The sequence below is a fragment of the Talpa europaea genome (assembly GCF_964194135.1).
Source record: "Talpa europaea genome assembly, chromosome: 11".
In the NCBI taxonomy this organism is placed as follows: Eukaryota; Metazoa; Chordata; class Mammalia; order Eulipotyphla; family Talpidae; genus Talpa; species Talpa europaea.
Window position 1 is genome coordinate 2,314,586 of NC_140078.1, and position 69,123 is coordinate 2,383,708.

The 69,123-nt window shown below is 61.4% G+C and overlaps 1 protein-coding gene across 1 annotated transcript; it reads left to right on the top strand.

The window, feature by feature from the left end:
- Positions 1-5,391: 5,391 nt before the first annotated feature.
- Positions 5,392-47,165, top strand: PMEPA1 (prostate transmembrane protein, androgen induced 1; the record flags this gene model as incomplete). Its single annotated transcript, XM_084246904.1, has 4 exons — positions 5,392-5,500; positions 41,459-41,613; positions 46,136-46,189; positions 46,617-47,165. 4 exons carry the CDS (start codon positions 5,392-5,394, stop codon positions 47,163-47,165), a joined length of 867 nt encoding a protein of 288 aa, XP_084103030.1.
- Positions 47,166-69,123: the final 21,958 nt, after the last annotated feature.

Genomic DNA, 69,123 nt, shown 5'->3' on the forward strand with positions numbered 1-69,123 from the left:
CTCCCTGCCTTGCACCAGGAGCCCCATCTTCTTGGTTGATACCAGTTCCTTGTTGGAAATGAGAAGCTGGGCAGGCACGGTGACCCCCTGGGGGGTGAGCAGGTGGCATCTTGGGCTGGGTAGCCTCGCCTCTTGGGTTTGCTGCTGGAGAGATCGAGCATGTGCCAACTGTTCGCAGCCAAGCTCCCAGACTGTGTCGGCACCCACACTCGACACCACCACAACCCAGAACAAGCCCCAGACTCACGCACACACACATGCGCGCACAGCAGAAGTGCCCACAGTATACACTCCACACAAATGCAGCACACAGCCAGGCACCTGCAGCATGAGCGCATGCACACACACACGCACACACACACACACACACGCACACGCACACACGCACACTCCCCTCCCAGCTTTACGGTCAAGGCCCAGGTTTCCGGCCTCCAGCACATGTCCAGGGCATGGCCTTAGGTGAGCCTCCAGGGCACAGTGAGAGAGTTGCTGGGGGCGGGGAGGGGGGAGCAGGGAAGACAGAAGGGTCAGCAAGTGGTAAGGTTGCCCCAACGGGACCCCGTATGTTTCTGGCTTCTGTGTGGATTGGCTCACATTCGCCCCATGAGTGTGCCCAGCGCCTGTGGCAGGGAGACATGCCCAGTGATGGGGCTGGGGAGGGGGGGAGGGGGCAAATCAGATGGTCGAGGGGTCGCTGGTGCAGGGAGACACACCATGAGCAGTAAGTACCTTCTGCTCTGCCCCACACTGTGAGTTACTGCGCCCCCCACCACCGCAGAGGGCGGGGGAGACACAGGTGGGGGGCCATGCATGTGGCGCCCAGTGTGGTTTCACCTAAGCTTGATTTTCACCTCTGTGCCCCCCACCCCGCTTGCCCCAGCCCGCTTGCCCCAGCCCGCAGAGGTCGCTCTTCCTTCTGGGGGGGAGGTTCTGCACAGGTAGTGGCACCCAGGGGAGCCAGGGAACCTCCAGGGAGCCAGGGGGCCCGTGGGGCCCCAGTGCAGGGGATGGCAGGGCAGACGGCAGAGGCGGCCAGGAGGGGATCAAGGCGCGAGGCCGCCGCATCCACGCCCCCGCCCGCAGCTCCCTCAGGCCCCTGAGCTCCTCTGGTCGCGGCCGTCCAAGGGAGTCACACGAGCCTGGACTTTGTGGGCAGCCCCTGGCTACGTGGGGCGCCGAGGGGCACTTGCTGAGTGATGACATGGACGACTCTGCAGTGGGTAGAACAGGGCCCGGCCACAGCATCCAGCGGGCGCGCGCGTGTGCAAAGCAGGACAAAGGCAAATAAACACAACCACGGAGTCCAAGGGGCTCACCTGGGGAGGCGGCGGCTGGTGACACCACCGCAGGATGGGGGCACGACTCAGCTGGGGCCGCTGCCGGGAGCGGAGGCGGGAGGAGGGGTTGTCCAAGCGCTCTGGCTGCCGGTGGCCTCCGCGGGGCCTGGAAAAGGAGCTCTGGCCGGCCAGCCTGGGGGCGGTGGGAGGGAGGGCAGGGCCGGGCCTCTGAGGCCCCACGGGCCTTGCCCGCAGTTCGCAAGCCTTTTGTTGACTTAGTCGGGCACTTTCTCCATGCCCAGTGGGCACCGTCGGGACTTGGCCAGCCACCCTTGGCTGCGGCCAAAACCCATATTGGCTTCCCTGTGTCCCGACCGGCTGCCAACGGCGCCTGGCACCCGAGCAGAACTGACTACAGAATTCTTGGGGCTCCTCGTTCAAGAATTATTCATCATCAAGAATTTCAAGAGGATGATGGTGGAATATTAAACCCAGGACAGGACCCCACCCAGGGGGCCGTGGCGGCCTTGGTGCCAGAGCTGTATGAGCCCAGCCTAGGCACAGCCCGTCCTGTCAGGGGTGTGCCGTGGGGAGCAGGGCCTCCTTACTGGCTGGGAAGGGACCTTTTCCCTCCAAACATGTCCCCACAACAGATTCAACCTGAACTCAGCGCAGAGGAGGCGCGCGCCGTCTGGGCCTTGAAAGGCCTGTCCTGAACAGTCGCCCGGGGACACACACCCATTTCACAATCCCATGACCTGTCACCGGGTTGGGAAATACACCCCAAACCCCAGGCTTCCTAGGCCCACAGAAGCCACTGGCCTAGACACCCTCTGTCCTCAGCCTGGCTCCGTGTCAGCTGTCCCTAGTATGTCTGGCTCCCACCTCCCCAAGTGTCCACCCTGCCCCCTTGGGGTCCTACCTCCTGCAAACTAAGGTCACTCCCTGAAGCCACCCAGGGACTTAAATGCTGACGCCTGTGTTGTCCAGTTCAGGAAACACCCCCTCCTTGTTGAGAACTCCCCCAGTCACCAACCAACCCCGCCTCCACTCTTCGTGGTCCTATCTGAGCCAGCCTAACTGCCCTCCAGGGCTGACGTGTCCGTGGTCTCCCCTGTTTCCCGTGACACACGGCAGTGCCCGTGCCCGCTACCAGCACAGAGCCTGGTGCCGGGAGGAGGGCCCTGCCAGCCAGGGAGCCAAGCTTCCCCCTCCGGTGGGCCCCAGGCTGGCCCAGCAGAGGCGGGTGGCCCCCCAGGATGTCGGTCTCAGCAGAACCAGCCCTCGCGCCCTGGCGCATCAACACCGGAAGCTGCTGTGCACGCTGGGCCACGTCCCTGCTTCTCTAGCTCCCCTTCCTGTGTGGGCCCCACATGGCCAGACTGCCCGGCACCGCGGTGCCCAGCTCACCCTGGGCTGCCAGGTTTAGTAAACAAAAATACAGAAGTCCAGTTAAATTTGAATGGCAGATAAGCAACTCTTAAATGTTCAGTGTGCACGTGTCCCAAATCTTGCACAGATATGTTCACACTAAATATTATTCGTGGTTTATCTGAAATCCGCATTTATCTGGTGCCCTCGGCACACACGAGGCCTCCCAGGAGGGTGATAGTTAATTCCACGCTTCTCCCAAAGCAAGTGTGTCCTTTCTTACCACCCACCTTCGCCAGGGGCCCTGGTCCTTCCTGCCCTCCATAAAACGAAAAATAAAACCATGCCAGCACCCCCTGCTTGGGGGCATCACGTGCGTAACTGCTAAGCCAATGCTGCCTTCTCCCCCGCATGGAGCCAGCTTTGGAGCCAAGGCAGAGCCTGCTAACCAGTGGCCAGTGCATGGATCAGAACCCTGGTGTCAACCAGCGAGGTCCAGCTGTAGTCCGGGACCAAGCCACCAGCGGGCCATGCGTGGGTGGGTTTATTTTTTTAATGCTCTGAATTAACTAGATATTTTTGCCTGGTTATTTTAACCTGGATTGTGCAAATCTCCCTCATTTCCAAGACAATCAGTGAGTGTGCTTTCTTGCTGCTAGACGTGGCCAGATGCCTGCCAGAGACTGTGAAGAGGGCAGAGGTGGCATCTGGCTTTCCTGAATTCCTGCACTCGGGGCTGGAGCGCAGGAATTTGTTGATTGGAAGTGAAGGGTAGGCTGGAAGGAGGGACAGAAGGTGATTTCCTTCAGCTTAGGAAATGAGGTCATCCCAACCACTACAGAAACCCACCCTTCTCGGCGGCCGAGCCCCTGCAGACCACGGCAGGTGGACCCCGGGATGACCCCGCCTGGTCTCTGGCACAGCCCAGAGTTCTAAGAGTAAACTTCCCTTCCCTGACAAGTGAAGACGAACCCCTTTGACCCTCCCTATGTCCTGGACCCTCTTGGGCTCCCCCCAAAATCTGTGGCCAGCCAATAAGCCCAGAGGTCGAACAGTTTCCAGAAAAAGTTTCTCATCTGCCCTCCTAGGAGAGCAAGAGGCACGACAGTGCCCAGGGCAAGCTGCAGCTCACCCACCTACGGGGCTGGCTTGGGCTCTGCAGGCCGCGGCCTCTGGTTCTGGTTCTGGTTCTAATTGTCATTGGAGGACAGGACAAGAACTTTTAGAACTACATTCCCCTGAATCCCAAAGGAGTCCCTGCTCATTACTGCAGCTCCAGGCCTTACAGGACTTGATGGGTATGTAAAGAACTGGAAATCTACGTGGGGGGTAGACACCCGGGGTTGGGGGGCTTGGGCTCCCCGGACTCCACCCACAGGCCTCTTGCCCCTGTAAGGTGGGATCAGACCTTCCCTGCTCTCCGGGGAGGCCGGGGTTGAGTTCGTATTTGGGGAGTTTCTTGCTCACAGTAGGTGCTCCGTGAGGGCCTGTTAAAGAGAGACAATTAGGGAAGGGATTAGGAGGGAATACACCAAATTGCGGGGGGGCTGGAGACGCGCCAGGGAGGGGGCCTCTTACGCAATGGTTTAATATCTTTTCAAACTGGGAGAAGGTGCTCTTGTCGCGCTCGTGTAATTAAAACTTAATGAAATAAAGGGGCACCCCCGCACTTCCTCCCCCCGCGTTTGAACTCCGGGCCGCGCCCCCCAGCCGGCGGCCCCGAGGGCTGCAGACAAAGGGTGTGGGTTCGCCCGGGGCCCGGCCGGGACTCCGCACAAGTTGCCGGCGCGCATTTGCCCGACGAGGGCCCCGCGCGCGGCCGGCGCGGCCCCCCCACCCCGGGCGGTCTCGGCGGGCGCCTCTCCCCTCGCGACCTCCCCGGGTCGGGGTAAAGTGCGCCGGGGCGCGCGGGGCGGGGGCGCGCGGGGCCGCGGAGCCGGGGGCGGGGAGTTTCCCGCGAAATCCGGCCGGGGCGATCCCGAGGACCCCCCACCTTCTCTCGCTGCCCGGCCCGCGCCCGGGGAGTCTCCCGCGCCCGGGGCGGGGGCCGGCGCGCCCCGAAGCCGGGTCGGGACCCCGGGGGGCGGCTGGGGAGACGCGCTCGCGGCGCCCGGGGAGCGGCGGGGCCGGGGCGCGCCCCGCGCCGCGGGGGAGCCGGGCCGGGGCGGGGTGCGCGCGCCCCCCCCGCGCGCGGGGCCGCCGCCGCGGGCCCTTTAAGAGCCCGCCCCGGCCGGTCTCCCCGCCCCGCGGCCCGGGCGGGGTGCGGGGCTCCGCGGCGGGGATTGGCGCAGCGCGCGCCCCCTCCCCGGCCCCCGCGCGGTGGGAACCGGCAGCCCCGTCTCGCGCTGACGTCAGACCGTCTGCTCCGGCCGCGGTCTCGCGGCGAAACCCGATCTCCTTGGACTTGAATGAGCCGGCGGCGGCGCCCGGCGGGGGGAAGCCAGCGGCGGAGGCTCAGCCCCGGCGGCCGCGCGCGCCCCGGCTGCCAGCCCCGAGCCCGCTCGCCGCCCGCGCGCCCCGCCGACGCGCCCGGGGCGGCCGAGGGGCGGCCGGGGGGCGCAGGGGAGCGCGGCCCCGCGCGCTGAGCCCGCGCCGGGGCCCTCGGCGGCCCCGAGCCCGGCCCCCGGGCGCCTCTCCCGCCGCGCGCCTCCTGCATGCGGGGCCCGCGCGCCGGGCGCCGGCCGGAGCCCCCCGCGGCCGCCCGCCAGCCCCCCGCGCCGCGCCCCGCGCCGCCGCGCCGTCCATGCACCGCTTGATGGGGGTCAACAGCACCGCCGCCGCCGCCGCCGGGCAGCCCAATGTCTCCTGCACGTGCAACTGCAAGCGCTCTTTGTTCCAGAGCATGGAGATCAGTGAGTGACCCCGCGCCCCTCCCCGACGCCCCGCGGCCCCGACCCCGCGGCGCGGCGCAGCTGCGGGCCGGGCCCGGGCGGCGCGCGCCCCTCGGACGGGACGCCCCGCGCCCGCCGCGCCCCGGCTGCGCCCCGGCTGCGCCCTCCCGGCCGCGGCAGCTGGCGGCCGGCCCGGCTTTGTCCCGCGGCGCTGGGAGCCTGGCACGGGCCCCGCGCCCCGGGCCCCGCCCGTCCGCCCGCCCGCCGGCCCGCCGGGGATCGGACCCCGGGCGGGCGGCGCGGCCGAGGGCGCGGGGCGCGGAGGGCCGGGCGGCCGCGCGCGCGAAGTTTCCCCTTTATTTCCCGGGGGGCGGTCGCGGCGGGCGGCGAGGCCGCCCCGATCAACTTTGGCGGGGGGCGCGCGGGGGGGCGCGGGGCCGTCTGGCCGCGGGGGCCGGGCTCCGGCCGGGGGTGCGCGGGGCGCGGCCGCGGCCGGCGAGGGGTTCCCCCGCGTCTGTGGCGGGGGCGCGCCCGGGTCTGTCTGGGGCTCCGCGCGTGGGTCGCCGTCTGTCCCGGCCGCGCGCCCCGAGTCGGGGCCGCCGTCTGGCGCCTCGCTGGAGCCCGCGCATCTCTGGGGGCTTCGGGGCCGATTGCGCCCAGGTGTCTGGATCCGGGGCTCGGGCTGGCGGGGCTGCCCAGACGTGGACCGCGAGCGTGTGTCATTGTGTGTCTGTCCCCGAAGCACCTATAAATAGCCTCTGTCTGGACGCTTGGCTCAGTCTGGCCGGGATGGTGGTTACAAATGAGTCAAAGTTTGAGGCCGTCTGCGTTCGGGACGGCCTTGTCCTGCAGCCAGAGGGGGGCCGGGGCCGGGGAGGGGGTGTCTGCAGCTTGGCACTGCCTGCCCCGTGCCCCGGGAAGTTGAGACCAATGAGCCTCCGCTCGCGTCCGGCAGAGCCCACCCAGGTGGCCGTCCGGCGGGGTGGGGACCTGCTCCCCCACCCCAGGCTCCTCTCGCCCCACTTCCTCCTCCAGAGGTCCTTTGGGGGGGCCTCTTGCCACTCGGGGCTCCAGTTTCCCCATCCTCACCCCTGCGCGCCCCAGGCGAGGGGACACAGCCCTTCCCTGCCAGGCCAGGCTTCTCGGGGCTGGGACCCGGAGCCCGAGGCCGCCGCCAGGGCAGGGCCGCCCTGGGTGACTCATGAGCCAGTTTCCGCGGGCGGCTGCCACCGTGTGCGCCCCGCGCCTGTACAGTGAGGCGCAAGGGGTAAAAATAACCCACCCCCGGCCCTGCTGGGGCAGCAGGCGCTGCAGCGGTGGGTCCTGCCACCTCCCCTGGCGCGGGGAGCCCTGCTGCCCTCACCTCTCCGCCCCCCCCCCCCAGCCAGGCCAGCGAGGTGCCAGGAGAACCTGCCCAGAGCTAGCGTTTGCGGAATTGAGTTGCATTAAACCAGATTGCTTCCCAAAGGCCCTTTGTGAACTCGGGAGGCTAATGAAATGCACGAAGATATTATTAAAATGTGTTCGCACATGTTTGGAGAGTCTCGCCACTGCTAAATGGATTGCTGCTTAAGCACTCTGGGCCTCTCTCCTCCTCTCGGAAAGCGCCCCGGGGGACCTCCCAGCCCGGGGTCCTCGCCGCCGTGGGGGTGCACCTCCCTCCCCGCAGGCTGCGCGCGGTGCACGGGCTGCTCCGGGCCTTTGTGCGCGGGACTTTGTAAAATCATCCCTTCTTATTTCTGCCCCTTCTTCGGCTCATCGGCCCTGATCCTGTTCCGGCCCCTGCGCTGTCCCGCAGAGGGCCCTGAGTCAGGCCCCCGGGCTAGTGTCTGGCCGCTGCATCTGGGCCGCCCTGGCCCAGGTAGTAGTTGGTACCCACGCCCTCACTTACTGGAAGCAAGCCCAGGGCAGGGAAAGCGAGCTTTAAAAGGCAGGTATAATGTAACAGTTTGTTGCAAGTGCTAATCAGATTTCCCGGAAGGGGTAGGATGAGGCAGCCTCACGCCTGGCATTGCTTTATATCAAAAGATAGGCACCCAGGAGGGAAGAAAGAAGCTAGTAGCGGCCCCTTTGTGTGGCACCGCTGAGCCCTCACGGGCTGTTTGCAACTGGTGCTTTGGAGGTGGCCGCAGGGCAGCGGCCAGGTAGTGTCCCGTAAGCCCCCCAGACCTCGGTTTCTTCGTCTGAAAGTGGCATCACGGCATCCTGGCAGTTCGGAAGGGGCCTCTGCCCTCCGGGGTCTGGGCACAGGTCAGTGCCAGGACGGCTCCCTGCCCCCGCCCAGTGCTGCTGGGTCTCCCGTGTGGTCTTTCGTTGCCTCCGATTTCAGACGAGGTTGGAACCAGGGCCTTCAGGCTTTGCCCCCATTCTGCACCCCAGGCTGGACCGGGGTGGGGGTGGGGGGTTCTGGTGGAGCACACACTGACTCTTGACCTTGGAGCTTGGTCTCCAGAGCAGATCCACGGGACTTGCTGGCCAGAGGCAGCAGCAGCCTCTGCACCCAGGAGGGTGGGCCCTGGGCGGGCTCCGAGGATCCCAGGTACCTGGGGTGGGCTTGACTTGACTTTCACAAGACACTCTCAGAAGGGTCCCCCATTTTTTTCTGAGAGCCAAGGGGCGAGAGGCTGTCTGATGGGAATTCCCAGAACACACCCTGAGGAAGCAGACTCTTCTTGAAAAGTGCCAGGGCTTGGCATGGAGAACAGCCCCTCAGGTGACGCTCTCTCCCCCCAGTTCACTGCGGCTACTTCAGCGGGAAGGAGGGAGGCCCCGGTGTTCTGTGGAGCTCGGTGGTGTCCCCGTCTCTTAGAAATCGCCCCCCTTTCTTCTCTGGCTCGCTGGAGAGGCGGGGGCGGAGCAAGCAGATGGGGGCTCGCTGCCTCCCGCCAGACTGCCGCTCCTCCGGCCCGGTTAGCCGCCCCAGGGCCCTGGGGCGCCCCAGCCATGGACGACGCCCTGCGCCTCTGTGGGCAGCCCCTACAGTGGCATTCTCTTTTTTTTAAGATCACCAGCGTTGGGCCTCTGCCTCCTCTTCTCCATCCAGATGTTCCCAAACACGGAGCCTTGCTTCCTGAAACCTACCCGACACCCCGTTTTCTGGCGTTTGCCCCTCTGATGCTCATACCCAGGGTGTCTCAGCTGCAGTGCTGGCCTTCACAGCGACCCCGGCCTCTGCCCACTAGTGCCAATGGGAGTAGGACCCTCCCCCAGGCCACAGCAACTCAGGGTGTCTTCAGACATTCCCGGATGTCCCCTTGGGCCACTGTACCCTGGAGCAGAGACCAACCGTTAATCAATTGTTGATTTCTCCAGGGAGCTGGAAATGCCAGGAGGCGTCCCTTGGCTCATGTGGAAATCAGAGCCCCGTTGAGGCCTGTGGTCGCCCTGCGTTGGCACCCGCCGCCTGCGCACTCAGCCGGCTTTGAGCGCCCGGGGGTGCCCCATCGGAATGATCGGGGCTCCCTCGCGGTGAGGTTGCTGCTGTTGTCTGGGGCTGGTGTGAAGGAGGAGGAGAGACCCGGGCACCGTTAGAGCTGGCAGGTCAGGCGCGGGCTGAAGCTCTGTGGATGTTAAGTGCCAGCTGCTTCCTCCCGAGGGCCCTCTCAGCTGGGACTGCAGCCATGTGTTTCCTGCCGGTCTGGGTTTCAGGTTGGGGTGCAGCCTGGGGTTGAGTTGCGACCGGAATCTCAGGGCAGGCAGCTGGCTGCAGCTTCCCCGGAGGCTCGAGTGAAGCCGTCTCCACCACCCGGTGTGACCATGGGTGAACTTCGTGTTTGCTGCAAAAGGTGCAGAATAACGAATCCTCCTTTCAAACACACCCGCCCTTGCACACATGCGTGAGCTTGGGTCCCGGAGCGTGCACACGTCCTTATGTGTGCACACACCGCCGCCGCCTCTGCCGCGGCTTTGGTTGGGCATGGTCACGTCTGCTGGGCCAGTCAGGAAGGGGGCAAAGTGCACACAGGGCGCATCCTGGCCCGTAGGTGCACCCTCTGCGCACGAGAATTCTGGGCAGTGGCGGCGTGAGTGAGGGTGCCGGGAGGGGAGGCCGCGGGGCTGACTTGCTCAGAGCCTGTCAGCAGCCTCCACGCAGCAGGATGACCCCCCCACCCCCCAAGGCCCTGCAGCACAGGTCCGGCGCCCCAGAGAGCTCGCCCCACCTCCTCTCCTGTGTCTCCCAGGGCCAGGGTTTGAAGCTTTACGATGTGGTCCGTTTTTTGAAAGTAAGGAATGTTCTGGAGGCGGGTGACGGTGGATCCCAGCCAGGGGCCATGTGGCTTTTCCCCTTCCAGGGTCGGCACCAGGCCGCCTGGGCTCCGGGCCTGCCGGGGGAAGTCACCAGCGTGCCGCTGAGGGCTGTCTGCTGCCAGCCTGGCCCTGCCCGGCACATGCGCTGGCAGAGGCGCTCCAAGGCCACTGCCCACTTTTGCGTTGGCGAGGTGGGGTGTGCTGGGCGGTGTGTGCCCGCGTGCGGTGGGGGCACGCGTGGGCTATGTGTGTTGGCTCACATGCTCTTCCCCATGTCTGGAGCACCCCACTCTGCTGGGCTCTCCAAAACTGCAGAGCATGTTTCAGGGTGGCGAAGGTTCTGGGGGTCAGCTGCAGGGGCTGGGGGCACAGGTTTTGCCCCCTGTGGCTCCCTGGTCACGTGTGGCCTGATCTTTTTGTCTCAGGGCCCAGACGGCTGAAATTTGACGTCATATACCTGCATGTTGGGTATGGGCAGTTCTTGGCTCACCTTGAGGGTCCTGTGGGGCCTGGTCTGTGGTGTGGTTTGTGCTGGTCAAGAGGGTGGGCTCTGGCCTCTTTAAGGCTGGCTGACTATGTTCTCTTGCTGTCACTTGACCTGTCTGTGAAGGGGCGGTGACAGCAGCTCCATGTGCTGGGGTGCCGTGCGTGTTTGGGGTGGTTCACGGGAGCAGGCCCAGCCTCTGGCATGTTTCTGTGGTCTTGGGCCGGTTTCTGACCGGGAGGCTGTGTGCTGCTCCCCCACTGTCCCGTCTGGCGCTCACCAGGCAAGGCCTTCCAGACCTGGGGCTGGGGCCAGCACTGGCCGACAGTGTCGGAGTGAACAGGCCCAGGTGGGGACCGTGACCCTGATGCTGGAGGTAACTGAAGACTCGCGTGACCTTCCTCGTCCCTGCCACCGCAGACCCAGCACAGCAGCCCATGCGCCGCAGTGGCTCTGACGACCCCACCTGAGGTCCCCCCACCACCAGCTTTAGAGAAAGAGTCTGGGATGCGAGGCACGAGGCTCCGGCCATGATGTCAGCACCACACTGACGTGCGGCTGCCCGCGGGTCCCGGCCCAGGCAGGCGTGCGAGTGACGGCCGAGGCTCCCTGTTTCTGAAAATTACTTTCAGAAAGTGAATTCGACCTCTCTGTTCTTCTCCCTGAGGGTGGCCCGGGCCGGGGTGGGGCTCCTGTCCTCCCTGGCTCCCGCAGCCCCTGTACCCGCACGCCTGCCCTCCCTCCCGAGGGGGTGCACCCCTTCGTGAAGCCATGGCAACGAGGCACATTGGCAGCCGACCTGGCGTTGCCCTCGGCGACAGGCAAACCCTGACACGCCGGGGTCTCGTCAGTGTCAGCACGGGTAGAGGCGTCTGTCACCAAACGGAAAGCTGCTCAGAACGCCTCCTCGACGGAGCGGGGCCTCCGCGCCCCGGGGTGAGCCTGGAAAGGTGTGGGGCACCCCGGGCTTTCTGAGAGCCACCAAACAGCTTCTCTCGCCTGTTTCCAGGGTGATGGGGGGGTTTGCTCCCACTCCCTTCGCCAGCTGGAGATGGAGAGCTTGTTAGGTGCCAGGTACGGTGACACATTCTCCTCGGTCTTCAAAACAGCTGTGAGGGAAGGCGCTGTCACATGCTTGCAGGTGCAGAATCGGGGCTGGAAAGGGGAAGGCGCTTGCTCTGGCCGCACAGCCAGGGGCTGGTGCTCTGCTGGGGCTCGGACCAGGCTCCCCGGGGTGGCCCACGAGCGGCCCATCCTCAGGGAGGAACGAACACGCGAGCTCTGAGCACATGGTCGTGGCTGCTCCACTCTGACCACTCTGTCCTTCTTGGAAAGGTCGTCCCTGAAGACGACCCTTGTCAGGCTGCGTGAGGAGCCCGCGTCCCCAGCTCTGGTTCCTTTCTGCTTCAGCAGCACCAGCCCTGTTGGCTGTTGGGGCAGGGCTGTTGCTGTTGGGGCGATGATTATTACCTTCGCGTGATGTCCAGGCCCTCGGGTCCAGGTGCTGTCACCCTGTGGCCAGAGCAAGGTTAAGAACATCTAGACACACAGCATCCTTCGGGCACTCAGTCATTCAGCACTGCGCGCACTGCCACTCTGTTCCAGGTGCTGTTCCAGGCACTTTGGAGTATCAGGGAACAGCACGGCCACCGCCCTGCCCTCTGGGAACTGCTGGCTAGTGAGGACATAGGGAGCCCCCTCGCCACTCCCCTGGCTGGGCAGCCCGCTTGGGCTCCAGAGCTCCCCTGTCTCTCTCTGTGGCGAGGTAGCCGATGGGGTGTAACTGCTGGTGTCCTCTGTGTCCCCCCCTGCTCACCCAGCACCAAGGAGTGGGGGCCACGTCCTTTCGCTTATTACATCCTCCAAGCCCGTGGGTTCCCCTGTGCGCAGGGGAGGGGCAGAGAGGGAGGGCGGGCTTGAGGATTCCAGGCAGGGCAGGACTCTGTCAAGGTGGACACTGAAAACCAGCCTTTGGGGGCCCAAGGGAGAACCCCCACTGCCTGCAGGGTTTCCAGGACGGTGGCCTAAGTGAAAAGCACATTTGCCCAAACTGTTATTTTAAATAGCTGTTTAATTATTTAAATTGTTTTATTGTCCTTAACACTCCAAAGACGTTCCCCAGCAGAAGCTGGGGCTAAGCCTCCTGCCGGCCACCTCTTCCAGAAATGTCAGCCTCACCCAGGGGCAGGGCAGAAGTAAAGTGCGGGCCCGTTCCCCCTCCTCACCACCCCCCCGCCCCGCCCCAGTCTTGCCCACCGCTGACCAGGGAGAGGGAGGTTTCTCAGCAATCACCCAGAGCCCCTTCACCGCAGGAAGGGGATTTCTAGTGCAATTCTTTTTTGCACTCACGTGCCCCACGCTGGTGTTTGGGTCACTCCCCTGCCTGTCGGGGACCAGCGGGTAGAGCTTGCGTTTGCTCCCACACGCAGTTGAGGGGTTAGGGAGCTTCTGTGGCCGGCCCCGGAGGTAGCACATGGCGGCGGGATCTTCCTGATGTTCCAGCCAATTCCACCAGGCATTTGTTTCTCAGTGGGGGGGGGGGGGGCGGGTGGAGGAAGACAGGCAGGTTCCTGGCTTAGCATCTGAGCCCACAGGACACTCACTGGGGTGTCGGCAGCTGGTCTTCTCCGCCTTCAGCTATATTTTAACTAAAACCAGTTCTCGTGTTGGTGGCTGCGGGAAGTGGCTCCGTGGTCAGAAGAGAGTTTCGATGCTCGGGTGACAGGGCGAGGCCCTCGGAGGCTCCGGGCTCTGAATGCCGGGCGGCGTTTGCTTCTGGCCTCCGCCAGTGGCTCTGAAAGGCCCGTGTCCTCTGGACAGGCGCAGCGTCGGGCTGCAGGCTCGCCCTCTGGACGGTCGTGGGGGCTGGGACACCGCCTCGCCGTGTACGTCGGGAGAGATCGCCCGGTCTCTATCCCTGCCTGGCCGGGGGCGCAGCTGTGCCAAGTCCCAGGGGTGACTGGGATTTCACAATGGCCTCGAAGGAGCGGATGTTCAGTAAAGGATGAGAGTTTTGGGGTGTCCCTCCGTTTCCCCGTGGCAGCGGGGGGCGTGCAGTGGCATCTCTGAACCGCCAGCACAGGGTGGGGTCTGTCCACGCCGCCGTCACCCTTGATGCCTCTGACGGAGACGCGGTGATCGGGGCTTCGGGGTGAGCTTCTCTGTGGCTCCCGAGGTCTCCAGGGGCTTTGAAGTGGGGTGGGTTTTGGTGCCAGTGGCCAAGGCTAGAAACACGTGATCCAGTGCGGCGTGTGGAGGCCAGATGCGTGTGCGCGCCGTGAGCGCAGTGCTTTCAAATGGGAGTCCCTCCCGCAAGGCACCGCTGAGGTCCCCCCATGGAACCCACAGCGGAGACCCCATCTCCTGCAGGCCCGTCTGGGCCTGAGCCCTGGGCGCCCCCAGGCAGGTAAGATCAAGGTTCCCAGGCTCTGTCCTTAGGAGCCTGAGAAGTGGGGAACAGTCTGTTTTCTAACGAGTCTGAGGCGAAAGCCCCTGGCCTCTCCCCAGAGGTTTCAGCCCAGCGTTAACCTGGTTCCTGGGACTCATCTGGAGCAGGTTCCACCCTCCGCTCCGCACTTGCCCTTGACTGTCCGGCAGCCAGAGGCCCTGTCGGGAAGGAGCTGTGTGGGGAAAGCGGGTGTTGGTGCTGCTCAGTCTCTTCCCAGCCCCACCGTGGTCTTCAGCAAGTCACAGCCCCTCCCTTGGCTTAGCTGCCACGCTTAACTGCCAGGGGAACGCCTGCACCACCGAGGCCTTTACACCGACTGTGCGGGCCGCAGCACGTAGTAGGTGCTCACTGAGCCCAGTGGGAGTGCTACCTGAGCGTGTAAGCTGTGGGAAGCTCGTTTTATTCTTTCTTGTGTTTGTTTGCCTCTTCTGCCCCCGCCTCGCAGAAGCTTCCAGCCTTGCAGAAGCTGTCTGCCCGCCCCCCACCCCCGCCACCCCCCCAGGAGGCTCAGGTGCTGGGGTCAAACCAGCTCAATCCAGGGTGGTGGTGGGGGGGCGGCGTTTCATCCCAGAGACCACACGTCCATTAGGGAGGCTCAGAATTTGCATGTGGCCACAGCAAACGCTATTTCTTCATCAGCCAAAGTTTTATAGCAGGTAAAGTTGCTTTGATGTGAAATACCTCCAGTCCATGTCAGTTGAGATGGCGTGAGAGTCTGGTGGTTGTAGGTGATAGGTTGCAAAACCCCGTAACAGAGGGAGGTTATCTGTGTTCTATTGCAACTGCTACGCTTAAGGAATAAAAAAAAAAAATAGAAGTTAATACCAAGACTTTGACTAACACTGCTTGTACAGGTATTTATTTTCCGCATTTTAAGGACTGAACTAAGATCTCAAATTAAGCCTTCAGGAGAAAGGAGAGAGTGAAGCTTGGGGGGGGGGGGGTCGGTCCATTTCAGTCCGTTTCAAGAATTTGGTGCTGCCCCCTGCCCCAGTTTGCAAATTCCCAAGTCACCTGGCTGACGGGCAGTAGCTGGTCATGGCCCTAATTGCCTTCCTAAAAACAATTTAGTCGGTAATAATTCTGTAAACCTATGAATCAACTTTGCGCAAACACCCTCAGTAATTTCTTTGTTCTTTTCTTTCTGCTTTGTAATTGGTGTCTGTAAAAGCCAAAGGTTTGGTCTTGCGGAAGGCATGATTCATTTATTGGTGTCTGAGCCGCCCGTTATCATGCAGTCATTCCAGAATGCTGTCGCGGTGAGCCAGGAGTGATTCATAGGGGCTGAGCTTAGCAGCCGCTGGGGTCACGGCCATAGGAGGAAACTATTTTTTCTAATCTATTTATGGTGTGGGAGAAATGGGTGGGTGGATTGAGGTGATGGAAAGGGTGTCAATTACATTGGTGAGCAGAGCCGATTGAATAACACCCACCAGCCCTTCGACGCCATTCCATTTGCCGCCGTGGAACGCGGGGGCAGATCGCAGCCAAGTGCACTCCTATCTCGGGTGCATCTCGTGTGTGGATGCCCGCGGATCTCCGGGCAGACTGACTTGTGGGGACACCCTCGTCCGACCTGGAGCAGTTTCAAGTGGAAGCCACGGATGCCGAGAATGTTGTCTTTTTAAGAAGCCGGTGCACCAGGTCCACCTGGGACATTGAAATCTCTGGTTTTCGGGGACCAGGGGTTTCTCCCTCACCCGCACAATCTAACCAGGATGGGAGCAGATGTGTGCGTTCCTCTGCGAAGCCTCTGGACTGACCCAGGGAGCTGCTGATTTTGCCTAATTTTATTAGTCACTTTGGCCCTAAATGAAACTGCGGCCGTCCTCCTGTTTAGAGGGTAATGAGAGCTGCTGGCTGCGTGGCCCCGAGGTGTGATTAGGAGTCCATCTTCCAGTTGTCCGAATAAATCGAGGCCCTGCCTGCCAGTGCATAGTCCCGAGGTTCCCAGGCTCACTTGAGGGGTGTTTATTCCTGAGGTGGCTCCCCCTGCCGCCTCCTTGAGGGTCTGAGTCCCCCTCCTGCGCGCTGTGTCCGTGCGAGGGCCCGGCTGGGTGCTTGGAATGCCCAGCTGCCATCCGTGAGAGAAGAATCCGGCCACTTTTTGGCGCCGCGGGTGTGCGTGGGGGGTTTCCTGGGGTTTGGCGGGCGTCGTGCTGGCCTCGGGTCTGCAGTTCAGGTCCAAGGTGGGTGCAGACAGGGTGGGCAAACACTTTCACCAGGATCAGAACTGGTCAGCGTCGCTTCCTGCCCCCTGGGGCTGGCCGGATTCGACCCCTTCCTGCCCGGCAGACATTCCTGTCCGGCTGCATCATCCACGCTCGCCGCCTCCCCTCCGGGCCTGGGCTCAGAGTGGGTTTGAGTGATGACTGTGGGGTGCAGGTGACCCTACAGAGAAAATCTGGAAGTTGTACAAAGTGATAGCCTGCTGGGAGAACCGGGGGGCTGAGAGCCCGGGAGCCTGCCTGCCTCCCCCCCCCCCCCCCCCGTGTCCCAGAGGCTCTGGGATCCGCCTCACCCGACGGGCAGTCCCCACAAATGCTGAGGACGTGCGTCTGCCATGGGGTGACCTGGCTCCTACCTGCGGCCCCGGGCCTGGGTCCCTCCCAGGTGGCCTGGGGAAATCTGAAGCCACCCCCTCGAGGTCTCCCCTTGACACTGTATTGGGCTTTTGTGAAACCGGGGTCCTGGACACAAGTGGCACAGAGGCCTCCCTTTCGCCTCAGTGGCCTCTTTCTGTCCGAGCCTGCTGGGCCCTCCTGACGCCGTGCAAGCCTGGGCCCCAGGACAGGCCGCCGTGGGGGGCGTTCGGGAGAAGAACTAGGAAGGGAGAGGCGGGCGGCAGCAGAATCGGGAGTGAGCCTCGCTGCCCTGCGGCTTTGTCTGCTTGAGCTTTCCCGGGGTTGCCGCCGTGACGCTGTGGTTTGGCGAACCTGGCCGGCGCTGCGAGGGTCACGGGGTCCCTCTGCCTGTAGGAGCAGAGCGAGTCTCCAGGAAGGAGCAGGATTTGAACTCGGGGCCTGGACGCCCATGAAGCCGAAGCTCCCCTCCCCAGGTGTGAGGCTCTGAGGGTGTGGCCCGGCCCATTCGGCCTCGCTCCTCTGCCCCGGGCCACGTCCTGCACGGCCCCCTCTGCACACGCTCCGCTACTTGGCACAGCCGCCTGCAGCCGTTCCCCGGGCTCAGGGCCAGAGAGGCAGGCACTTGTCCAGGGCTGGGTTGCAGCTGAGGGGAGCAGGGGTGACTGACCGGCGGGTGCTGGGCAGGGCCTGGACTGCCCAAGAGAGCTGCCTCATGAGGGGGTGAGGAGCGGGCAGGGCTGGGGGGCTCCTTCCACACTCAGCCGTTCTCTACCTGGCTGAACATGAAAGCCAGGGGGTGGGGGTCCTGCACCTTGATCCTCGGGCACACCCCAGGCTAATTACTGGGGATGGGGCGGGACAGCCGGGCTTCTTAAAACTCCCGGGTAATTCCAGGGTGCGACTGGGGTGAAGCCTCACTGTCTGGCCCCAGGCCGGTGCTTGCACATGGAGACACTGAGGTCAAAAGGAGGGCACTCGGCCGCTTTCAGCCCCAAGTCCTCGTGCTTATCAGGGGGTCTTGCTCTCCCTAATGTCATCACAGGGCGCCCGTGCTGGCCGGGCTCTGCCTGCAGGACCAGACTCTCACTGCACTGTCCCTGCACCAGTCGGGGGGCGATACCACGGTGCCCCCAGTGCTGGCACCCAGAGCTGAGCTCCCCTGCCCTCCTGTGTTCCCAACTGCTCCTGTAACAGCCCAGCGACCCCGAGGCCACCTGCCGGGCGTGGCGTGGGGGGTTTCCTGGGGTTTGGTGGGTGTCGTGCTGGCCTCGGGTCTGCAGTTCAGGTCCGAGGTGGGAGCAGACAGGGTGGGCACCGCCTTCACCGGGATCAGAACTGGCTCAGAGTCCCTTCCTGCCCCCTGGGGCTGTCCGGACTCGACCCTGAACCTGGATCAGGTGCGGCGGTCCCAGCCTCTTGGCAACCTCCATGTGCCTTTCTGCTTCACGGGGTTGGCCGTTACTTCTTGGAAGGGGGATCTTGGCACCAGGGGGTGGGGAGAGTCACATTGGAGGCAGGAAACGGGCACTGGCCTCCCAAGGTCAAGGCAGAATGTTCCAGTGCCAAGTGCCCTGGCCCCTGTGAGCCCACGTGTGCGCCTCTCTCCTGCCCCAGCTGTGTCCTCCCCTCTCCTCTGGTCTCGTTTTTCTTCTCTGTAAAATGGGCACAGTCGGACCCCAGGGCTCCTGAGAAGGAGGAAGCCGTTGCAAAGGCCCCGTCAGCTGTCTCTTCCCTTCCCCAAGTTGATGAGCTTCCTCTTGCACATTTCCCTGCCGTGAGGTGTAATTTATAGACATAAAACACAGAAATAAGTGTAGACTAGGGTGAGTTTTGCAAAGGTGTGCGGGTGACAGCGGCCCAGATCGGGGTGCAGGCCCGTGCTCGCTTGTCTGGGGTCTCGGGGACCCGCCTGTGTGCGCCAGCCGTGGCTCCCTTACGTCCAAGGCGCACTCCGTGTTGGGGCCCATGGGCTGCCGTCACAGACGGCAGAGGCGTGGGGAAGTGCACGCTGCCCCGGAGGAACATTTCGTGGAGATGCTCCAGGCTTCTCCCGGGAGGAAGGTTCAGGAACCTGAGTCTGAGTCCCATACACGGTGCCCGAGTCCCGGGCGCCTGTCCAGCGCCAGCCAGGGGACTCAGCGTGGTGGCAGCACCTGAGACAGGCTGTGGGCACCACCTCTGCCCGCCCGCCTCACCTGGCCTACATTCCTTTGCAGGGAATGAGGATGTGGGTGACCCCAGACAGGTATGAATCATGTCTGGGGGAGGCGGTTACTCAGAGGCGGGGCACGGAGGCCGAGTCCCTCCGGCTGACGGCTGGCTTGGCCTGGGAATGGTGCTGCCGTCACGCTGGATTGGGTCTGCCTCGCAGCCGAGGTGATGCTGGCAGTCTGGGGCCTCCGTCCCAAGGACACCGTATCCTGGGGTGGTTCGGAGTTGGGGGTCACGGCTGTGTCCCTCACCAGACTGGTGTCCCCAAGGTCCTCAGTTGCCCCACGTGCTCTGTGCCTTTGGCAATGACACAGGCCCCTTTCTGGCTCACGACGCCTGCCACGTGCCGGCTCTGGCCTCCTGCCGCCCGCGGGAGCCTCTGACCAGAACCACTTTTCAGATGGTCACACTGAGGCCCAGGAAGAAGTCACTTGCCCCCGGGCACACGCCCTGATAGTTGCCTGAACTGGATCTGGCACCGTGGCGCCGTGACCACCCTCCCTCGCAGCGGAGAGGCAGACCCCGAGCAGACTGCCGTCCGCGAGGAACACGTGAGCCCGCACGTTTCAGCCTCAGAGTTAGCTGCTCGGGGGCCTTGATGGATGTGAAACGTGTCTTAGGAACAACGCAGCAGGCACATCGGTGATTTCATGAATGTTATTGTTTAAGACACGGCGAAGTAGTCAAAGTGGGTCGATGGGATATTTACTTAGAGTATCGAGGAATCCTAATTCCTCTCCTGGGTATTTGGAATTGGCAAGTGAAAGTGGTGTGAGGGAGCCCCGTCCCCAGGGATCCCAGGGTCTTTAATAAGCCATTACGGACCCCCGCGCGCTGCCTTCAGCGTGGCAGCTTCCGTCCTGCGGGCTCGCCCCATCCTACTGGCTCACGTGGCCCTGTGGGCCCCGGGGAAGGGTGGTGGAGGCGCCTCATCCTTCCTGCAGAGGCGACTGGCAGGCGACGCAGCTCAGACTTTCTTCCCAGGTGATCTGGTGATGGAGAAGCCAGCCCTTCACCCCACGTGGTTTGCAGGGCTGGGGTACACTGAGGCTCCGACCCTCCATGCCCTGCCCTGGTCTCACCTGTGCGTCTGCTGGGTTCTTGGGTGTGTTTTAAGCAAGGTCTCTATGTTCTTTTTTTGTAATGGAAAAAATCTTAGTCCAGTCACTTTCTGGTGCCTGGAACGGTTCGGTGCCCCACTAAGGGAGCTGTGGCCACCTCCTGCGCCCCGCCTGGCTCCTGGGAGATGCCACGGGAAGCCGCGCGGGCCCTGTGTCCAGCTCTGGGCCCACCTCCTGCCCCCCGGGCCACATCCCCGCTCCGCCTGTTACTGCCCGGAGAGTTCCAGGGCGCAGAGCACTGGGGGAAGTTCTCCCGCCCGTCTGGCTGGGGTGTGGAGAGCTGTCTGGTCCTGACTGTTTTTATAGCAGTTTGCACACCGTGGGCCGAGGGCGGGACTGGCTGAAGGTTCCAGATGGGAGACTGGAACTGGGGCTCTTTGCAGATGCCGCAGCTCCCTCCGGGACCCACAGGTGAGACTGGCCTGGCTGGGGGGAGACAGGCTTTTCCCCCATGTGGCCCCAGACTCAGCCCCCATCCCGGGCCTGGAGAACCAGGGAGGGCGGGTGCAGACTCCGCCCATCCTGCAGGGCGGGTGTGTGCGGGACGCCGTCTCCCTGGCCCTCGCTCTGCTCATCCTGGGCCTGCCTCCTCTCTGACTACCTGTCTAGGAATTTTTATTGCAGCCCACGGAGCGGAGCGTTGCAGGCTGGCTGGAGTGTGAGCGCTCCCGGGCGCGGGCGGACGCCTGTTCGTGAGCCCCGGCCCCTGAGCGGGAAGGGGCCCCGGCCGCTCGCCGGGCCAGGGAGGACGCGGGGCCACCGCTCGGGTCTGTCTGGCTCGGGCGCTGTCCCTTTGGGCCTGATTCTGCCTGGCTGGATCTGCTTAGACTCGGGGTTGAACCCCAGAGACCTTGACCCCCAGCAGTGATTCTGAGGAGTGCAAAGACCAGGAAGCCCCCGTGTCCCTTGCTCGCTGACACCCCTCTGTGGAAATGAGGACCTCTGACTCCCCTCGGGTTCCCATCTGAAGGCTCGAGGCGGCCGGGAAACTGCAGATCCAGGAGCCGCGGCCCTGAGTCCAGAGCCCGCCCCGGGTTTCCCGGGGAAGCTGTGCTGCTCCCTAGGGTCCCCGGCCCTCTGAGGGCTTCCCAGCCCGGGCCCCCACCCCTCGAGGTGACTAGCGCCCCCACGCCCCGAGGCCAGCCTGGGGCTCCTGGCGGCGGAAGAGGCGCGTGCCCCTTATTTAAGGACTCCAAGAACTTGTGAGCGACAGAGCCTGGAGGCCAGTGCTGGGATCCCATCACACGGGGGCCGGTCTGTTCCGCTGGGAACGTTCCAGGCTGTCGGGGCATCTGCTGGCAAGGCTCGGAAAGGGCTGGCTGGTAGCCGTGGTTGGGAGTAGGTGCGCCCCCGCCCCCAGCGGGAAGGACATGTCCCCGCCGCTGCTGTGTCCAGCGCCCATCGGGGCCTCCCCACGGGGTGGCTGTGGGGTTGGAGCCACACACAGGCTCCAGCTGTGCCCGTTTGACCCTGCAGCCGGGCAGCCGGCCTGTGCCTTCCCCTCCCTGGCCTCGCCCTCCTGGTCTGTCAGACAGGCTGATGCCAGCGAGGAGAGGGCAGGGGTGTGGGCGTGGGCTGGCCGCTGGGCGCGGTGGCCAGGCTGCTGGGCAGCCTCTCGATGGGGTCGGGCTCCTGAACGGGGCTCTCATTCAGAACTTGCTGCTGCTGGCAGAACAAGTCTGAGGAGCCCAGATCTGGTTCACAGGGTCCCCTGAGGCCCAGGGAGGGTGAGGAGGGGCCTGGGTCCCACAGCCCCTCCCCGGCCAGGTTCCCGCTGTGCACGCTCCTCCTGTCACCTCAGCCTGGAACACGCAGGAAGAGTCTGGACTGGTCCTCCTGGTCAGCGACTGGTGTCTTAGACCTGCCTGGACTCGGTTCTGCTCCGGGGGCTTCTGCGCATTAGTTGCAGGGATGCCAATGCTTCATTCAGGACAGTGTGCCCAGTCTTGCCAACCAGCCTGGCCAGAGTCCTGACCCTGGGCTCCGGCCCCTTCTCTGTCCCCAGAGGGTGGACAGTGTGGGGGCCCTGAGAGGCATATCTGCCTCCCACCCCTGGCCCCCAACCTTTCCGCCTGGGGAGGCCAGGCCCACGCCCGGCACACAGCCCCTCTGCTCAGCCCAGACCATGGGTCTCGATGCTCGCGCTCCCTTTGTTCTGAGGTGTGAGGATTGGGGAGCTGCCCCTGAGATGGGGTTGGACCAAGGCAGGGGGAAATCTTCTCCGAAAGGGGGTGGAGTGGGGAGGGAGTCCCGGCGCTAATGGAAGCAGCAGGTCTCCCTGCCTGCCCGCCCAGTGAGTGGCCAGCCCGCCAGCGCAGCAGGCTCCGTGTGGAATGACAGAGGCCGTCTGGACACAGACACCCGTGAAAGTCAAGTTCGCGCCCATGTGGCCCGTGTATCCGGAGCAGCTCAGCTGACACCGTCAAATCAAAGCCCTCAGCCCATGCCAGTAGGTCTGGCCAGGCGCCGGCTCAAGTCCAAGGCCCAGAGGCAGGCCTGGGCCAGGCCTGAGCACAGAGATGTTCCCCCAGGCTACCTGCTCGGAGGATGGCAGCAAGGTCAAGGGCAGGACCAACCACATCCCCGGGAGAGGGGAGCGTGGAGGTGGCCTTGGCAGTGGCTGGAAGCTAGGGCGTGGGCTGCCCGGGGCTGGCGCTGGCGAGGAGGAAACGCAGGCCCTCCAGCCTGATGCTCTGGTTCTAAGCCCGGCTCTTGGTCTCCTGCAAGGCCTGAGCCTCGGTTGCCCAAGCTGGGAAGCTGATGTGAATGGCGGCGGGGTTCCTTACAGAGAGGAGCAGCGGGGGGCCTCGCAAGGGCCGGCCTGTGCCCTGCACATGCTCTCTTGGCTGATGATGATCCAGATGTTTCTGAGTCTTGGGGTCGGGAGGAACATCCAGGGTGAACCTGGATGAACCTCCCTGGTGACTCCAGACCCGGGCAGGGGCCCTTGCAGGGAGTGTCATTTAGGAAGACGGGGTCTGAAAGTGAGGATGCGGGGTGGGGGTGGGCGCCCAGGACTGGGGTCACACGGGCTCTGCCCTGCCCGTGACTGTTGCTGGGTGTCTGTTGCCAGTCGCTTGGCCTCCCCACCTGTCTGTGCCCACCAGAAGGCCCCTCTCAGCTCTGCTGTGCTGGAGAGAACCCCCAGAATTGGGGTGGCATATGGTGCTCAGCACCCTCTGGGGCTCCGTTGGGCCAGACTTAGGGGTTGTTTAGCTCAGGGCAGATGATTCCAGCAGGAGCATAGGGACGAGGCGCGCTGGCGGCCTCCGATCTGTGGGGGTCTGAGGCTGGGGGCCAAGAGGAGGCCCTTGGAGCCTGAAGGGGGGGGTCCTAGAAGAGGTGAGTCCAGCTTCCCAGGGCCCCTGCCAGGTCTGAGGTCTGGCGTGGGGGTGCTCGCAAGGTCTAGTGGTCCCCCCCCCCCCCCCCGGGTGCTGAATGAGCGGGAGCCGTGGGGACAGGCGGGGACAGCGGGGCGGGAGCAGAGGGCGGGCCTCCAGGGCCACGGGGAAGCAGGGCTGGCAGAGGGCCCTGGGCGCCCGCCCAACCTCTCAGTGCTCGCAACCTCGACGAGGAAACGAGACACAGGCGCGGGGCATGGGGTGGGCAGAGGCGCCCCGACTAGGGCACTGGATTTCAGTCCCTGAACAGGGAGTGCTGGACGGTGAGAATCTGCCCCCCCTCAGGAGCCTTCCCGGAGGCCCTCTGGGTCGGAGATGAGGTCGGGAGGCAGAGCGAGTGTGGGGACTGGGCAGAGGTGGGGTGGCCATGGCCGAGCCAGCTCTTCTGTCTTGGGGGGCTGCTGTGTTGGTTCCTTTAAGGCCCCGGGACCCCAGCATTTCCACTGGAGACGGCGTGTCCAGTCTGTGCCCCGACAGGGCCCGTCTTGTCCCGTGGGGTCTCGTGCTCCTGAGCTGTCGTCTCCCTTCAGGACAGACTTTCTGGGGCGGGGGAGGGGGGCTCCTGAGGCCTGAGCGGGCTCCTGATGGGGTCACCTAAGGACAGTGGCCCAGGTGTGTGCAGGAGGCCATGGAAGTGCAGGAAGCAGCTAGTTCTCCCCAGTATTGGGGGCGCCTGGGCCAGTGGCGGCTGCAGCCTGCTGTTCCAGACGCCAAAGCTGCCCGTGGGAGATGAGGGCATGGAAACTGGGGGCACGGGGGGAACCCTATGTCCTTAGGCTCTAACATGTCATCATGGTACCCCCTTTTGGCATGGTTTGGGGTCCCTGCTAGGACAGCTGGGAGGTCTCTGAGGGTCTATGTCATCGGCGAGTGGCCCCCCGGACAGGTTTCTTCAGTGGAGTCCTGGTGCCTATCGTGCTTAGTTTGTGGGGTGCTGTTGTGTCCAGCTTGAGCCCGGCCCCTCACTTGGGCTTTGGATCTTGCTCTGGAAGCTGGACACCCCGAATGAACGAGCAGAGACCCCCATGTTGGGGAGCTGCCGCTGTCTGGCCACCCCCCAGGGGTGACCTGGTGAAAGCTCAGCACGTGCCCTGAGCTCTGAGCGCGGTTCGATCCTTTGACCCGACGTGGGTAGGTAAAGGCACAGCCCCTGGTTTTAGGGGGTGCTTGGGGTGACTGAGTGTCTCCCCGCCACACACCCTTAGGTTAGTCCACCCTCAGTACAGTCCTTCCCTGGGGTGGGGAGGGCGGCCCATTAGGCACAGCCCTCTGAACCCCAGGGGTCAGGGTCCCGCCTGCAAAAAGCCGAGATTGGGAGTGACCCCCAACTATCCCCCCCACATTCTCAGTGTCCCCCCAGAGGCCAGCGGAGACAAACTCTCCTCTCCGTGCTTTTCACTTTCACCTCTCAGCACCCCCCTAGGGAACGTGGCTGCACAGAGGTGGCCCTTGGGCGTGAGAACCATTTCAGCCATCGGCTTCTTACAAGCAGCTGAGACTCCTCGGCGGGTCAGCCACGTCCGGCCCTGTTTTCCAGGCGGGCAGGCGCGCAGCCCAATCAGAGAGGATAATTTCTCTATTTCTCCCGAGCAGCCAGCCCCCCGCACCCCTGCTCCCCGGCCGCCGGCACCCCCGAGCCAGACCCATAACTTAGCATTTTCATTTCAGTCCCTCTGACAAATCATTCCAGGCGGAGAAGGCAACGCTGCATCTTTAAATGGCTACTTTGTCAGCGCGTCTCTGGGCGCTGTAAAAAGTCCTTTGTTATCTGTGTCTAGACAGCTCGCCAGCGGGATATTTGGTCTGCGTGCGGGAGCGAGATCTGACAAGGTTGAATTCATTTACCGGCTTATTTAAAGCAGAATTTCAAAACACTCGCTCATAAACTGTTTTCGGCCCGACACCCCCAGCCCCCCCAGCCCCCCCCCCAGCCCCACACCCGCTTTTCTTGTGGCATCATTTTTCGCCTGTTTGGGCCCTTCTGGCGGCTGCCGCGGCCGCCCGGCGAGGAGGAGCCGGGGACGGCGGCTCGCGGCTTCTTTTCTTTCTCTAATTGTCCTCTTTACGAGTGTCTAGACGCCCCGCAGATGGACCTTCCCGGTCGGCTTCACCCTACGGGTTCGGGCCGCGGCGGGAAGACCTGCAGACACTGCCCGCCAGCGCTGGGCCGCCCTCCCCCAAGCGGTTCTGGATTCTTCCTTCCCTCCAACCAAGGCACTTCGCCTCCTGGCAGCGTCTTTGTGTTTATAACACATTTACTTGACTGTGCTAATTTTATACCATCACCAAAAAAAAAGAGAGAGAGAGAGAAAGTGACATTCCAGGTTTTCTTCGGGAAGGGGCCAGGCCCCTCCCCGCACGACGTCCCCACTCCCGGGGCTCGCGTGCTGCTGCTTATTTCTTCGGCGGCACAGACCCAGCCTCCCACCCCAGGCACCAGAGGTGGCTTCTTAAGGATGAAGACACGAGGGCAACTTGATGGGTTCGAGATGTTCTTTATTTGAAATAGATGTGTTCATTCACCTCGTTGCCATGGTGACGGGGGGATCCTTGCAGGCATGGCAGGGGGCACGCTGTGGGGGCAGAGGGTCTGTGGCCCCCCACCCACCCGATGCCACCCCGGCAGGAACCCCACCAGCGGCCAGGCCGGCGGGCCAACGTTGGGCCCCGCGGTGGGTGCGTGTGAGGGGGTGTCCCCTAGGCCGGTGAACGGAGGGAATGGAGTGGCCCCCTGTCCAGTTATGTGTTCAGGGGTGGGGACAGGGTCCCGCTTCTGCCCCCAGCCGGTCCTCACCCCTTTGAAAACTGTCCTCACTGCTGTCAATGCCAAACCCTAAATTTCCACGCTCCCCACGGCATCCGTCTGCCCTCTGGGTTTACACGGTGGGGGGCACGGGTGGGGAGGGGGGCAGCTGACCAGAAGTCTCCGGGGATCCCTGGGCCGCGTCTGGCTTTGCCAGGCCAGGCAGATCAGCCCACCAACCTGCACCCTTCGTGGGTGGGGACCCCGGCCTTGCGTCTGCCAGTCTCAGGACACTCGGGGTTACTGCCTGATACTTTCATTCACCTCTGAAGAGACCAAAGCAGCGGGCGGGTGTGGTCAGCGCTGGACACGGGTTATTACGCCCCTCCCACCCCCCAACCCTGAGTGCAGAGGTGGAGGCCGGGCCCCAGAGCCAGCACAGCCCTTCCTCCCTGGAAGGGGCAGTCAGGCATGGCAAGCCTGGGGCTCTGCCCACTCCCGTAGCTCTGACGCCCGTCTTTAAACACAAAAACCCAAAATGAAGTATCTTTAGGATCGGGGCCATTTTTAAAAGAGAGAATCACAGCGGGGCATCACCGGCGCCCCCTCAGACTCAGCATCCCCTGCAGGAAGGGCCTCGGGAGGCGGGGCCCTTGAGGCTCGGCTCCCGGGCTGCAGACGGGTCTGTGCTGTAATTGGGTCTGCCTTGGAGTAATTAAAGGAAAATGAGTCTATTAACCCAGCCACCAAGCCAGTGTGGCAGAGCCCAGCGGCCCTCGGGTTGATGTTTCTTTCCCCCAAAACCGGCCTTTCTCAGCACACCAGAGAAGACACCGCTGGCCTGAGTGGGGGTGTCTCTTCTGCAGTTTTTCAGTTGCCGTCTCCTTGTCTCCTTGTCTCCTTCCTAAGGAAGAGCAGCAGGGGACCCCCCCCTGTGCCGCCAGCGCCCGGGGTGCCGGGGAGAGGTGAGCACAGACCTGGCGTGCGAGCCCGAGAGGCCGCTGGGGAAGTCCTTCCTCCAGCTGCATCCTGGAGGCCTGGCCTTTTTTTTTTTTCCCCTTTCTTTTCCGAAGAGCTGGAGGAGCCGGAGTGCAGGCGGGCGGCCTGGGTGTGCTGCCTTATTTAGGAGGCGAATCGCAGCTCATTTGTCAGGCAAAACAGATGTGGTGGGGAGACAACATCTATTTTCATAATTCGAAACAAATCTGGTGAGCGCCCTCCTTTTCGGCGGGGCCTGCTCATGCAGAAAGCCAGCTCCCTGGCAGCGCTGAGCAGAAATATTTATAGCTCATCCACTGAACTTTGCTTCTGCCGAGGAGTTGGTTTCTGCTGGCGACTGGGAACGCGGACTCTTGATAGGAAGTGGGTGCTGTTTGCGGAGACTTAAAAAAAATTTTAACGAAGTGTGGGTGCGGGGTCCGGCCGCAAGGGTCAGGGAGACTCACCCCACCAGGGGGGCTTCCATCTTCCGAGCATGGGGACCCTGGGGTAAGGAGCCCTGCTTTCCCATCACGGTTATTAGCACCTCTTTATCTGGAGGGAGGCACCCTGGCAAGCAGCTGACGCGCCCTGCCGCCTGTCAGCAGGGGTCTGCTCTTAGGGTCACAGGCAGCTTGGGTGGCATGTTCCCTTGTGTGGCCGAGAACATGGACCCAGAGAAACAGCTTGTCTGAGGTCAGGCGCCATATCCATGGCGAAGCTGGTCTCTAGGGACTGTCCAGAAGTGGCCATGCCGGTCAGGGTCTGCCCAGACCTTCGTCCCCACCACAGCCTTTGTGGTGCTGCAGGGAGCGTGCCTGGGTATGTGGGGAGAGCCCGGGCCCCAAGTTTGGGGAGTCAGCCACGGCCTGTTCCTCCATCCCGTAGTTGAGCCCCTACTAGGAGCCGTTGAAGGAGCTGGCGCTGGCCGGGGACCGAGGGGAGACCCGTGTCTGTCCTCCTGGAGCAGACAGCTGGCATGCCAGGAGCTGGAATGCCAGGGAGAGCAAAACCAGGGCCCTGTGGCCATGCCTGGGGGTGGGGGCTTGACAACATGTGCTGAGACTAGGGCAAGTGGAGCCAGTCCCGGGACCGTCTAGGGCAGAGTCTCAGGGGGCAGGGGTGGGGTCAGCTGGCTCCTGGAGGAGGGACAGACCAGGTCTCTCTCCTCGGCTTTAATGGTACGAGGATTGACTGCAAGTGTGGGTGTTTCTGGCTCATGGGGATACCACCAAGGGTGTCACCAGCATACGCTGGGAGATGGTGCCACTGGGGATCCCGGGTAAAGGCCAGTGGACCCGTTGTTCCTCGTCACTGTCAGCAGATCTGCGGGTGTCTCACATGGCATTTGTTTTTAAAGTGAATGGCCTGGGAGGGTCCCAAACCCTGGGGCTCTGGTGCAGGGAAATGCCAGGCAACAGGTACGAGCAGCCTTGTCATTAGTGTATCTCAGGACAACTTCCCTTCACCTGCAGACTGTAGGAGTGGGAGCGGGGAGCTCTGCTGCCCCTGCAGGAAGGAGGCCCTTGCTGGGTTCAGAGTGCCTGAGGGTGCCAGGCAGGTGCTGATTTGGAAGTCATTCAGCTTGACTGAATGGCACAGGCTGGACAAGTCAGAAGCAAACACATCCCCCATCTACTGCCAGCACCCAAGGCAGACATCACTAATCAATCACAGCACACTTGACGGGGGTGGTAGCTGGGGGATCCAGGCCCAGGGCCAGTGGAAAGCCCTTCACCTGGACAGCTGGCAATGAAGATGCAGTCTCAGGGAGCCGGAGGGGAAGCTTAGCTATGTGGAGTGCCCTCTTGAGGCAGCCAGGCCCTCTGGGCTCTCTCCAGACCAGGTGACAAAACTGGCTTGTTATGGCCCAAGTTCATGGTGCTGTGAGGGGGGGGGGGGGGTGAAGGGACTCTTGTCTGATGAAATCGTCTGCGTTCTTGGCCTGGGTGCTGGTCCCCTAAGGTGGGGCTGTCCCGTGCTCTGTAGCCAGTTCAGCGGCATCCCTGCCTCCCCCCCTCAGATGCCACAATGCCCCTCTCAGTCAGGCAGCCACCCTGTCTCCACACAGCACCAGAGCCCAGGTGGGTGAGTCCCCAGAGAAGGCTGCTTCTCCCAAGCCTCTCCGGGAGGCCACCGTGGGGGCAGACTGGCCGCTCCTCCCGGAGGCATGGCGATGCTGCCGACTCCTCGCGGCAGCAGACGGAAGAGCGCACTCTCGGCACAGCCTGGTGGAGCCAGGGTTGCTGGAACTTTCCGTGCTAGTGGGTCTGGTGGCGAAAGTCATCCAGCCGGGCTGCCCGGGCTGGTGGAGGGCAGCCAGGGGCACGGCCCTCGGGCGCACAGGGGTAGAGGCACCAGCACCCAGCTGTGCCCGCTGGCTCTATTCCTCTCTGGTCCATCCTTTGCCATCTGACCCGAGTCGGGGGCTTCCCGGCTGCTGCCTCTGGGAGAGGCCGGACCCACCAGTCTCGGCGCCTCCCCAGGCTCCGTGGCCGGCGTTCCCCTCTTACGCTCGGTTCGGCCATAGTCGGTTTCCACATGAGATGCCAGCCTCTGCTTTTCCATCCGGAACGTCAGCGTGAGAACGTGTTTGAACAAGAGTTTCTCCCGGTAAAGGAGAGGACGTCCGAGAGAGGGTCCCCTGCAGCCGGCCCTTGTAAAAATGCAGAGTCCTGCGCGATCCCTGGGCCCCCGAAGGGTCCGTTCAGTGGGCGGGAGGGGCGGGGGCCTGGGCCGCTTGCCGGCCTTCCTCAGCACTTCCGATGTGTGACTGTGTTTGGAAACCCCCTTGGAAGGCAGTACCTGAATCATTTTCAAACGTGCATCCTCTGTCCTGCCTCTGCTCACAGACAGCCACCCTGGGGAGCCCCAAGTTCGCCTGGTCCTAAGAGTGACTTCCCTCATCCCTGCTCCCAGGCTCCTGAAGCATCAGTCTTCTCACTGCCCTTGAAGGTGACAGGTGTCCGTGCCTCAGGACATTTGCACTGCCTTTTGTTTGACCAGGAGTCGTCTCCCCCAGCTTCTCTCACCCTCTTAGAGGTGTACCTGACACCCCACCCATGAGCCTCCTCCTGGCCCTCGCCAGCTCAGCAGCCTCGAGGATGTCTTGCTAGCAGAGAGCTGCCTGAGCTGCATGTAGGTGTGAGCCCCAAGGGCTGCAGGCGTCGCTCCTCCCAGCTCCGCGCAGATGGTGGCCCTCGTCGCGGATCACCTGCAGCCCGGCGCGGGCTCCTGTGGACTGGAGCAGTACGTGGGGGACACTCCTGTCCCTCAGATCCTGCGGCTCGCCACGCGCCCTGGCAGCAGGGGTCCAGCTGCTCTGAGAGGACCTCATACTGATACTTGCCCTCAGGCATACAGCGCTTTGCATTGGGGGTGCGATGACTGTACATGGAGGATGCCCCCCTTCGGGAAAGAGGCTGGAGGGTCTTTGCTCGTGGCCGGGGAGCGGGCGGTGGGAGGACAGTCTGAGCCAGTGCATGGAGGTTACTTAAAATCCTCATTCTTCGTTCCTCAATTCTAAGTGGCACGTTTAGAATTTCATTTTCCAACCCCGGAGCCAGCCCCGCAAGTGGGACGATGCAGCAAGAGATGGTGCGCGTGGCCGCCTGCAGAGCCAGCTGGCAGATGCTCGGAGCAGGAGACATGGGGGGCGAGCGGGCGAGGCTGGGAGTGGGGAGCAGCTTCTGTTTCGGCTCCTACCCTCCCCCTGCGGTGAGCCACCCTCCCGCGCCAGCCAGGGCCAGGCCCCAGGGTGACCTTGGGACCCCGAGGATGGGGTCCCCAAAACTTCAGTTTTTTTTTTTTTAAGAAAACTTTTTATGTAACTGTCGATTCGCATGCAGTTGTGAGAAATCACAGGGAGAACCCTGGTCGCATTGCCCAGCTTCCACCAAGGGTGGCATCGTTCATCGCTGGAGGGGGTGACCCTCCAGCCTCTTTCCCAAAGGGGGGCATCCTCCAGCTGGAGGGGGTGACCCCAGCCAGCGAAGGGGTGTTTGCCAGTGCCCGCTGGCCTCCAGATTTCCCGTGTCCATGCTCTGGCTTGAGTGAGTGTGTGCATGTGTGTGCATGCGTGTATAGGTGTGCACACAGGCATGTGCATTATGTGTGTGTTCAGTTCTGTGCAGTTTTATCACACGTGGATATTAGCGTGTCCCACTCTTCATGAACCCCCCAACCTCCCACCCAACCGCCCTCCCCACCAACAACGGGAGTCTCTTCACCCCTGTGGGTGTGGGTGTGCTCGCTTTCCTCTCCAGGAGAGAAGCCCTGGGGTGCCTGCTGGGGTGCGTGGTGTCACCCCAGCCTGGCCCTGGGGAGGTGCTTTGCTTTTCATCCTGTGGCCTCTGTGCAGAGATGGGCATCCCGGCCCCGACCTTAGCCATGAATTCTCCTTCAAATGTACCAGGGCAGAGTGCGGGCACCATGCCAGGCAGGCAGGGCGCTAGCCATCAGGGCTACGGTGAGAACCGGGCAGACGAGCCTGCTGCGGGGGCCTCTTGCTGGTGAGGCTTATCAGCGGCATCAGCGGGCAGCTGACCCGTCCAGGGCCCGCTCGTGGCGCTGACACTTGGGCGTGCAGTCTGCAGCCTGGCTGTGGTGCAGACAGAAAAGCAGAGACACGAAGGTCCAGACAGGAGTGACCCGGATGATCCAGGCTCCTCGCCACGAGGCTTGGTCCCTTGTGGCTAAGAAAGGCCACAGGAGACCAAACAGGGGAGCAGAGTGCATGTGGGTGGGTGGGGCACCCTGGAGGTCTCCACGAGGTAGTGACATGAATGGCAAAGACTCCAGGTCGAGGCTGTGTGTGCAAAGGTCCAGGGGTGGAAGAGGTGCACTTGGAGCCCAGGAAGGAGGGGGACGGGGGAGCAGCGAGGCCAGGTGATGGGCTCGGGGAGTGCCCGTGTGAGAAAGCAGGAGACGGGACATGTCGGCCAGCCTTCTGCCCTTGAAGGATACACCCCTAGCCTCAGCCTGGGGAGAGCCCCCCATGTGGACAGTCAGCTCACTGGAATGCAGTGCGGGGTGCCCCTCCCATGGCTGGACCCTCTGAGCATCTGGGCCCTGTGGGGCAGGAGGGAGGACCCCGGCCAGCCACCCCCAGGGCGTCTGCGGCTGAGCGCAGGGCTCCCGTCGCGGTCTGTGTCCTGATGGGCTCCCCTGACTTCTCGGTTTGCCTCGCACGCCCCTCTCCCCACTCTCCACACCCGTGTTATCTGCAACACTGGCAGATAACCCCATCTCCAGGGCACAGATTTTGAATCACTCTGGCACAAAGTGTGGTGGGTGGATGGCACCAGTTGCAGTGCCCAGCACATAGTAGGTACACAGGAAGCACGTGCTGCTTTAGTGAAAGAATGAATGGGTGCACTGAACAGTTCTCAGATGGATGTAGGCGGCGGATGGGAACCTGTGGGGACACACCCAGTGGTGCCCGGGGCTGGTACGTGCAGGAGGGGCAGCATGCTGGCTGCCCTCTGTCCCCAGGGGGCTATCTGTGTTGCCCTGGGCTGTCCCTAGCCAGGCCCGGTGTCCTGCCTCCCAGCTGCCTCGGCTAGGCTGCATTCAGACCACCGTCTGGGGGGCTGAGACCACGGACGTCCATTTCCCACGGTTCTGGAGCCTGGACGTCCAAGGTCCAAGTGTGGCCGGGCCGGTTTCTGGGGAGCCTGGCCGTGGATGGCTCTCGGGGTGTCCTCGGTGTGTGCGCAGAGGGAAAGCAGTTCAGGGTGTCTCTTACAAGGACTCTAATCCCAAAGGGCCCCTGTGGCCTCATGTCACCTGATGACTCCCTGAGCGCTCCATCTCCAGCAGGGCCCCGCTGCAGGGGAGGCCCAGCGTAGGGATTTGGGGGGACACAGGCATCAGGCCATTAACACAAAGACCCTTTCTTCCGCCCCGGAGGATTGGGGAGGCCAGTGACAGCTGCCAGTCCAAGTCGTCTGTCGGTCCCAGACCCACAGCAGCTGTCACTCGGGGGCTTCACCCCCAGCCTGCCTGTTGGAGCCATGCTTCCCGGCCTTGTCACAGGATTCCACGGGAGAGGCACCATCTCACTGCGGTTCTGAAGGTGGGGAAACAAGCCCGTATCCGGGCCTACACCTCTAGTCCCTGCACTGCTCAGGGGATCCAGGCTCCTCCCTGCTTGTATGACCACGCACTGACCACGCAATCTAGTTTCTTTGCTGCCAGAGCACCTCAGTTGACTGGCCACTGGGGAGAGACCACTAAAGGGATACTCTCTGCCTTGGAGCTGGGAGTCCCATATGGTGATGGCCTGGGCTTGACATCACAGTAGGATGTAGAAATTGCTCTGGGTCACCAGGACTGGGCTTTGAGGGTTGAAGAGGAGTTCACCGGTTAGATGGGGCAGAAGGCTTGGCAGCTGTGTGCTGGCTTGAGGACACTGCAGGACAAGGGAATGGCCTTCTGGCATAGTGGCCACACTAACAGTGGGAACCACACCCGGACCCAGGGAGGCCAGGATGCATGCGTTTTCTTGGGATCTTAGCAGACATCCCAGGTGGTGTCCACCAGTCTTGTGGGAGGGAAGCCATGTCGGTCCACTGGGGATGGGCAGCAGGGGAGAGAAGGCGTCTCAGGCAACAGCAGGTCCAGCCTGGGCACAGGCACAGGAGCAGAGGCTCGCGGGCAGGCTGGAGAAGGTGCGGGCACCTGCAGGCATCAGCAGTGAAGGTGGGAGGTGGTGGTGCCAGCACTAGGCAGAGGCTGCCTCGTCTGGCAGCTGGTGCTTCTGGCCAGGTAACCAGCCTAGGTCTGCACAGTGCATGTGCTCATCCTCCAGCTTCGTTGCATGGCATGGTGGGGTGCTCAGCACCCTGTTTCTGTACACGGGGAAGCAGAGACACAGAGAACAAAGCAACTTTTCCTTGGCCACTGATGGCGCCGGCATTTGGGACCGGGCAGGACAGCGCCAGGGCTCCTGCTGACCACTGTGCTTCCCCGCTCCTGGTGTTTCTGAATCAAATTCAGCTCCTGGAACCCGGGGGTGCGGAGCCTGTTCAGGCCCCCAGCAGCTTCTCCTGCCGCCCCCGATGACAGCTGGCCTTGGCCGTCAGTCCACTTCCCACCTTGCCCTGGGAGAGACCAAGAGCAGCCGGGCCCCTCGCCCTCCTGGAAGAAGGGCTGCACCAGGGTCAGCGCCGAGACCCCACCAGGCCCGTCGCCAGCTGCCTCGGGGCGCTCCAGCTTGCGGTCCGTGGAGCGGGAGCGACGGGAGGTGGCCGAGTGCAGGTGCACGGGGCCCATTCGGCTAGCGGGGCTTTTTGTCTGCGGAGCCTGGCCTCGCTCCCCTCCCAGCACCGCTGCCCCGGCTCCCATCGGGAAAACCCGACTCTTGGAAATCCGTGGTTAGTTGAGAGAAACATCTGCTGGTTGCCAGGCGCCCATGGTGCCTCGGGACGGCCGGGGCGAGTGTGGGTCTCGTCAGCCATGCTCAGCCACGCGCCCACGCACCTCTGCAGCACGTTCACGAAGATTTTAAAAATTAAAATGATTGATCCGTTACAAAAACGCAAATGATACGTATAGCAATACCCGGTGTCCCAGAAGGAGCGCCGTTACCCCTGTGATTCGTTGCCCCCTTTTGCTACGACGGTCCATGTCCTCTGTCCCTCTCCAGGCCCTTTATTTCTGTTGAGTGATTGGTGACATCCGCCCGTCACCCGGCAGTGCTGGGCCAGGGGCGGCTCTGCCCCGCAGGGGACGCACGGCCTGGTGGGTGGCGGTGAGGTGGTCGCCATCAAGGGTGATGGTGCTGCTGGCCTCCGGGGGGGGGGGACAGGTCAGGGAGGGTGTGGACAGGGCAGGCCCCGCGACAGAATGACCCAGCGCAGGACGCCAGCAGTGCTGAGGGCCATCAGCTGCCTCCGTGTCACCTGGCCCCACGGCTGGCAGACGGTCTCCGTCGCCCCCTTTACAGCCCTGCCTGGTGTCCGCATTCGGGTGTCCTTTGGGAGCACCTGTGACTCGGGCTGTGGGATTCGATCCTGGAGGTGGAATTTCCGGGCCGAAGGCTGGCGTGTGTTAGATATTGACACAGGTGCCCTCCAGGCTCCCGCCATCGACCTACCCTGGCAGACTCGCCCACCTGTGCCCGCTCCGCCTCTGTTCTCCACTCGCCTCAATTAACAAACACAGTTGACTCATTTTAAATAACTTCCCGTCGCGCCTCCAGCGGGGCCATCGACAGGAACGGCTCCCTCACCGCGAATTCGCTTCCATCTGCCAATAGCTCTGAACGGTGATTGATACTTTGCTGACAGTGGGTGTTTAAAGATGTTCGATGTCGGTGACAATAAGAAAAAAATCCCATTAGTTCTTTCCATTTGGATAATAGCAAGAAAGATAAAAGGCCCAGCTTTGTCTTTCCGTATTGAAGGCGCGTTTAATCATGAGGTTCTGAGATGATTACACGGCCCTCCGCTGTCCCTGGAGACCTTGCTTCCCACCCGGTCCCCCGCACTTCCTGCTGCAGCCACCTCCAGACAGGGGTGAAACCCAGCAGTGAATGGGGTTCTGCCCCTTGGGGACAGGAAGGTTAGATTCCCCAGCCCATCACCAGCTGGGACGGGGCACCCACCATCAAAAACAGACCCCACTCAAGCAGGGCTGGGGTCACTGGCACAACCGCAAACCCCGAATCTGGGCCCCGAGTGTCCAGTTCATGCACGTGGGCTCCACATGGCTGCTTGGGGTTCTGGATGCACCCCTCCTCCACCCCAGGACAGACAGTTTGGAGCCCTGGTAGGCAGTGGCAGGGAACGGGCGTTTGGCAGACCTGTCCCGACCCGCGCAGCCCGGAGGGGAGCCAGCCAGCAGTGCCCACGTGCACAGGAGCCCAGCTGGGGGCACGTGCGTGTGCATGGGTGTGCATGGGTGTGCATGTGCACGTGTGTGCCTGTGCGTGGGCAACCAAGGAGCAGGAGGGTGGGAGCGGCCTCCAGGCAAGGGGGCATCCTGTCCCCTCCCGTGTGTACCGCAGCACCTCGCAGGCCGAGGACAGTGGCCGCCAGTGCTGCTCCCGGGTGAGGGACAGTGCACGTTGGGGTGTCAAGCTGGGCATCTGCCCTTGACACCCCAGGAGAAGAGTGTGTGGACATCAGTGTCCCAGGGTTGATTCCCCTGATCCGAGCTTCACCATTGAAAAATGTGGGATTGTTTGCCCTTCAGAAGTGCCCCGAGTTTACACTGCCCACCTTCCCCAGCCTCCAGGATCCAGCTGGCACCAGCCCAGACACCTGTGACTCAGGGGTCAGGGTTCCTGTTCAAGGCCAGAGTAAGTGCCAAAGCTGGGATCCAAACCTAGGAACCTGGGCGGGGGCGCAACCCCCATGCTCTTCAGCAGAACCCTGGGTTCTAGCCGGAGCAGCAGTGCGGGGAGCCCTGGGCGCCCCGTCCCCACCCCCTGGCCAGCCACCGTGGGACTGGTTTTCTCCTGGACCCCGGAAAACGGGGCCGTTCTCGGGGTACAGTGTCGGGTACTGGGCACTGCTGCCCAGCTGCCTGCTCAGTGGAGGACTCGGCCGGCGCACCCTGCCGTCCGCTCTCAAAACCGGGAACCTGGCCTAGATTCGCTGCCCACCTCTGAGACCTCAGGAGAAAAACCATTCTTTTTTTTAACCTATAAATGGTCTTGCCCTAAAGAAAAAAAAAAACGTGCAGTGGGGGGTGTTTGAAACGGCACCAGGAGCGATCAGAAAGTTCTTCCTTTGACGGCAGGTTCGGTTTTATTTGAAATCCTGGGGGGAGGGGGCGGAGCTGGGTTCTTGCTCAGATGCAGGGGGGTGGGGGGAGGCAGCCATGGAGGTGGCTGGAACCCCAGGCAGGCTGGGCTCCGCGGAATGACAATGAGGCCCGCCAGGCGGGTCTCATCCAGGCAGGCCTAACAAGATTAGATTTTCATAAATTTCAGACAGTGCCAATTCCTAACTCCGGTGTGCGGCCGGGAGGCCAGACAGGGCCGCCTGCGCGGCTGCTTGTTAACCAGGACGCATCGCGGCGGCCCCTGCCCCGCAGCAGACGCAAGGGGGGCCGAGGGGTCGTCTGGTCTGGAAACCCCCTGGGGGCTGGCAGCAGCCAGGTGGGCCCTGACCCCACGCTCCAGCTGCGCGGTCAGGGAGGCCCCACTGCGGTTCCAACACCCCCTGTGCGCCGCCCCCGGCCCTCGCCCGCCTGGGCGTGGGTGCCGGATCTGAACCCGGGCTCCCGCTGAACTCAGCGCAGGGCTCGGCCCCTGCGGGAGAAGCGCGTCTTCCCCTCAGCTCCCCCAACCCGGCCTGGCCCCAAGCCACGCGCTCAGCCGGACCTTTGATGGCGCCGGTGGAAACCTCAGATTCCCTGTCACCTGAAGGCTGCGGGCGTCCCCTGTACGGCAGCGCCGTCCCTGCGGCACGGATGCGACCCGCCGCCTTCCCAAGTCTCCCTCCGGAGAGAGCTTGGTGACTATTCTGAGTCGTTGGCATCCTTTCGAGCATCTGTTCTTCTAGTTTTGGGTTAAAAGCCGTGTCCTGAGGAAGGGGCCGCGGTGTCCAGCTGCCAGCTGCGAGCTCCGAACTTGCCGCCGGCCTGGCCCCCTGCCCCGGGAAGACCCCTCCCCACCCCTGTGATGCAGCTGAGGAGGGGCCCCGGTCTGGGCAGGGGGAGGCGTTGGGTGCACAGCTGGCCACTGGAGTCTGCTCGCAAAGCCATGGGGGTACCCAGGGCTCCCCAAGTGCCTGGCCTGAGGGCTTCCTAATTCCCAGCCTGTGATTTTCCTCCGAGTGACAGGGGGAGGTGGGTGCCCCTGGCCACAAGGCTGGTCTCCTGGGCTTCGCCAAGAGGTGTCCAGGCAGCCCGGCTCAGCCTGGGAACCCGGGAGTCGTCTGCTTGAAGCTCTCTGGTTCTGATGCTCGGGGGCCTCCTGGTTCCCACCGTGGGGTGTGGGTGGTCGCTGGCCCCTGGGCCCGTCACCGGTGACCTGGCGCCTGGCCACTGTAGCCTGTTTCCGCATCTGTCGATGCAGGCGGTGTCAGCATCTCCGTCACAGAGCGCTGGCGAGGGTCAACTCAGAAGACACTCGCAGGATTTGGGGTGTGCTGGCAGTTGGGTGGTGCTGTCCCCTGCCTCCGGCAGGCCTAGGCTGAGCGTGTGACCCGCCTCAGTGGCTGGTCTGTCTCTGGAGGAGACGAAAGGGTCAGGCCACTCCAGGGGGCCAGGAGACCTGTTCTTTTGAAATTATTCACGGGAAAGAGGCCGCTAATTAAATTAGAGTGACCTCACTTTGCTTGCGGAAGAGGGGCTGGGTCGCTCCCAGGAGCCTGCCCGTCCATCACCCACCGCGAGAGGGAAATTCAGAAGGAAAATGGCCGAGTCCCTCCTGGCCTTCCCCTGGCATCCGTGCAGACAAGGCAACAAAAGGCAGGGACCAGGACCCAAGCTCCTGGGCTCCAGCTGCCACCCTGGCGACTGGGCAGAGGCCAGGTGGAGAGCGCCAGGCGTAGTGCGCCAGGCCTGCAGGCAGCCCGCAGCCAGGTGCATCCAGGGCTTCAGCTGGGGGGAGCCGCCACTGAGACATCAGGCCCTGCTGTCTCCTGCCCTGCTCTGAGCTCTTTATAGCTGCTAATTCACGACGCCCTCCCCAAACTGGGGCTCACCGAGGTCAGTGTGCCTAGAGGAAGGTAGCACCAGGTGTCCTAGGGTGCTTGGACAGCTTCTCCCTAAACTCACCTGCACCACGGGGTGGTGATGCGCCACCCCCCCTCGGCGCACAGGCCTGTTAGAATCCCAGCGCTGTCCCGCTGAGTTGCCAGGAGGGTGCAGTGGGTGTGGGCTGCGGCTCCACCCCGACTTCCCCTGCCCTTGTTTGTGAGCAGACCTGTGTCCTGTGGTTCCAGGATAACTGAGCGCCAAGATGGGGGCTGGGGGCGCAGCTGTGTGAGCTCCGCCCTGCCGTGGTCCCAGCAGATCCGTGGGTGCTGTAGAGGACAGAGGTATGGGGCCAGTTTAGGGACACGGGCCTTGAACTTGACCCAGGCCCTTGAGGGCAGCCATGGTGCCCTCTTTCCCCAACGGGGGGGGGCCTTTGCTGAGGTTGTGGGACTTGGAGGGAGGGAGCTGGTGCGCCTTGTGTCCTTGTGAGGGTGCTGAAGCCTGAGCTGCCCCAGGGTGGCAGGGGTGTCGCTGGTGTGGGCCAGCAGGCTGCACAGGCTGTGAGTGGGGTGACCTCTGGGGCCCGTTCCTGTCCTCGCAGCAGGCACTTGTTTGATTCTCACCTGAAGAAGCGGTTCCCGGGTGGCCCGTGTCCCCGGAAGGCCACGAGTTGCTAGAGGCCCCCACCCTCCTCCTTCCCCAAGGGCCAGGGATCCCTAGGCATCGGGGTTGGGCAAGCCCTGGCTCTTAGGCCTGGGGGGAGACTTGAGATCCAGACCAGGGTCTTCTCTGACTTATGGGGAGGGGGCAAACCAGCTGGGGCTGGGGGCCTCTCCCGTGCCCCTCAAGCCCCGGCCCACCTGCGCCTCGCTGCCTGAGCAGGGCTGGGGTAACCAGCGTGGCCCGCTGACCCTCTCCCAGGTTCTGGGTTCGGGCCGCCCTTGCTCTGCTGTAGCTGGGTGCCGGCCGCCCCCAGGAAGCACAGTCACCCCGCGGCACCCCAGGTGCTCACCCCCTGCCGACTCGCAGCTCCACAAGGGAGGCACCCTGAGTCCTCATAAACACGGGGACTGGGCGGGCAGTGGGCAGGGAGGGGAGAGGGCTTCCGGGGTCTCGCAGAGCCTCTGGCAGATGCCCAGGCTTTTGGCTCCCAGGGTGGAGCCCAGAACCTGATTGCCCCCCACCCTGTGGGAGTTTTCGGGGTCGCCGCCTTGCAGGGGTCAGGCTGGGTCCTTCGTGCTTTCTGCTGCTCCGGGCCCATTTTTGGGGGTGAGTCTTCCTCTCTGGGCACAGCCCCCAGAAATCAGACCCTCCCACGCTCCTGGCCCGCCCGCAGGGCCGCAGGGCCAGGGCAGCTGGAGAGGGCTTTTTCATGTCTGTGTGGGCTGCTGGGGCCTCATTCCGTCCCCCGTCGCCCCTTGTGCTGCTCCGGACGACACTCAGAAGAGGGCAGTGGCCGGCCACATCCCGAGGGCCACCGGGCCCCATCCCGGCACAAAGGCAGCCCCTCACTGCCTGCCCTCTGGGCCCAGTGTGGGCAGGGCCCCGGGACAGCCGGGGAGGGGGCCGCGGGGTGCCCACCGCCACCGCCGGGCTGGGGTGAAGAGTGCACGGGCTGAGGGAGGGGAATGCGGGCCTCAGAGGAGGGGCGTGGGCGTGCACAAAGCCAGCTGTGTGTCCTCTGAATGGGCGGCTTTATCCAGGCCTCCACCGACGGGGCCTCGGCCCGCGGAATCAGACCAGGCTGCCGGCCCTGAGCCAGCCGGGGTGGGTGGGAGGCAGGCGGGGGGCACAGGAACCAGTCTGGGGCCTGGAGCCTTGGCTTTGACCCAACCCGGGCCCCACCCTCCTGGAGGGAAAGTGAGGTGACCCGGCTGCTTCCAGGCTGGCCACGTGCCCGCCAGGCGGGACCCCGGGCCTCTCACCCGAGGGCAGTCTCACCGAACTCCTTGCCAGTTTCTCCCCCTGACCACTCCAGGGACGTGCGGACGTGCCCATGAGCCAGCGCAGGCAGAAGGGCCGCCAGCCCAGGTCTGCCGCTTGGCCTCTGGCCCGGTGTCCTCACGGGGGAGCGGAGGAAGGCCCAGCCGTGGCCTGTGGACTGTGTCCTGGTCCTGGGGCGTCTGAGGGTACACACTGTAGGGTACACACTGTAGGACCCCCGGTTGGGGGTTACCAGTGTCCCCCGACATTGCCAGGTGACCCCTGGGGGCACTTACCCTGATTTCTTGACAGCAAGCAGACATGGGGCGTGGCACGGCGGGTGTCCTGCAGACGCTGTGCCGGCAGAGGCAGAGGCCAGGGGCTCTGGGGGGTGGTTCTGTGTGGGGAAGTTCCCCTGCTGGGCAGTGACGTCCCCCGCTAGGACAGGTGGGGCAGGAGGGGGGGCGTCCGGCAGATTTTGGCCGTCCTGGCACGGCCACCCCTGCCTGCAGCTTTCCCGTCCCTGCCGGCCAGGCCCAGCCAGTGGCGGTCCTGCGGGAGCAGCTGAGCCAGTGACCCCAGCTGGAGCCGCGCGCGGGAGCACCTGGGCTCGGGCTCCTCCTCTGTCCCTAGGGCTTGGGGTGGCACCTTCCTGGGCTCGGGGGCGGCTGTCCCCACTGCCGGCCACCACCGGGACCCCCGCCCTGCCGCTGCTGGGCCATGCGCTGCGCGCCGCCGTCCGCGAAGGCCCAGCTCCCGCAGGCCGAGCTGCTGGCCGGGCGCCGCCTCGCAGGGGACCCGGTGACGCCAAAGGAAGGATGAGAACTGGGTGTCTGTGGCCGCCGGGAACGTGCTTTTGCTGAGACTTCTTCACTGGAGTGGGGGCCCCTACGCCCCTGTCCTGCCGAGTGTGTGTGTGTGGCGGGTGTGTCGCCTGCGCTCGTGCGTGTGGCGGGTGTGCGTGTCACCTGTGTCGCCTGTGCTCGTGCATGCGAGCAGTGTTCATGTCGGCTGGGGTGCGTCTGCGCCGGTGTGCGTGTCGGGGTGTTCGTGCCGGTGTGTGTGTGGGGGGTGTTCGTGCCGGTGTGTGTGTGGGGGTGTTCGCGCCGCGGGTGTGGAGCCGCGGGTGGCTGGGCCCCGACCCGCACCTGCCGCCGGCCTCACGTGTGTGCTTCCCCGCAGCGGAGCTGGAGTTCGTGGAGATCACGGTCATCGTGGTGGTGGTGATGGTGATGGTGGTGGTGATCACGTGCCTGCTGAGCCACTACAAGCTGTCTGCGCGCTCCCTCATCGGCCGGCACAGCCAGGGCAGGCGGAGAGAAGACGCCCTCTCCTCGGTACGTGCCCCCCTTGGTGGCAGCAGGTGCTCAGGGGGGCCCAGACTCGGGGTGGGAAGGTCCGGGAGCCCACCGTGGACGGCGCCTCCTCCGAGGGGTGAGGGCGGGCCTCAGCTGGTGCAGAGCGGGGGGCGGTAGAGGGCCGGCAGGGAAGGGTCAATGGTTTACACGCTTGTGGCCGACTGGGTCTGGGGTCCATGATCTGTCCAGCTCAGGTGGGGAGGGGCGCTCGAGTGGGGCCGGGCCCGAGGGGCGAGACTTGATGGGGTGGAGGTTCGGGGAGCAGGACGGTGGCTTCACGGGACAGGGGGGCTGCCCCGAGTACAGGCAGAGGCCTGGGGACACTGGGCTGGAGGGAGGGTAGCGTGATCCTGCAACGTGACCCAGACAGAAGGGAGGCGCCCTCCCCTCGTGCCACAGACCTGGGGGCATCTGAGCCAGGGACTCCGCCGTGGAGGCAGCCGGCCACCTGGACAAAGGCCCCCCTGGTGACTTGAGTTGATGCTGCACCCTCAGACCTGGCCGGCAGCCCCGTCCAGCGCAGGTCCGGGCATCTCCCCAGCACCGGGCCACAGTCCCAGGTGTCACCAGCTTGCCAGGGCAAGGAGCATCTCTGGAAACTCGGGGCACCCACAGCCCGAGGCCCCACGCGTGTCCGGAGGGCTCCAGAGGGCCCGGGAGGGCCCCAGGGCGTCTGGAGTGCAGGCCTCGCCCGCCTCTGTTTATTTGCTGCAGCTGTTGCCCCAGCAACCGCGCCTCCGCCGCTCCCTGCCTGCCCTTGGCGACTCCCCGCTCCGTGGGGGCCCGGGAGCCCATCTTGCAGGGGAGGCACCGAGGCTCAGAGAGGTGGGAACAGTTGCCTGAGGACACGCAGCTTTGCACGGCAGGGGCAGAGCCCCCTTTCGCTCCTCCTTCCAGCCCTGGCCCAGCCTCTGCTTCACCCGGACGCCCCAGTCTGCGGCTGCGCCGTCCTGGTGGGTGACTTTGCCCTCCGGCCTCAGTGCCCACAAGTGTGCGGCGGGTGAGCCTGGCCTTCCTCCCGCCTCCATCGGCCCCGGGGAGAGGCGTCAGCCAAGTATGGATCCTCACTAGTGGGGGGCGGGGATCGACAGCCCCGTGGGTCGCCCCTGGGGCTCCCTGCCCAGACAGACGGAGGGTTCGGGCCCGGCTCCTGGACACCTGAGGGTAATGGCAGTCTCCCCCCCCCCCCCCCCCGCCCTGTCTGCCCAGCCACCTGCACGGCCCCCAGGGGCGCCTGGATGGGTAAACACGGCGCAGCCTTAGGAGGCCTGAAGCAGGCATGGCAGCTCCCTGGGGGCCCCAGCCAGACAGGGCGGGGTGCGTCTGAGGAGTGTTGAGGCGTCGTGACTCCCCAGGGGACTCAGACCAGAGCTGCCGCTGTCTGCCTGGGCCGAGCCCCCCTGCTGAGGCTGTCCTGTCCTGGTCCCTTTTCAGGGTGACCCCCTGGGGTTCAGTTTCAGCTGGGGTGGTGGGAGGCGTGCACTGCTGCTGCTGCTGCTGCAGGAGGGACCACAGCTGAGGGTCCCCCACTAGGGCAGGGGTTCCTGTCACTCTAGCCGGGGTCACACTTGGACCCCCAGAAGTGGGGCCGCACAGTAACGGATGCCCTTAAGCTGAGCGCCTACTGCATGCCTCACCCAAGCTGGGCACAGACCTGACGGCCCTGGGTTCACAGCCCGGCAGCCCCACAGGGAAAGCCAAATGTGGGGGGGAGGCACTGGGAGGGAGGGGCCCGGGAGCCCCCAACGGGCACACCTCCCCATGTGAGTTCAGCAGGAAGGGGGCAAATGATGCAGGCTCGGGGTTGGTGCAGAGGTGAGGTGACGCATTGGTGGGGCCAGATGCTGGGTCAGCCCCAGAGAGGCCTCCACGCTGCGTCTGTGCTCCGGGAAGCTTGGTCTGGAGAGGGGATTTTCTGGGGACAGGGTTTAAAGGAGAGTGGCAGGTGGGCTTCAGGTGAAGGAGACCACCCCGACTTCTGAGGAGGAAGGAGCTCTTCCACGAGGTCTGAGTGTGGTTCACGGGGTGTAGAGGGCGTAGGGGGCCCCGAGCCTGTCTGGCAGCTAAGTTGGTGGAGAAAGTGGGTGGGCTGGACTGTATGTTGGAGGGAGAATCCGGCGGGGCTCAGGGGAGCGGGTTGGGATTGGGGGCGGAACGGGTGTGTCAGGAATGCCCCCTGGTGTGGCTCTTTGCAGGGGGAGGGGTCAGGCCTCATTGAACCAGGAGCAGATGAGTCAGACCCCCCTTCTGTGCAGGACAAGCTCATCTGGAGCTGCAGTCAGCAGGATGTCACGAGGGCTGGACGAGGGTCTGATGCAGGAGGGGCTGAGAGCCCGTGGGGGTAGGGGGACATCCAGCTCTTCCTCCAAAGCCTTCCTGGAGGAGGCTGTGACCTTCGGGTGCAGCAGTGACAAGCAGCTGATGAGGTTGTGGGTGCCCTGGGGTCCCCGGTAGGGACATTGTTATGCAGGACCTGGGCTGGGCTGAGTCCAGGCTGGCCTTGGCTGCCTGTACCCCACCCCAGCTCCTGACTACTTGGGGGAGCAGATGGGTGTCCTCTCTGCTCCTGGCACACACAGGGACCCCACTGGACTGGCCCTGGGCCCAAGAGGGTCTGCAGCCCGGCGGCTGGGGGATGGTCCCACTGCTGCCTCTCCCAGCCGCACCGGCCAACCCGAGCCTGCCTCGCAGGGCTGTGGGAGAGTTGAGAGCACTCTGCAAGCGGCAGCGCGTGTTACTGTGTGTGAGCAGCAGTTGCCCAGTTGCTAATATCAGTAATAAAATGGCCCTTGATGACCGTGTTAACAGCGAGGATGCGTGTCTGCGCTCTGCATCCCCACGCCTGGAACATGCTAGACCCTGATGAGTTTACAAGGCGAGTCATGCCCGATGGGACAGTTTTGAGAGCCAGAGAGCCCCCTAGTGGCACCATAAGAAATTGCACCCCTCGGATGCAGGTGGCCGTCAGCTTACCTGTGACCCGTCAAGAAAACTAGGGGGTAATCACCGTTATCTTGATTGTGGTGAGGGGTGTGTGGTATACACATATGCCCAAACTTTTCGTATTTGGATATGTGTGGCTTACTCAGCTACATGTCAGTAAAACTATGAAATTACAAGTAGACGTCTCTACCCCAGGCCCAGGGCACCCCTGCATAGCAGCAGGATCTGGGTCCCCTCAGAAGAGCTAATCCCAGCATGGGGTCCCACTGCCCCTCAGATCTCTTGGGGGTGTTGGTGGGAGGAGATGTCCCGGGGGCCCCCGAAGTGCATGCAGCTCTGGGAGTGTGAGGGTGTGGTGTCTGCAGCCCAGGCTGAGGTCCGGGGGTGGAGCAGGCCAGGCACTGGCCACAGGTGGCAGGAGGCATGAGGGGCCCTCTAGTGTGGCTTGAACTTGCAGGTGGGTGTGTCGGGGTAGGACTCCCTGTACTGAGCCTGCCACCTGGACGCCCTGGGCAGGTTGGGCCCAGCACCATCCCCCTGGGCTCCGAGGTAACTGCAGCCCTGCTGGACCGTCAGGCCGTGGCTCCATACCTCACCCTGGTGGGTGACTGCAGGTGAGTCCCTGGTGAAGCAGCTGCACCGGGGACTTGGCTTATTAACTCTTTTCTGTCTTCACCATAAGCGGGGCCCACGATTAGAGGGCGAGACAGCCGTGTCTAGCCGGTCCCATGTTCCTCAGCTGCGTTCTGGGCAGTGACGGGTGGTTGAGAGGTCGGGATCCGGGAGGCCGCGCCCTGTGGCCCAGGTGTGCAGGAGGCTGTACCATCTCAGTCCCGAGTAATTACACTCCCTGACGTTGGCACAAGGACGAAATCACCTAATCACTCATTTCTCAGAACGTCATCCCCACTGTTAAGTGACAACGTGACTGTTGATACGTTGATAAGGTGATCACAGATATGGGAGAAGCCGTGAGGGAAATAAGGGGATGGCAGGCTCGTGGGGACCAAACTTTTCACAAAACGGTGTCAGGGTTCACTGGTATTAAAAAGCAAGAAGGTGGCCATCAGCAGGACGGGGTGTGCAAAGGCCCTGGGGTGCACCTGACCAGGTTGATGAGCTGGGCAGTGGGTTGATGTGAGTGGGGGGGCACCCTGCACTTCCAGGTGCTCCCGAGGGCTACGTGCCCTGCAGGTGTTTGCATGTCCTGCTGCTTTAAGGGCTGTATTAATCGCGTGCTCAGATGCGGCAGCTGCAGCGAGAATGAGAAGCCGCCGCCCAAGGCTGCGCAGCCAGAGAGTGGTAGCCGGGGCCGGTTCACCAGCCATCCGCTGTATTCTCAGGGCCACAGGAAGCTGCTGGGAGGTTTTGAGAAGAGGGGACTCCCCCATCAGGTGGATGCTTTAAAAAGTGTGAACACCCAGGCCCGGCGGGGGCAGCCGGATGGGACAGGATCTGATTCTACCTGGAGATCTCGGGGTCACAGCTGAGTGGCTCCTTTCCTCCCCCGCCTCTGCCCGCCCTGCTGACCCTGCCTGTCCCTCTCCTCCCCACGCAGGAAGGATGTCTCTGGCCCTCTGAGAGCACAGTGTCGGGCAACGGAATCCCCGAGGTGAGACCGGCACAGCCTCCCCTCCACACCACTTGTGTCCCCTCCCGTTTGTTCTGCTCCCCCCACCACTGCCCGGGCGGCCGCGGTGGACAGTGAGGCCCCTCACCCAGCCGGCCCCCTTCACCAGGCCGGAGGGTCCTTGGCTGCTAATCGCCACAACCCTGCCCTTCCTTGGCCGATGGGACCCCCTGCCCAGGCCAGTCCTGACCCCGGGGGAGCTCAGAACATGTATCCACAGCGCGCGAGGTGGAAAGTGCCCCCATTTCTACTCTGGGACCAAGTCCATGCTGCAGGGCTCCCCAGGTCAGGCCCAGGCTCGGACCTCAGCCGAGTCCACTCTCTCCCGCCCCCTTCCCGGGGCAGCGAGGGGGGAAGGGCGTGTCCCGGGCCTTGCTTCCAGGAACTCACTCTGCTCTGCCCCCGCCAGCCCCAGGTGTACGCCCCGCCGCGGCCCACCGACCGCCTAGCGGTGCCCCCCTTCACCCAGCGGGACCGCTTCCACCGCTTCCAGCCCACCTACCCCTACCTGCAGCACGAGATCGACCTGCCGCCCACCATCTCCCTGTCGGACGGGGAGGAGCCCCCGCCCTACCAGGGCCCCTGCACTCTCCAGCTGCGGGACCCCGAGCAGCAGCTGGAGCTCAACCGCGAGTCGGTGCGCGCGCCCCCGAACAGAACCATCTTTGACAGCGACCTGATGGACAGCGCCATGCTGGGGGGCCCCTGCCCCCCCAGCAGTAACTCGGGCATCAGCGCCACGTGCTACGGGGGCGGTGGGCGCATGGAGGGGCCGCCCCCCACCTACAGTGAGGTCATCGGGCACTACCCCGGGTCCTCCTCCTTCCAACACCAGCAGAGCGGCGGGCCGCCCCCCTTGCTGGAGGGGACCCGGCTCCACCACGCACACATCGCCCCCCTGGAGACCACGGCCGCCTGGAGCAAAGAGAAGGAGAAACAGAAAGGACACCCTCTCTAGGATCCCGGGGGCAGGGCTGGGCCGGCAGCGGGTAAAAAGCAAAACACTCAAGCACTTCTTAAGAGAGAGAGGACGGGCGAGTCGAAAATGCAGCGCATCAACCTCTCCCCGCCTCTCTGTATAAATATTTACGTGTTCTGTCTGGTCTGGATGCACAAGCTAAGGAAACTCGCAGAAACCACGTTTCTTTGTTGAGCTGTGTCTTGAAGGCAAAAGAGAAAACAAACCCTTCTCCACTAGTCTCTGTTCCTAGTTGAGCTGCGTGCGTGAATGCTTCTTTTCTTTCGTTTGTTTATGATTTCACTTAACTTTAAAGACATATTTGCACAAAACCTTTGTTTAAAGATCTGCAATATTATATATAAATATATATAAAATAAGAGAAACTGTATGTGCGAGGGCAGGAGTATTTTTGTATTAGAAGAGGCCTATTAAAAAAAAGTTGTTTTCTGAACTAGCAGAGAAAAAAAAATGGCAATTTTTGAGTGCCAACTCAGAAAGTGTGTATTACCTTGTAAAGAAAAAAAAATGACAAAGCAGGGGTTTAGAGTTATTTATATAAATGTTGAGCTTTTGCACTATTTTTTAATATAAATATGTCAGTGCTTGTTTGATGGAAACTTCTATCATGTCTGTCGAGACTGTAAGGGAGACATGGCGGCTCCCCCCCCAGCGCCAGGCGGGGCCGCGCGCCCGGGGTCTGGAGCTCCCCGCGGCGCCGCTGCTCCTGCCGGGCGGGCGATGGGTCTCTCACCTCCTTAAACATTCCCTTCCGAAGGAAACATTTCCCCCTCTGGGCCCGAGCAGCTTCTGGATCCCAAACGAGTAGGAAAGCGCTAGGGCGCCTGGCTCCCGGGCGGCCCGGCCTGCCCAGAAGTGCAACGAAGCTGTTGCCGCAGGAACCATTTTCCCTCCCTGGGACCAGGACGGTCCTGTAGGCGGCAGGTTGCTCCCTCGCCTGGCCGAGGCCCCGCCGCGCGCGGGAGAGGCCCGCAGTATTAGGAGCTTGACCTCAGCCCTGTCTGTCTCTTGAGAGAGCCTCGCGGAACAGGCCGGTCACCAGAAGACCAGGGATGCGAAGCTGACGGGTCCAGCTTTGCCCCGAACACGCAAAGGGGCCCGTGAGGAGCCAGACCAACGCCCCCGCGTGCTTGTGCTTCAGAAGCAGAGTCTGTGGCCTCCCCCCGCCCCGGCCCGTGGGGACAGCTGTGTGCGCCGTGTCCACGCGTCTGTCCTCGCGAGCGTCTCGCCCCGCCCCAGGCCGGTGCCCCGGCCGCTCAGGTCTGGGTTTGGGACCCGGGGGGGTGGGGGGCGTGCAGGCAGAGGGGTGTGAGAGGCACACGCGAGTGCACAGAGACCGTGGGGCCTGGGGACCCACCGGGGGAGTGGCCGGAGCCGGTCATCCTCCCAGCGGGAAGGGCGAGCCCCCAGCACCTTCCCCCCCAGGGGGGTCTGTCTCCAGCAGAATGCTCCTGGGGACTCGCATCCAAGAGGCCTGAGAGGCAATAACTCTTGTTCGGAAGCAGCTTTCTTTATTACTTGAAAACACAAGCCTGAGGACAGTTTTGAAGCGCTGGGCCGCACAGACCTTAGGGGAAGGCAGCGGCCGGCAGAGGGGCGGGCGTCCCGGTGACTGCGGCCAGCGGCCAGGGCGCGGGTGCCCGGCCCGTCCCGTCTCCCGTGGGGCCTCCAGCCTAAGCTCTGGATGCTTTGAGAAGGTCGTGCAGATAAATCCATGCAGTTTGTCCTGAAAGGTACAGGGACACATTTATAGATAAAATTTTAAAAACGGATCTCCCCTAGCTGGGAAGCGTCTCCCTAGTGCCTTACTAAGGAAGCCGGTGACCCTCGTGTCACCCCGCGGGGGTCCTCCTGGACAGTGTCTCGCTCCCCCGGGACCTGCTCACCACGCGTGGTGGACAGGGGGCCCTGGCTCCTTTCAGACGTCCCCACGGCCCTCGCGCCCTGCCCGGCCACCTCCTCTCGCCCCAGCTCTCGGCAGGTACTGTGCTTCAGCCATCTGGGTCGAAAACCTAGAACCTCATTTGTGTGAGAAGCCGGCCCGAGCCGACCGCTGTGTCCTCTGGAGCCGAGCTGCGTCTCATAGCTTCGCCCGTGGCCTGTGTGTGCAGGGCGCTGGTTCCGGCCGCAGCTAGTGGCCCTCTAGTGACCACCCAGTGCCAAGGCCCCGGGGCTGCAGCACCCCCAGCTTCGTGCTCAGTGCATGACAGTTGCAGAAGGCCAGGGCCCAGCGGCCTCTCACCGGGAGCAGGCCATCTCACAATAGCTGATGGGAATGTTCTGGAAACTTCTGCCAGAGCTGAGCTGGGTTTTGCCACTGGACCCCAGAGCGCTGGGGTGCGTTCTTGCCTCTGGGAGTTGGCTATCATGCCGCTATTTCTGAAAGCCCTGTGCACCCCCCAGGAGGCCCCCTTTTCCAAAGAGTGAAGACGGGCCTCAGCGTGGCTGGTTGGAGGGGGACCAGGTTCTGCTCATGAGGGGGCCCTGGCAGGGCTTTCTCTGATCCACTTTGTTTCCCTGCTTGTCAATCCTACTTCCTCCCCGCCCCTCCCAGGAAGCCGGGGTGTAGCAGACAGAGCCAGCGACTGCGCTAAGCCAAACGCGCCCCAATGCGCCCCCAGAAGCCCGGTCATTTTTGCAAAGGGCTGCCGGCGACCTCTCCCCAGGACCAGCAAGTCCCGGGGCGGGCCGCAAACCGCATCCACTCCCCTTCCTTGTCTGTCTTCTCTGTGAATTGTACGTTTCAGAGTTTGGGTTTTTTTTTACGTGCAACACAAAGCTTCCAGATCCATCCAGCATCCCGAGGACGAGGCTTTCCCACCCTCCAACGCCGCCCTGCGCTCCGCATCTTGCTGGATGGAGCTCGGGAGGACGCGCCGCGCTATCTGCCCACCTGACCCCCTGGGGCCGCCTGGCGTGGACGCCCCCCGCACCCCGCCTTCTGTTCACCCTAAACTCGCGCCAACCCGGCGTGGGGCCCCGCGCCGCCGCGCCCAGGACTGTGTCTGGATGCCGATCGCAGGCCTGATGAAATCGCTTGTTGTGTATCAATAATCATTAGTGGCAATGATGACATTCTGAAAAGCTGCAATACTTATACAATAAATTTTACAATTCTTTGGAACAGGCTTTTTCACTTCTTTGGGGAGCCCAGTGAGAATTCGGGCAGACAGTTCCAATAAAAGGGGGGTAAGGGCGCTGGTTCCGGCCACAGCTAGTGGCCCTCTAGTGACCACCCAGTGCCAGTGACCACCCGGGGCTTTCCCCTTGGGGGTGAGAGGATGCACAACGCTGTACCTCTTCTGAAGTCTTGGGACTTGTCCTCCAGCAGGGACAGGGCTTGATGGGGCGGGGGGGGGGGATCTCTTCCACAGGAAGCACTGAGGCAGGCACCTGGGGGGTGGAGGCAGTGCCAGGGAGCAATGGAGATGTGCAGGGGGTGGGGGTGGGGGTTAGGCAGAGTCTTGACATCAGCTGCTCCCAAGGGCACTTGGGGAGCTCTGGGGTACAAGTTGCACTGGGAGATTGACTCCCAGATGTTCTCTCTTTGGCACTTAAGGAGGGGAGTAGTGAGGGGGTCCCACAAACCCACCTGAAAACATTTCCAGGTTCAGCCATTAGCAGCAAGGCTTGGCAGTGGGGATCAGGGGCACAGAACCCTAGAAGGGATCCCAGGGTTTGAGTGAGGGAACCCCCCCCCCAGTGTCCACTACAGAAAGATATTCATTTTTTGGAATAGAACCACCTTTAATGTCTGATTGAGATTTTTTAACAACTAACCCAAACAGTTGATGGTAGAAATGACTGGTTTGACCTCAGCCCCTGGGTTTTATGGGCCTGGCTGGCCCGTGGGAGGGCAACGTCTGGTGGGTGGAGGTGTCTGGGGCGTTTGCAGCTGGTGCCAAAGGAGGGAGCACCCGCAAGTCCTCCAAAGCTGTCCAGCGCATACAGACATCAGCCTCGCTTAATAACAGGCTCCAGGAACATTTCCCCAGTGTAAGCTCCGTCAGTTTGCAAGGTCCCGAGCTGAGCACAAAACACCACCTCCCCCGGGGTGGGCTGGACAGAACCTTTCCAGGCCAGAAAGGGGCATCATGGTTTCTAATCAAAGGGAGACCCCCTTTGAGCGCGCCTGAAGCAGATGCAGATATTTCAGTCCCGATTAACTACGGAAGGACAAGTAGGTGTTTATTGAGCACCTACTATGCGCCAGACACAGGGCTGAATTCTTGAGTGAGGTTGGCAGATTATTTCCAACCTGGTCTCATCTTTAATCATCCTGCAGGGGGCGCCACCAGTTCAGAGACAGATTTGCAGACAGAAGAGGGCAAAGAGGGGGTTTAAGGAGCTGCAGAGGCTGCGTTTTGAGTGTAGGGATATCAGGAAGACGTTAGCAAAGACCTGCCTGAGCAAAGACCAGGGTGGGGAAGGGAATCTGGCAGAACCCCTGAATAGCTTGGCAAAGCCTTGCATTAGGGGAGACTTTCACCCCCTAGCACCACAACCTGGAGAGTGGGTCAGCGCGGCCTGACATGGGGTGGACTGTGCCCAGCGAGACTGGGACCCTGGCACAGGGACCCACGAGGTGGCCGGGGGAAGAGCCCCAGGTTTCAGAGCCAATCTGCTACACCGGTGTTGCACGCCTGCTGTGTGCCAGGCTCCACGAGGCTGCTGGGGACACAGGGTGGTGGGATAGACCCCTATTCTCCCCTCAGCAGCCCCGAGACTCGTAATGGTCTTAGGTAAAGGCGAAGCCCACCCCAGCTTTCTGAGATCTCGTGCTCCTCTCATTACCTACAAATCAAAAGGTCGCCTGGTCTGCCTTCCTCCCCTGCCTCCACACAGTGCCTCACAGGAGCGGTCTGCTGCGCCCTGTGGGTCAGCTCCCAGGCTGGGGATCGAACTCGTGCTGCAGTGGCTGCCAATAGCTTCATAGTGCTGAGACTCAACCCCTGCGCCACCAAGGAGGCCCCCTCCATCTACTCTTAACCAATACGAATTTTACATTTAAAATATTTCTCATGGAACACATATGATAGTGTTGTTTTAAAATCTGTTCTGACAAATCTGTCTTTTAATTGGTGTATTTAAACCACTTTAATTTGCAAAGTGGTTATTGAGATCTTTAAATTAATATCTACCATATTTGTTACTATTTTCTATTTTCTGCCCTTGTTCTTGGTTTCTATTTTTATCTTCCACTTCTTCTATCTTTTCTAGTTTTAGTTGAGCATTTTATAAGATTCTATTTTGTTTCTCTTCTTAGCACATTATTTACACATTTCAAAACTTTTTTTAGTGCTCTTCCTCGCGTTTGCAATATACATGTAACTAACACAAGCCCACTCTTTGCGGAGCTGCCAAACTCTTTTCCTCGTCCGTGGTTGCATGTTGCATTCTACCAGGTATGAGGGCTCTGATTTCCTCCAAATCCTCACCAACATTTGCTACCGTACAAAATTATTATTATAATTTTATAATTTTAATTATTATTATAAAAATAATTTTTAATAATCTTTTAAAAATGTTATTGTAAATGTATAATAATCTTGGTGGGGGCCAAGCGGGATCTCATGATGGTCTTGATTTGGGTTTCCCTTGTGCCTAATGAAGGAGCATCTTCCTGAGAGCTTGTGGAGTTGCTGCAGCTCCTCACGCAGAGATGACTATTCGAGCTTCTGCCCACTTTGTATTTGGACAATCGGCCTTTGCGTTGCTGAGCTGTGATGTGGGTACTGAGTGGGTCCTGGCTCTCTAGCGGTTATGTACTTCACAGAAATTTTCTCTCGTTCTTTGTGCTATCTTTTCCCTTTCTTAGTAGTATCCTTTGAAACACAAAAATGCTTAATTTTCATGAAGTCCAATTTATTTTTCTAGTTGCTTGTTTCTTTGGCATTAAAGAAAGTCTCGCCCAAATCCAAGGTTAGACAAATGTGTACGTGTTTCTCCTAAGAGTTTTTTAGTTTCTACACTTCTTTTTAGGTTTGAAACTGCTTTGAATTACATTTTGTATTTGGCAAAGACAGGGGCTCAACTTTATTCTTTTGGGGTATCAGTTTTCCTTGTAATTGTACCATTTGTTGAAAGATTGCTATTTGCCCTATTAAATTGTCTTGGAAAACTTGTCAACAATTAATTACCATAATGGTATTTGTTTGTTTCTGGACTCTATTCCATTGATGTTTCTTTCTGTCTTTATGCCCATACTACCCAGTGTTTACTACTCTACCTATGCAGTAAGTTTTAAAATCAAGAACATATCCTCCAATTTCGTTATTATACTTCAAAACGGTCTCCCATGTGCTGGGAGCTGTATGAATTTGAGGATCAGTTTTTCAATTTCTGCAAGACGGCCAGCTGGGATTTTGATAAACATTGCATTGAACCCATAGATCAATTTAGGGAATACCACTGTCTTACCAAAATTAAATCTATAATGCATGAGCACAGACAGGATGCTCTTCCACTATTTAGATCTTATTTAATTTTTTTCTGCAGAACAGGCAGACAGACTGAAGACACTGCTGAGGGGAGCCGCGGGTGAGACAGGAGAGGTCTGCCGCACCATGTGGGAATCTCCCTGGCCGGCTGGGAATTGAACCCATGCTGCAGAGGCTGTGAACAGCTTCACAGCGCTGTGCTCAACCTGCTGTGCCACCAGGGAGGCCCTGTTAGTGTATTCTTAAATACTCTATTCTTCTTCATTCTATTATAAATGGGACTGTTTTCTGAATTTTACTTCTGACTTTGTCATTGCTAGTTTACAGGAACACAGGTGACTTTTTGTGTATTGATACACAATATGCAAAAGACAGACTGGGTAGTCGGTCAGCCCTGAGGCTCTGTTGAACTTGGTTGTCAGCTCTAAGTAGTTCTGTGCACTCACTGTTGCAGAGAGAATACTTCGTATGCTTTCAGCCACTTCTCACTTACTGAGCCTTGTTTTACGACCTGGTATGGGACTGTCTTGAAGGCTGTCCGCGGGGCTTTGGAAGGATGTGCATCTTGTGGGTAGCGGGCTGTTCTGGGCTTGTCTATTGGCTGCGGCTCTGGTGTTTCCCACCTCCTGCAGCCTGGCTCTCCTGTGCAGCCTGCCCTTCGCATGGAGGAGATTGATGTCTCCAACTATTACTGTCGGTTCTACCTTCACTTCTGCCATGGGCAGGCAGGCCTGGGGGCAGGCGGCACCATCAGGACAGGTGGGGCTTCGGTGGCTGAAGAGAGAGGATCAGCAGAGCCCATTTCCACAGCGGCGAGAATTCCGTCAAAATGGAGCAAGAATCACTGTAGCTGTCGGCCATTGCTGCAGGACCGGGGCTTCACAGAACAGGGCCTCGTCATACCTCACGAGCCCTGAGGCCAGTCAGGCTGTTCTGTGGCTCTGAGTGGGGTTCAGCTGACCTCAGGAGGGCCCACTTGTGTCTGTGGTCAGTGACTGGGACTGCAGGGGAGGGGCTGGTCCCGGATGTCTGCCGCTGTGTTCCAGGAGAGCAGAGGCTTGCAAGTCCTCTTGAAGTTCAAGCTCAGACCTGATGCATTCCGTTAGCCAAAGCGAGTCCTGCCCCCAGAGGGGAGAGGAAATGGACGCCTCTCTTCCTGATGAGGAGACTGCAAACTGGCTTTAAGCGCCAGAGTTAGCTTCCCCTTTTTGTAATGCAAGCCCCTGGGTTAAATGTTGACTGTCTAGGCACCCACGTGAATGGGGCATCCACTTCAAAGAGGACTAACTTCCCCCAAGTGCAGCTACCTCTAGTTTAGAGGCAGCCTGCCTCCCCCCACCCAGTGCCTTTTGCTTTACAAATCTAGGTGGATTGAGACAAGTGGTCAGTTGGGATTGACCCCAGCTGATTGGCTCAGAATCAAAACAGAACCCCGGACTGCCTAGACTTGACCTTTGTGTTCTCACCAGCCACACCCGGGTCCAGGGGCCACACACTGGGTGCTCTGCAGCGGCTGACCGTGAGCCTCCTGGTGGCGGCCTGCATCCCAGCTTCCTCCCAGGGAAGCCGGCATGGGGGGATCTACCTGAAGCTTCTCGCTGAGAGCGCCCAGCGAGGTGAGCAGGACACAGGCTGCTGCCATCTGTCACGTGCAGGGACAATGTCGAGTGTTTTTTAACAGTTTATTTTACCTTTTATCAAAGTAGATCAGCAAGTCCAAAACAACAGCGACCCTGGCCCATCCTTTGCAGAGCCACGGTCCAGTCCTTGGCGACGACCACAGGTGAAGTCCTCAGAGTCACCTCTTCCTTGGCGATGACCACAGGTGATGTCCTCAGTCACCTCTTCATGCCCACGATCAGAGTCCTCTCCCTCCTGCGGCTGACCAAACTTAAGATGTAACCCAATGGACCTCCCGCTTGGATGCATGGGGGCTGAGGACTGAACACCTTGACATTCCCACTTCCCAATAAAGACGTGTTCAGGACCCAGCCAGACCTCTGCCCTGTGGGGCCCCAGGGCCCCCACACCATCGCCTCCCGGCAGCGGAGAAGCGGCCACGCCTGAACCAACCCGCCGCTCTTGATGACTTCAAGCTGGTTTTGAGGCGCTACTTGTTGAAATTATTGCAGCACGTGTGTCTGGCTTCCTGTCTCGTGGCAGGCAGAGACGGATCGCTGAGTGAGGACATGAGAGCCGCCGGGAAGGCAGAACACACAGGAGCCTGTGCCAAACCAGCGCTTTCCTCAGCACTTTCCTCAGCGCTTCGTGCAGTTGTCCCGAAGGAAGAGAGCGGCTTCTAAAAATAAAACAAAATAGTATAAGAGCTTCACCATCAAGCAATTTGGAACAAATGATGGGTCTAGATGTGCACGCATGTGCGTGAGTGTGTGTGTGCATGTGCGTGTGTGTGTGCGTGTGAGTGCGTGCACGCCTGTGTGCATGAGCACACGGGACACTGTGCCCCTCCTCCTCCGCCCCGCGGCCCGCCCCCGCGGCCCTCTCCTCACCTCTCGGTGCCCCCTCCCTGCCACGCCTGCTGACCCCGAAAGCAGAGGACTGAAATCATGACGTTCAGCTTATTAAAAGGCTTTTATGGAGCTCGAAGTAATTAAATTTGTCTTTAAAAGCATCTAACTTGATTGAATGAGCAAGTTTAAAACGAATGCTTGAAATGCGTGGAGTTAGACTCTCGCCTGCTCCTCAGCTGCTCAGGGGCCGGCGCTGGGTCCTCTGGGCTCGGATCCTGCCGCTCCCCTTCCAGGGGCGTCTGTTCTTCCCAAGAGGAGTGACTTGTGTGACATCACCGCCAGGTCCGGCAGCCGCCCCCTCCCTTGGGAAGATTCCCTGATCCATTTGACCGCGTGCCTCTGGCTGGGCGTCCGCTGGTTTGCATGTCCCGCCCTGCGAAGCCGGTGGTGAGACACCCGCACAGCTAGTGCGCAGGCGACCTCACCTCCTCACCCTGGAAGACACTCCTAGTACTTGTCCATGCGCCTCCAACTTCGAGCAGAAAGCACTGTGTCCTCTGCCTGAGGCTTCCTCTGGCTTCCGGAAGCTTCTGTGCCCTCCAAGCAGCAGGCCAGAAGTGCTGGGGAGTGGACACCCTGAGGAGCAGCCCCCAGCAGTGATGGCAGTGAGGGCTGAGCACCCCAGCTCCCTCACCTGCTCTTGGTGGGAGGCCCCATGGTGATGCTCCAGGGTTCCCTGCAGCCCCAGCCACTGCCCACCAAGGTCACCAGCTTCACATTGCCCCTTCCTTGGCTCTCCACATGGCGCAGCAGACCTCTCCTGTCTCCCCTCAGCAGTGTCTTTCAGTAGATCCACCTGTTCTGCTCCCTACTCTATCTCTGGTGAATCCTCTCACGCCCCTGCCCTCTGGCCTACACCCTGGTTCTTGTATGCACAAATAAATAAATCTTAAAAAAAAAAAACAAAAAGAACTGCCCGGACCTCAAGTCCTAGGTCCTGGCTGGGAGTCCTCGCCCGCTGGCCTCCGTCTTCCCGTCTGCACACGTGGAGGTGACATCACTTACCTGCCGTACAGGGCGGCCAGCAGAATTCAGGGAAATAATGCGAAGAACTGGAAAGAAAGAGAGCCCGGAGTAAACATTAGCTAAATAAACACCAGCTGCGCTCCAATCACCGTCTTGAGGGGACGCAGCTGGGTGGAGTTTGCGAGCAGGCGGCCCCCTTAGCTGAAAAGGAGTCACAAGTTAACAGCAGAAAAGCCCCAGTTGCGCCTGCCTCCCGCCCGCTGCCTGTGACACCCCCACACTCTCACACCCGCTCACACTCACACTCACACTACAGCAGGTGCACATCCCCAGAGAGCCTGTCCTCTCCGTCTGCCCGCTTCACGTCTTGGGCAGAGAACGCAGCCTCCAGATGCTTCTAGAACCTTTGAAAATGTTTGCGCTCCAACGTGGAGGGCAGGGTGGGGGCGCCACAGCAAAATCAGAATCAGTAAATGTCTAATTGAACATCTAGGAAACCTAACGTTGTGTCAAGTTCATTAATTGTTCCATTTAGTCACCATAAAAATTTCATTAGGCTTCATTATATTAGAAAAGAATTTATGGGTGATATCTTCTCGTTTTGCCAGAATTCGCGAGTGGCCTGGGCGCCTGGTGGGGAATCGTGGCCACTGTCACGAAATGAATTTCTTGTGGGCAGATCATTTTGGAACTAAAACTGTCAGGCCAAAAAGGTATTTTGATCCTAAAAACAAAAGTTAGCTGTGAATTTGTTCCAATATATTTTGGGGGAGGGGCTTTCTAAAAGAAGTAGGTGGGTGGGAAGGGTCTGGCATGCCCCCACCCCACGCCCGGCCCCTGCCCACTGTCTCTAGCTCCAGCCCCTCTTAAGTGCCCAATGCGCCTTGGAAGGCAATCCTCAGCGGCCGTGCCTTTGCCCCCAGGGAAATGGCAAGATTCCTCTGCAGCCTTCCCCACCGGATCTCTGCCCACCCTCCCAATCACATGCCCTGGGCCCAGCTCCCATGCCTGCCTGGCCACTCCCAGTGACTGGGCCCCAGACATGGCCTGAGGGGCCTGTCCAGCCCTGAATGGACACTGTGGACCCTTTGGCAGCTGGGGTGGGAAGTGAGCCAGGAACCAGCGAGGGGGCCTTTCTCCACCCCTCCAGACCTCAGCTGGGGTAAGGAAGGTACAGGAATCACTTGGTGGAGACCGACAGTTGGAGGTCAGAGGGGCTGCCACGAGCTTCTCTACCCCGCGTGGACCACAGATCCATGCAGACATCACCCCCCTCCCGGGAGGTGCAAAAGGGGGAAATGAGGCTCAGAAAGAGTAGTGACCCCTTGGAGCACAGAGCTGAGTGGGGCCTAGAGCCAGAGCCCAGGTCTGTCCAGCTCTGGTGGACTCTTTGGCCAGTGGAGGCCCCCTCAGCAGCAAATGGCGGGCAGAGCTGGGGGTGGCTCCCTGAGGGCCCACTGCCTCCCACGAAGCTCACAGTCCTGCTTCTTTACCCTCCACCCAGAGCTACTGGCCACCTCTGCGCTGGACAGACATTATTGTCCACACTGGGTGCCTCTGGACCTGCAGCCCCCTCCCCTGCGGTGAATTCTCAGAGGAGACATGAAAATAACATCCAGTCAGCCTGGTAGAAAGGAGACCGGGTTTTGCCAATACAATGTGAAGCAAAAATATCTCCCTTTTAAAAGAGAGAGAGAAATTTAAAGACTTGAGATCAGTAACATGTAATTATCATCTGGTTTGGGCAGAGAGTTCTAATAGTTTCCAGAAAACACAGCCACAAAGAAGGGGGTATGCTTTCCAAGACAAAAGAGACTTGGCGCCACCCTAGGGCGCCATCTTGGTGCTGCTGGGCATTGGCGGCCTGTCCCGGGTCCCAGGCAGAGGAAGGGGCACACACCCTGGCCCCTGCCTCCCCTCTCTTACCTCCCGCACGGGAGGGGAGGCCCTGAGAGTGCAGGAACTGCCTTCGAACTCAGCCTCATTGAGGTTCAGCCTTGGACCTGCTCAGCGAATGGACAGGCCTAGAGGCAGAGGAGGCATCTTGCTCCCAACTTGGGGGCAACAGAGCCTCAAAACAGCAGGGACACTTAGGTTTCCTCCCTTATCTGCTGCCCCCACTTTAACAGTGCCTAGTGGTCCAGAATAAAGACCATCTATCCTGGTGGGCAGGGTTGTGGATCCACTGAGATGTCCTCTTGCAGGCGTTCTTAAAGGGGAAAGAGCTGCCCTCCTGCTACCTGCCTCCCTCCTGCTACCTGCCTCCCTCCTGCTAGAAGGGGTGCAGACGTGGTAGCTGGAGCTTGAAGAGTCATCATAGCACATGCGGCCCAGCTGGGAACGGAGGCCGCCAGTGGCAGAGCAACAAGATGGAAGGGGCCTGGGTCTCAACAGGGGGTGCCCCACCAGACTTGGAAGGCCCAGCAGACTGTTGTTGGAAAAAGAAAGAAGTGTCTGTGTTGTGTAAACCACTGGCATTTGGGTTAAAGACAATCTTTAGAACCCAACGTTCTCAAAAATCTCTTAAACTGAGAAGTGAAATGTAAGATAATCCAAATGTGGTGAGACACTCACAGCAGGTCCACGGTGCCCGTGAATTCCGGACACGCTGTGGGATGCCGTGGAAGGTGCCACCCACTCACGTGGAATTGCTTTTTCTTTCCCTTTCTCTTGCTCCCCCCTCGCCACCCCCAGCATGTAAAGTTCTACTGTGGAGATACATCTCATCACATTCTCGAACTCGGGCAAAATCTTGCCAACACCACCCAAGCGCCAGATAGACATGTTTTTTGTTATTTAGTTTTTGTTATCAGTTTTTTTTACAGATGTATTTATTTATGCATACAAGAACTAGGGTACAGGCCAGAGCTGCAGGGGCTGAGAGGACTCACTAGAATCAGAGCAGGGAGCAGAGCAGGCGGATCCACTGAAATCCACTGCTGAGGGGAGCGGCGGGGAGACGGGAGAGGTCTGCTGCGCCCTGTGGGTCAGCTTGCTGGCCAGGGCTGAGACTCAACCCCTAGGCCACCAGGGGGGCCCCTTTTAATATTTATTAATTCCATTTTACAACTGAAGACATTGAAGCTTAGCTGTAGCCACACCGCTGGGGAGGACCAGCTGCAGCTCAGGCCCGCGGAGGCGGAGGCAGGATCCTCCCCCAGGCAGTGTTTCAGGGCGTGGCCCCCAGCACAGGGGCCCCTGCTGCAGCCTCCTCCCTCCCAGTGAGTGGCCCCCCGTGGCTCCAGGACAGGGCAGGGATAGGGCCCAGGAATGAGGGGACTGGAAGGGACCATGCAATGTGACGGGGTGAAGGGTCCACCAGCCGTTACTGGAACAAACGAGGCAGCCCCATCTGGTTACCAGCGTGAGCGGGCGGGACTGTGGCAAGGGCACCAGAGCAGAAGGGCCCGCTGGGGGCACAGGCTGGGGAAGCTGCTGGCACCTCGAGATCCCCACCCCTTACTCTTGCACAAACCGACTTGTGTCCGTATCATGACCCCCCACTGGGGGTGCTAAGGGCTCACGGTGCACTTTGAGTGTATTTCCGGTATATGGCAGATTTTCACGAGTGCAACCCCGGAAAGCAGGAATTCACTGGACGACGTGACCAGAGGAGCCGGTCAACTAAAGGGAAGAAAAACGAGGAAAACAAGGTGGAGAGAAGGTGAAGACAAGGCAAGGCAACTGAGACCCTCGCCTTAGGCCCAGCTAGGCCCCGGGCCCGGAGCCTCTTGTCTTGGAAGCGGTTTCCCTGCAACTGTCTTGCTCCTTCCCATCCAATAAATGACGGTGCTCCCACTGACAGTGCTCCCGCTGGAGGCTCCCGTCTCTCTCAAGTGGACGCTCACGAGCCCCCCAGTGGCCAGTAACACAAGCACCGTCCAGAGAGCTGTGCCAGCAGGTGCCTGCCCCACCCTGAGGCACCAGGGTCTTTGCAGAAGCAAAGCTGACCCTCAGGATCGGAGTCAAGTCCCTCAGCCTCACCTGCGAGGCAGCCAGACATCCAGCCCCCGGGCCTGGTAAGGTTGGCCACAGGCAGGGAAGAGGCCAGGACACCTGAGAAGAGGCCGGGAAGGGAGGGGAAGGGAGGAGGAGCTGAGGGAGGGACCCCCTAACTCGGAGGGACCCCAGCGGGGGGCCCAGCCAGGTTGGTGAGGACACGCCACCTGGTGGCCAGTCCAGCATGGCACCTCCCAGCCCCGGCACCTTCAGAAACGGGCCTCCACCACCTCCCCAGGCGCGGAGGCTTCTCTGCTTTACACTGAGCGTCAGCTTGTGCCACTCAGAGGAGGTGGAGCGGTGGTTTCCTATTCGTGGGGCTGTCGGCCCAACCACCACCTCCAGGCAAACAAAATCACGGCCTCACCCAAGAAGCCTCTCTCTGCTCTGGGTGTGGACCTGCCGTCAGGGTTATTCCTGCTCTGTGAAGGGAAGCCCTTGGGGCCCTTGTTGATAAGCCCCTTCCTTGATGGAAATGCCGGGAGCAGGGCGCCCTGGAGGCAGGGACATCTTGCACCCTCTGTCCGGGCCTCTGCAGCTGGGACCCCACACCCAGGGACTTCTGGGCTGAGTTCCTGGCCCCTGAGCTGCCTTGAACAGGCCCCTCCTCCCTCAGGGGGCCTCAGTTTTCCCTCTGCTACCTGGAGAGCAGGGGTTCTGAACTGCTGGGGTTCCTGGGCCTTTGAGCATTCATGAAAGAGGCACGCGAGTGGCCTGGGGACCCCAGGAGGCAGTGGGGCCGGGGCAGGGCCAGTGGGAGCACTGTCAGTGGGAGCACCCCACCACCTCCTGGGGAAGCGTCTGTCATTAGTCCCGTCCTATAGATAAGGAACCGGAGGCACAAAGAGGCTACATAACTTAGCTGCAGTCACACAGCTGATAAATGGTGGGGCTGGGCTCAAACCCAAGCACTTCAGACCTTGGGCAACTGACCCCGCCAATCGGAGCCTCAGTTTCCCCTTGGAGAAGAGGCCAACACTGGCCCCTACCCAGAGGGATAGGGGCAGGGCCACGCAAGGGGGGGAAGCACACAGTAGGCACTCACGGGACAGCACCACACCTGTCTCTTAGCCTGTGCCCGGGGTCAGCAGTGGCCACCCGAAGTCCAGGATCCCCCACTGCACTCCTCCCTTGAAACTTTCGTCTTGTTCATCGGTTCTGCTTTCAGTTTTGTTTCTCCCCAATGTGACACCCTGGAGTTTTGTTTCCTTTTTCTCTGAATGTGATGATCTCAGACCTCAGTTTCCGGGTTGCCAAGTGCTGACACTTGCACGGCTGGCACTCCCTGCACAGCTGCCAGAAGCACCCGGCTCTCTCACGGCACTCCCTGCACAGCTGCCAGAAGCACCCGGCTCTCTCGCAGTGACACGACACCCAGCCTCGACCACCACTGCCCACCCCACCAGCTCACGCCCAGGAGAGGAGCCCCGCTGGGCCTCCAGCCCCTGGCAGCTGCTGTCACCATGGCCCAGGCCCAGGACCCGGATGACACAGGTACTTTCTTCCTTCCAGGGGCCAGTGGGGTTCTGGGTGAGGCCTGCACTCCTGGCTCCTAGCGGCCCAGATATCAGTAGGACATGAGAGAGGAGGAGGCGGGCCTGCACACCCCCCGACTGCCGCACCTGGCAGCAGGTGGCCAGCTTTCACCCGCTTCGTCCTGAGGTCACTGGCCTTGGCTGACAGAGACTGAGCCTGCTGCTCTCTTTCTGAGGACCATCTTGAGCAGCCCTGCTTCCCCTGCTGCCTCCGTCCTCCGCACACCTGACACCCGGGGGCCCAGGGGGCCCAGCACACCTGCCTGCTGGGGATGAGTCTTTGGGGTGCCCACTACAGATGGCTTGGCGTTCAGATCTGCTGTGGGTGTCATTAGCTCACCATGATCTTTGAAGTAGCTGCTATTACCCTCCTTTCCCAGATGGAGAAACTGAGGCACAGAGCAGGCACACGGCTAGCGGGAGGCAGAGCCGGGAGTCCAAGCAGGAGAGCAGTCGGCAGAGAACAAGGCATGCGCGTGGGTGGGTGCCCCAGGGTGCCGCGGGACCTGTTGACAGAGAGCCCGGGTCAAGGGCGCTCGCTCTCCAAATACACCTGCGTTCCTGGCAGGCCGCATCTTATCAAAGCTCGCCCGGGGCCCTCTGCTGCTCTCGGGCTGGCATCGCCCCTCCCTGACCCACTTCCTCTGCGGTCACGGGGATGGGGAACGAGGCCCACAGGCTCATGTGGGGCTGACTTTCCAGGAATGAAGGCTTTGCTCAAGGCGGGGCAGGGCCAGGTGTGCGCGGGCACCCCCAGATGTCCTAATGGCGTTTCCCTTGTGCCTGGCAAGGATGGGAAGGAGCTGCAGAGCACAGACGAAGGCCCCCCCCACCCCCAACCGTGAGCAGCTGCCCACCGTGACTGTTGCTGCCCACAGTGACTGTCTCCGGGTGCTCTCGGCACCCCCTCCTCCCTGCAGAGCAGCTAGCTTGGGTTTGTGGGGGCCTGCCCCAGGTTTGGGGGATCAGAGGCCATTCAGAGAAATCCTCTGTGAGCCTGGTGGTTAAACTCTGGTTGCCCAGCCTGGGCCGTCCACACAGACCCCTCCAGGAGGGCACCCCTCACCCAGCCGCTCGGTCAGCTGCCATTTCCTCAGTTCCCCCCGCCCCAGTGCCCCACAGTGAGCCAGGCCACCACAGCAGGGGCCTGCGGGGGCCCCACACAAACAGCACCCACCCACTCAGGAGCACCAGGCCAACTTCCTAAAGGACACCCAGACATTGCATGGACACTGGGCAGGTGGAGGGGGGCAGAGCGTTCCCAGCAAGGGCAGCAGGCCCTGCAAAGGCCCAAGGGCGAGTGGGGGTGGGGGTGCAGACGTGGAAGGGGATGCAGACATCCAGGGGCCAGGCGGGGTGCTGGGCAGAGCCAGTTCTTCAAACCAGTGCAGGGCTAGGTGGTCAATTTGCTTCATCTGGGAGCGGGGCTGAGGCATGGGGGCCGGGGGGGGGGGCGGGAGAGGAGAAGCGGGTTTGCCAGGACTCCGTGAACCGGCACCTGGAGCAGGTGGTTCTGACGTGTGTGGGGCTCCCAGCCTGGCAGCGCTGGTGCAGGGGGAGCTGGGGCTCGGGTGGGATGAGGGGAGGGGAAGGTTCTGCAGGGAGGAGGGAGAGAAGATGGAGGTCAGGTCCCCACCGGAACCCTTCCTCGGCCCGCTGCCGCCTCCCGCCGCACTCCCCCACTCAGCTCCGTCCGCCCCCTCCGCTGCCCCCTGGTCTGAGAGCTCCACCTGCCCTTGGGCAGACACTAGGCAGGCATCAGGGACCGCCTGCCCCCTCTGGCCACCAGGCTGATGGCCAAGGCCATGTCTGACCAACCCCAGGGCCCTGGTGGTGGGTGTCTCTGTCCCCCACCGTCTCCATCCCAGGCTGGCCCGAGAGGGACTCGCTCTCTGTACCCCACTCCTAGACCTGGAGCAGAAGATCCTGCAGCTGCTGAGGGATGCCGGCAGCCCCATGAAGGCCGCCAAGCTGGCCAAACACTGCCAGGTGACCAAGAAGCAGCTCAACCAGGCCCTCTACCGAATGAAGGACTCGAAAGTCACCCTCTCGGCCGACGCCACGTGGTCCTTGGCCGAGGATGGGCCCAGGAACCCGGTTCTCTCGGAGCAGACCCAGCCCAGCCCAGGTAACCAACCTGCCAGCAGGGGCGGGAAGCCGGTTGGGGCGACACCTCCCCCCTGCCGTGGTTCCCTCTTCTCATCATGGAGCGGGCACTGGCTGCAGGGCTGCCAGCGGGTCAGAGGGCGCGAGGGCTCTGGCCTGCAGACCCCGGGAAACACGGAAATAACGGGCCAGGACAAGAAGCCCCCGAGCCCTCTCAGCCCCAGCCCACGGGTTCTGTGCCCGCCCCGTGAGGGCTGCCCGGGGCTGCGTGGATGCCATTCTTCCCCTTTATGCAGAAAAGAATGTTGCGCCCCAAGAGGTGAATGCAGCAGTGGTGCCCTACAGCGGGGGCGCGGCGGGGCTGGAGGTGACGCCAGGTTGGTGCACTGGGGCCAGCATGGAGCCGCCTCGGCGGGGGGTGGGGTGGGCCCCCCCTCCCCTCCCTGTTCTTCCACCTCCCACTCCTCTTTCTCTAGCTGAGAGGCCCCAACAAAATGCTCTGGCGATTCCGGGGAGTCTCCGTCACCCGCTCTCTGAACGGCGTAAGCATCCTGGGGCCCCTTCCCTCCTGGGGCCCGCGCCTATCTCCTCTGACCCCCAAACTCCCCTTGGCTGCCTGAGATCTCCAGCGTCCAGGGCTGCCCTCAGGGATTCCCACAGAGCACCCAGAAGCTCGGCCTGGGCCTCCCAGGGGAGGAAGCAGCTCTGGGAAATGGGTGCCTTTCGCCTGCCACGTGCCAGGCGCCGTCTCCATGCCCTGCCCCCGCCCCCCAGCACCGCCCTGTGCCCTTCTCTGAGCCCCACTCACAGGTGGGCCCTGGAAGGAGCGACAGGGTCCGCCCCAGGTTGCATGCCTAGTCAGTGGGAAAGCAGGTTCAAAGTTGGGGTGTCCTCCAAAACCACCTGCCATCCTGCCTCTCCAGAAAAGGAGATCTACAGGCTCCTAGAAGCCCGAGGGCCCCTCAGGGCCTTGCACATCGCCCAGGCCCTGGGGATGAGGACAGCCAAAGATGTCAACCCCGATTTGTACGCTCTGAGGAAGCTGCACCTTCTGGACTTGGACCCGAATTCGAAAATGTGGGCAATTTATCAACCAGGTAGGCTTCACCTGCCTGTCCACCTTGCCTGTCTACCTCATGAGGCCCTTCCGGAAGCTGGCAGGAGTCTGGCTGGCTGCTTGTTGGAAGGAGGTGCTAGCAGGGAGGTACATGCTGGTGGGAGTAACCAGGGAGGGCTCCCCGGAGGTTGCACAAGGCAATGGGCTGGGAGGGCGGTGGCCCGGTCCTAACATGTGGGTCCTGCGGTGCAGGGCTCAGTCAGAGTTTGCTGACATTTTCTGTAAGCACTTGCCCAACTGGGAGGTTGTTTTTTTCTTTTTTTGTCATATGGTCTGGATTTATTAATTTATTTCTTAATATTTTCTATTGAGGAAGCATTGCTTTACAGCACCGTGTCTGTTTTAGGAGTACAGACACATCTCTTCAGGAGTATGTGAGTGCACCACACCTGCCACCAAAGCACCCCCTACAATCCATCAGCCCTCTCCCCCCTTTGCTTCACACCCCACCTGTCCCCCTGGGAACCTCAATTCCACAGTCAGATTTCTAGGGTTTGTTACTGGTTTGTTTTTGTTTGTTCCATTGTTTTATTTCTTATAGTCCACATTGAGTGAAATCACCTGGAATTTATCTTTTTCCTTCTGACTTATTTCACGCAGCATCATTTTTTTGTTCCACGGGCTTCATCTTTTTCACAGCTGAGTAGTATTCCACCGGGCACATATACCACCTGCGTACACATCTCCCTCATCCACTCATCTGTCCTTGGGCACGTAGGTTGTTTCCATAACGTGGTTATTGCAGCAGTGCTGCAGGGACACAGGGACACGGGTAGCACTTCAAGTTAGTGTCTTTGCGTTCTTTGGGTAGAAAACTAGGCGCAGAATTGCTGGATTCTATATGGTAGATACTATTTTAAAGTTGCTGGAAGAGAAAGCCAGGCTGGGCTCAGATGCGCCTCGGGATCAGGGCCCACTTGTCCTTGGGGTGAAGCAGGGACGGGGCTGGAGCTGGGGGACTTTCAAGGACCCACTAAAATGTTCTCATTTCTTTTAAAATGATTGTCATCATCCTAATGAAACTAATAATGACTTCAGTCTAGATTATATTCATCTCTATCTCAACATAGTCAGAAAGTGGAATTTTAAGAATTTTTAATAGAGAAAGGGACCCACAAATGCACAAGAGCCCAGGGCCCAGGATGGTGGCAATGTGGGCAGAAGGGGCAGAGGCTCACGGAGCCCAAGGGAAGATTCCTAAGGAATCTCAGCACCCTAGGGAAGATTCCTTGCAGCAGTGATAGTGGCAAATACGTGAGTGACAAATCCAGGTTGTTACAAGTGCCGTGTAAGGCTGACAAACCTTATCTGCTCGTGAATGATGATTAAAAATTTTTAAAAGTTTTCAAAAATTAAAAAATAAAAAATTCTTGCCTGGTGACCAGAAGCCACCCAGGGACAGCCCCCTTGCAGCCACTGCTGTGGGGACAGGGGCTAGGCAGCTGATGGTCAAGGCGTGGTGCCTTGGAGGGAGGACCATCCCCCAGGTGGCACAGGACGCACAGGTGGGGCCACCTGCTGTGGTGATGTCCATGGGAGGGGGTATTTGTTAAAGATCTGGTTCCTGGGTCTCACATGGATCTACCAACTCAGCACCCAGGGGTGGGTGCCCAGGGATCTGTCTCAATATGCTCCCCAGGAGGTTTTAATGCTGCCAATGGGTATTTGTGACCCCTGATCTCTAGAGATAGGGGTTCAGAGGAACCAGAGGGATGTTATTTTGCAGAACAATCTGGAGGGACAAATCCAGCTACCACAATTATTGTCCAGAAAAATCCAATCAACATGATCAGCCAGAATGGACCGCAGAGTGGCATTTACATTCAGAACTGTGCTGACCTTCAGATTGGACATGGGAACATCATCATGAAGCAAGAGGGGCCTGGTGAGTCCTTGGAGACCCTGGGAAAAGGACCTCGAGGGGCATCTCCTCCATCTGGATGGGGATAGGGTATTCAGCCCTGCAGGAAAAGGGCAGCTTTCAGGTCTCCAAGGTCCTCCTTGGTGATCTTCCTAAAAAGGAAGAAGTCTTTCCTGGTGCCTGGATCAAACCTCTCCTGATTCGCTCCATCCCAATACCTTGTACCTTATTTTACCTCATGTTTTCCCATGAGGCACAACTCAGTTTTGTCCCCCTCTGTAGAAAGGCTCAAGATTTTTGTTTGTTTGTTTGTTTGTTTTATATTTGCCTGCTCTGAGACATGATTTTTCCCCAGATTTTAACATCTCAGAAGCCACAGGATGCATCTGACCAGCCGCACCTAGTTTTGAGGAGACTTGGTCCCGTGTCCCATGCTGGGCGCTGTGGTGGGAGGGACCGGGGCCACCCACGGCCCAACCAGGGGACACGTGGTGTCAGCCCCAAAGTGGGGACTCTCCCTGTGACCTCAGGAGAGCCCTGCTCTTGGCCTCAGTTTCCCCCGTGTGAAAAGAGGGGCTTTGTTCCAGAATCCGGATCACAGCCGCGTCCACGCCAGTCCTCGGAGACTTGCCTCTCCACTCTCGGCTGTGTCTACGCCTGATCATTTAAGATCGCTGAACGGTTTACCTCATTCAAATGAAAAAATGTAAAGCAAATTTTTATAGCATTACCTCCGGCTGAACGCCCCAAGGCCACCGTGGAAACAAATGCCGAGAAAAATGCCACCACTGCTGAGGCGCTGAGCGCCTGCCGTGGCAGGGCAAGGGTCCGGGGGGCACGAAAATATGCTGACCCCAGAGGGGCTCGAAGACACAGGAGCAGAGGCCAGGCTCACTATCGGGCTTTCCAGCAGGCAGAGCCTCATGCTGACCCCCCGCGGGTCCCCCACTCTCCCACCCGGGGCCCCGATGGCTCTTCCCAGGACCCAGGTGTCGGGGACGAGCCCAGAGCCAGGGCTGGAGCGCATGGGGTGGGGCCAGCAGGCGAGGTCAGCGGCCGTGTTGCTGTGTCCTCTGCCAGGTGCCATGGCTCCCCACCACCCCCCTCCACCTCAGAATCCCCCCCCTGGAACCAGGGGATCCCAGAACATCCACGTGGAGAAGTCTGTGCTGCAGCGGGTGCAGCTGGGACACGCCAACCAGATGCGCATCCACAGCGCAGCGCCGGGGGACCCTGCCCACGGCGCCTGGAGCAGCCCCCCAGGTACTGCCCAGCTCCTGCGGCCACTGCTACATGGACCTTGAACCAGCCTTTTGGGGGTAGAGGCATGACGGGGAATTCCTGCTACCCCACATGGGGGCTGCAGCGCAGAGCTGCGCAGG